Below are 72,089 nucleotides of genomic sequence, written 5' to 3' on the forward strand. Positions count from 1 at the left end.
ATACAGTGTATCCTTCTTGCAGGGGGATGTGTCTGCAGTTTGCAGTGGTGGTGGATGCAGTGTGTGTGTGTAAATATATCTGCATGTTTATCTTTGAGCGTGTTTTTGTGTGTAACCCAAAACATTGCTGCTACAGAGAGACATTAGCAGTGAAACTTTACAGCGAGTTACACCCATATTTGCATATGTCTGCAGTTTGTGTCTCCCAGCTTGTACCGAATGGCTACCTTATCAGGCACCCTTCCATATCTGCTTGTCTTAGCAATATCTCATCAGTCAATCATGTGGCAGCAACTCTGCTAACAACAGTAGTGTTGCTGAATTTGTAGGTGGTGTTTGTATTGTGTCTAGCCACACCGTCACGATTGTAGAGAGAGTACAGTAGCAGGCTAAACACGCATCCTTGTAGTGCGCCTGTGTTAATTGTTGACGAGGAGATAACATGACTGATACACATTGGCTGTGGTCTTTTGATAAGGAAATCTAGGATCTAGTTGCAAATGCAGGCGCAGAGGCCCACATTTTGAAGCTTGTTGATTCGTACTGGTGGATGATGGTGTCGAAGGCTGAGCTGTAACTGACAATCAGCAGGCTGATCAATGTTTTGCTGATGTCTAGGTGCTCCAAGGCTGAGTGGAGGCCCAGGAAATTGTATCTGTGGTAGACCTGTAAAGTCCAGGTCTTTAATTCTAGCCATAACCAACCTCTCAATACCCTGAATCAGAGTAGATCTGAAGGCTACCGGGTCAGTCGTTGAGGCAGCACTTGTATGATTGCTGCCCTTCTGAAGCGGTGGGAACCTCCGACCTCAGCAGTGAGAGATTGAAGGTGTCCATGAACACCCCAGCCATTTGGTTGGCGCAGATCTTCAGTTCCCTGCCAGGTACTGAGGGAATATTGTGTTTGGAAGTGTATGGTCATGCTCTTTGGTAAAAGGAATAAAGGTGTAGGCTTTTTTTAAACAGGAAGAAAATTCAAAATTCAGAGGTGCTTAGGGACTAGGGTGTCCTTGTGCAGCATTCCCTAAACGTTAACTTACAGGTCAATTCAGTGATAAGGAAGGCAAATGCAATATTAACATTCATTTGGAGGGGATGAGAATGTAAAAGCAGGGATATAATGTTGAGGCTTTCTGAAGCTTTGGTCAGACCACACTTGGAATACTGTGAGCAATTTTGTGCCCCTTATCTGAGTAAAGGTGTGCTGGCATTAGAGAAAGTCCAGAGGAGATTCACAAGATTGATCCCAGGGATGACAGGGTTAATGTATGAGCAGCGTTTGATAGCCCGTACTCACTGGAGTTTAGAAGAATAAGAGGGGATCTCGTTGAAACCTATTGAAGGTCTTGATAGAGTGGACTTGGAGAGGATGATTCCAATAGTGGGGAGTCTCAGACAAGGCCACAGCCTCAAAACAAAGGGAAGGCACTTTAGGACAGATGAGAAGGAATCTGTTTTAGCCAGAGGGTGGTGAATCTGTGGTGGTAATTACCACAGGCAGCTGTGGAAGCCAAATCATTGGGTATACAGTATTTAAAGTGGAGGTTGAAGGGTTCTTGATTAGTGAGGGCATCAAAGGTTATGGGGAGAAGGCAGCAGAGTGGGATTGAGAGGGATGATAAATCAGCCATGACTGGATAGCAGAGCACCCTGGAAGGGCCAAAATGGCATAATTCTACTTCTGTGTCTTATGGTCTTGTGGTAAACTATCAGTGCCTGACAGCTTGTGAGGTTCACCCTTTTGAAAGATGTTGTGACATTGGTCGCTAGATGCTGTGGGGATTTGTACTGAGGAGATGTAGTATGATTCTCCCTTTCAAAGGGCATGTAAAAGTCACACTTACAAGGTGCTGCATTAGCCGCTGAGTTACTACAGCGTTTGGTTTATTGTGTTTGTTTTTCTGTATGCGTGTTTGTGTATCGGTGTTTGTGAGAGTGTGTGTTAGTGCTAGTGTTCCCTTACCTCTTCCACCTGGCGGACATCTCCCTGATCTCTGATGTTCACTCGCTGGTAGAATCACTTGATTTGTAGCTCAAGCTGTGTTTCTTGTAAAAACAGCAAACAGTGATAGGCTGAACTGTAAACTTTGCTGCTTCTCACCGTAACGTATACAACCAGCAAAGATTTGGACTGCTCCAGGCAGGACAGTAAAGCCCCTGCTCTTCTCCCACCCCACCCGCCTCTCGTTCTGTGACGCCAATGTGTCTCCGAGTCATCGCTTTGATTTACACTGTAATGTTCATTATCCTGCGAGGTTCTGGGGTAAAAGCTCATTGCCTTGGCATTGGCGTGGGCTCCAGGCGCCAGCTGGCGTTATGCTGGCAACTCGGCCAACAACAATGAGAAGGCAAACAACGCAACGCTGACTAGACAGGGAACATTAGGGAGAGTTAGAACACAGGGTGTGGATTAGGGTTTCTGTTTCCTACCATCCAGGCCATTCTCTCTTCTGGCTGCTGTTATCAAGAATGATAACACACCACCAGCCATCAGACTCATGAACCAGTGTGGATTAAATTCACTCATCCCAGCACTGAACAGATTCCACAACCCAGGGACTCACTTTGAAGGACTCTACCATTCACGTTTTGGGTATTTATTACTTGTTTGTTTTCCTGTTTGTATTTACACAATTTGTTGACTTTTGCACATTGGTTGTGTGCAGTTTTTCATTGATTTGATTGTGTTTCTTTCTATTTACTGCAAATGCCCGCAAGAATATAAATCTCAGGTTTGAATATGGCAAGATAAGTGGGCTTTGATAATAGCTTTACTTCGAACTCTGAACACTTCCTCAGATCCCTTTCTAAAACCCTGACTTGTGAATGTCGACCTGTATCTTCTAGATTTAACACCAAACAACCGGCTGAGGAGCTCAGTGGATGGAGCATCATCTGCGAATCAGAATCACGTTTATTATCATGGTTTTATTGATGTGGAAATTGTTGTTTGTGGCAGCAAAGACAAACTTAGCATGAATTACAAAATTTACTGCAAAGTGGGAAAAAATTAATGAGGTACAGTTCCCGGGTTCATGGACTGTCAGAAATCTGATGACAGAGGGATAGTGAGGTGTTGTTCATGGACTATCAGAAATCTGATGACAGAGGGATAGTGAGGTGTTGTTCATGGACTGTCAGAAATCTGATGACAGAGGGATAGTGAGGTGGTGTTCATGGACTGTCAGAAATCTGATGACAGAGGGATAGTGAGGTGTTGTTCATCGACTGTCAGAAATCTGATGACAGAGGGATAGTGAGGTGTTGTTTGTAGGTTCATTGACTGTCAGAAATTTGATGATGGAGGGATAGTGAGGTGTTCATACGTTCATGGACTCAGAAATCTGAGGACAGAGGGTTAGTGAGGTGTTGTTCATGGACTGTCAGAAATCTGATGACAGAGTGATAGTGAGGTGTTGTTCATGGACTGTCAGAAATCTGATGACAGAGGGATAGTGAAGTAGTGTTCATGGACTGTCAAAAATCTGATGACAGAGGGATAGTGAGCTGGTGTTCATGGACTGTCAGAAATCTGATGACGGAGGGCTAGTGAGGTGGTGATCATGGACTGTCAGAAATCTGATGACAGAGGGATAGCGACGTGGTGTTCATGGGTTCATGGACTGTCACAAATCTGATGACAGAGGGATAGTGAGGTGGTGTTCGTGGACTGTCAGAAATTTGATGACAGGAGGATAGTGAGGTGTTGTTCATGGACTGTCAGAAATCTGATGACTGAGGGATAGTGAGGTGGTGTTCATGGACTGTCAGAAATCTGATGACTGAGGGATAGTGAGGTGGTGTTCATGGGTTCATGGACTGTCAGAAATCTGATGACAGAGGGATAGTGAGGTGTTGTTCATGGACAGTCAGAAATCTGATGACAGAGGGATAGTGAGATGTTGTTCGTGGGTTCATAGACCACTCAGAAATCTGATGTCGGGGAAGAAGAAGCTGTTTTTGAATCATTGATTGCGAGTCTTCAGTTTCCTGTCTCCTCCTTGATGGTAGTAAGAAAAAGGCAGTATGTCCTGCATGGTGTGTGTCCTTAGTGATAGAAACCGCTTCCTTGAGGCAGTGCGTTTTGAAGATGTGTTTGATGGTGGGGAGGGTTGTGTCCATGATGGAGCTGGCTGAGGCCACAGAGTCGGAGTACAGTAGAGACAGAGCCTTGTGATCCTGTGCGTTGGGGGCTCCCTACCAGGCAGTGATGCAACCAGTCAGAATGCTCTCCCCTGGACATTTGTAGAAATTTCCAATAAGTTGTTGAAATATCAGATACCTTAAAACTCCTAAGACATTGTCAATACTTTGGGTTGAAACCCTGCGTAGGGACTGAGAATTTGCAAACGTGTAATGCAGAACATGAACAATTCCTTTCTCATAGGTGTTCCTCAACCCACTGAGTTCCTCCAGTGGATTGTTTGTCACTCCAGATTCCTTATGGCTCCATTAAATTTAAACAACTGTTGTGGGGAAAGCTTTTCCTCTACCTTCCCCATCCATTTGGGGTAGGGTAAATAGAAGATCAGATTATTATTTAAATAGTGAAAGATTGCAGCATGCTGTTGTGCAGAGGGACTTACGAGTGTCGTGTATGAATCACAAATGGTCCGCTTGCAGGTGTAACGGGTTATCAAAAAGGCAAATGGACTATTGGCCTTCATTGCTAGAGGGATTGAATTTAAGGACAAGGAGGTTATGTTGCAACTATACAGGGTACTGGTGAGGCCACACCTGGAGTACTGTGTGCAGTTCTCATCTCCTTTAGAAAAGATATAGTGGCTTTGGAAGCACCGCTGAGGAGGTTGATTCTGGAAATGGGAGGGTTAGCCCATGAAGAGAGATAGAGTCACCTGGGACTATAATTAGAAGAGTGAGAGGGGATCTTATAGAGACACACTGCTCCAAAGTGCGCTACATGAGGTCATTCCCACCCTCGGCCATTAGGCTCCATAATGATTCAACGTATAGCTAGGGAAATGATGACCCCCCTCCTGTTAGGCTGTTCGAGGTAACTTAGTTTTCTTTACTTTTTCACTTCTATTACTTCTGTATCTGTGCACTTGTAATGCTATTCTGATACTGTAATTTCCTTTGGGATCAATAAACTATATCTATCTAAAATTATGAAGGGGATAGATAAGATGGAGATAGAAATGTTGTTTCCACTGGTATGCAAAACTAGAACTAGGGGACGTAGCCTCAAGATTCGGTTGATGAAAAGGGGTTAAGGAGAGGTGAATCTGTGGAATTCTCTGTCCAGGGAAGTAGTAGAGGCCAATTAGGGCAGAAAGGTCTGTTCCTATGCTCTACAGTTCGATGTTCTATGAAACATATAACACAACGAACAGGATAGATAAAATAGAGGCAGAAATGTTGTTTCCTCTGGTATGCAAGACTAGAACCAGGGGTCATAGCCTCAAGATTTGGGGAGCAGATTATGATGGAGATGAAGAGGATCTGCTTTTCGCAGTGAATCTGTGGAATTCTCTGCTCAGGAAAACAGTAGAGGCTGCCTCATTAAATATAGTTCAGACACACTGAGATAGGGTTAGGCAGGTCAGTGGAGCTGAGTCCATGGCCAGATCAGCCATGATCTTACTGAATAGTGGAGAAGGCTTTACTGGCCAGATGACCAAATCCTGCACCTGTTTCTTATGTTCGTATCCAGCTCAGAATTTTACCTGTCTCCACCAGGTTCCCTCTGAGCCTCCTCTGCACCAACCTGTCCACTCTCCTCATGTTTCCTTGTCAAAACCAATGAGAGGGCAGTGAAGTGTTAATGCTGGTACCAGCCTGGGGCCTCTGGTGTGGAATGGAGCCGGGGTGCAGAGTGAGGGAGACCCAGTGAAGAGTGAGGGAGATCCAGCTAGGTGATGAAGAGTTTATGCAGATACTGGCCTGGAGACCCCCTGTGTTATGGAGCCGGGGTGCAGAGTGTGGGAGATAGAGTGAGGTGATGAAGTATTTATGCAGATACTAGCCTGGAGACCCCCAGTGTTATGGAGCTGGGATGCAGAGTGTGGGAGACCCAGTGAAGAGTGAGGGAGATCCAGCTAGGTGATGAAGAGTTTATGCAGATACTGGCTGGAGACCCCTGTGTTATGGAGCCGGGGTGCAGAGTGTGGGAGATAGAGTGAGGTGATGAAGAGTTTATGCAGATACTGGCCTGGAGACCCCTGTGTTATGGAGCCGGGGTGCAGAGTGTGGGAGATAGAGTGAGGTGATGAAGTATTTATGCAGATACTGGCCTGGAGACCCCCAGTGTTATGGAGCCGGGGTGCAGAGTGTGGGAGACCCAGCGAAGTGATGAAGTATTTATGCAGATACTGGCCTGGAGACCCCTGGTGTGGAATGGAGCCAGGTTACAGAGTATGGGAGATCCTGCCAAGTGGAATGTAAGGGAAATAGTTCTCCACTTCTCCCCTCTCCTGCAGAACTGGCAAAAGACCCCATATTTTGTGACAGGTGAGCCAAGCTGACAGCCTCGACCTCTCTCTCCCCTCCCCAAGCCCTGCACACTACCTCCCTACCCCTCTTCCTCGCTCTCACCTGCTTCACAAGAGCAGGCCACTTGACCCCTCAAGCATGCCCCCACTATTCAGTGCAATCACAGCTGATCTGTCCAAGGCTTCCTCTCTTCGGTACTAGTCCCCAACACTCTCAATACCCCGCTCTTTCAAACAGTTACCTACATCCACTTTAAATGGGCTCAGTTCCACAATTCTACTGCCTTGTTACTCCTTCCCCTTACCCCTACCTACCCTCATATCCATTTTCGCACCACCTTTCCAGTCCTCCTACCCCCTCATTCTCTCCTCCTCCCATTCCATAGCACCTTCACTTCCCCTCCTCCTTTCACCCCATATCACTGTCCCATCCTCTTCTTCCTCTACCTCACCTTCTATTCCATATCATTCCACCCTTGCTTCACCTCTCCTTCCTCATATCACCCTCCCCACCCCCTCTTCTATCTCTTACCCTTTCCCCATGTCACCATCCCTACCCTTCTTTGCATCTTATATTGCTCTCCCTTCCTCCTACTTGATCACACGTAACCCCGCACTCCCCCGGTATCCTCTCTTCAACCTGTCAGGACACTTTCTATAGCACACGTGAAGAAAGAATCCTTTTGGACAAGCCGAACCTTCTCCGACACCAAATAGAGTCAATATGTTGATGTGCTCTCTTCAGCCCTTTAACAGCTTGAGGAATGCTCAGCCGCTCAGTTGTATCTTTCTGATGCCACACGACATAGATGTTCAGTGCTCAGAGGAGCAATCCCATTGCTCCCTTCTCTACACTCCTTGTGACCCTCTCTCAACCCCATCAAGCTCCCCCCATTCGGTTCTTTTGGCACACACCCACACGGAGAGATAACTTTTGGTTAGCCCACCGAAACATAAAACCATTAGGCCATTCAGCCCATTGAATCTGCTCATGGCTGATTTATTATCCCTCTAAACTCCATTTTCGTGACTTCTACCAGTAATCGTTGATTCCCTGACTAATCAAGGACTTATGAACCTCCAGTTTAACTATACCCAATGACTTGGACTCCGTAGACTCACCACCATCTGGCTGAAGAAATTCCTGCTCATCCTTCTATTTTGAGGCTGTGCCCTCTGATCCTAGACTCCCCCACTATAGGAAACATCCTCTGCACATCCACTCTATCTGTGCCCTCTGATCCTAGACTCCCCCACTATAGGAAACATCCTCTGCACATCCACTCTATCTGTGCCCTCTGATCCTAGACTCCCCCACTATAGGAAACATCCTCTGCACATCCACTCTGTCTGTGCCCTCTGATCCTAGACTCCCCCACTATAGGAAACATCCTCTGCACATCCACTCTGTCTGTGCCCTCTGATCCTAGACTCCCCCACTATAGGAAACATCCTCTGCACATCCACTCTGTCTGTGCCCTCTGATCCTAGACTCCCCCACTATAGGAAACATCCTCTGCACATCCACTCTGTCTGTGCCCTCTGATCCTAGACTCCCCCACTATAGGAAACATCCTCTGCACATCCACTCTGTCTGTGCCCTCTGATCCTAGACTCCCCCACTATAGGAAACATCCTCTGCACATCCACTCTGTCTGTGCCCTCTGATCCTAGACTCCCCCACTATAGGAAACATCCTCTGCACATCCACTCTGTCTGTGCCCTCTGGTCCTAGACTCCCCCACCATAGGAAACATCCTCTCCCCATCCACTCTATCTGTGCCCTCTGGTCCTAGACTCCCCCACCATAGGAAACATCCTCTCCCCATCCACTCTATCTGTGCCCTCTGATCCTAGACTCCCCCACCATAGGAAACATCCTCTCCCCATCCACTCTATCTGTGCCCTCTGGTCCTAGACTCCCCCACCATAGGAAACATCCTCTCCACATCCACTCTATCTGTGCCCTCTGATCCTAGACTCCCCCACTATAGGAAACATCCTCTGCACATCCACTCTGTCTGTGTCCTCTGGTCCTAGACTCCCCCACCATAGGAAACATCCTCTCCCCATCCACTCTATCTGTGTCCTCTGGTCCTGGACTCCCCCACTATAGGAAACATCCTCTCCCCATCCACTCTATCTGTGTCCTCAGGTCCTAGACTCCCCCACTATAGGAAACATCCTCTGCACATCCACTCTATCTGTGTCCTCTGATCCTAGACTCCCCCACCATAGGAAACATCCTCTCCCCATCCACTCTATCTATGTCCTCTGGTCCTAGACTCCCCCACCATAGGAAACATCCTCTCCCCATCCACTCTATCTGTGTCCTCTGGTCCTAGACTCCCCCACCATAGGAAACATCCTCTCCCCATCCACTCTATCTGTGTCCTCTGGTCCTAGACTCCCCCACCATAGGAAACATCCTCTCCCCATCCACTCTATCTGTGTCCTCTGGTCCTAGACTCCCCCACCATAGGAAACATCCTCTCCCCATCCACTCTATCTGTGTCCTCTGGTCCTAGACTCTCCCACCATAGGAAACATCCTCTCCCCATCCACTCTATCTGTGTCCTCTGGTCCTAGACTCCCCCACCATAGGAATCATCCTCTCCCCATCCACTCTATCTGTGTCCTCTGGTCCTAGACTCCCCCACCATAGGAAACATCCTCTCCCCATCCACTCTATCTGTGTCCTCTGGTCCTAGACTCCCCCACTATAGGAAACATCCTCTCCACATCCACTCTGTCTAGGCCATTCAATATTCAATGAGAACCCTCTCATACTTCTAAACTCCAGTGAGCACAGGCCCAGGGCCATCAAACACTCCTGATACATTAACCCTTTCATTCCTAGGATCATTCTTCTGAACCGCCTGTGGACCAATACCAACACATCCTTTCTAACTTCACAGTATTCCAAGTGTGGCCTGACCAATGCCTCATTAAGCCTCAGCATTACATCCTTGTTCTTATATTCTATAAAAGATGTGGTCAGAAAGAAAAGACACATGAGAGGAAAGTAGGCAGCCCACACCCCCTCTGTCACGGAGTCCTCATCTCCACCTCTGTAACATCCCCTGCCTCTTCCTTGCCACTACTGGCTGCCGACTGGATTGCTCCTACCGTCTGGTACCCCCCCCCCCCCCCCCCACCCCAGACACCACTTCTGCAGCTGACATAAGGGAGAGGCTGTTGGAATGTTTATGTACCAATGTTATTGCATAAACATTGATCTTGGGACACAGTGAGCAAAGAACAATACTGCACAGGAACAGGCTCATTGTCCCTCAATGTCTGTGCCAAACACTATGCCAAATTAAACTAAATCTCCTCTGTCCACACATCATCCACCTCCCTCCATGTATTTCTGAGCTGCTGCAACTAGGCTTTTCATTGCAATGCACACAGAATGCTGCAGGAACTCAGCAAGTCGGGCAGCGCTTGGGGGGGGGGGGGATAAACAGCCAGCATTTCGGACCAAGACCCTTAATCAGGAAGGGGGCAGAAGCCAGGATAAGAAGGTGGAGGGAATGGGAGGAATACAAGCTAGCAGGTGGTAGGTGAGACCCAGTGAAGGGGCAGGAGGTGGGTAAGAGATAAAAGGCTGAAGAAGTGAACGATGGAAGGAGGAAGGGAACCAGAGCATCTCACCTGTCCGTATGTGTGCTTGTGCACGTGACAATGACAAGGTCGGATTCAGTTTCAGATTTATTCATTCATAGTTCAAAGTAAATTAATTATCAGTGTCCATACTGTAGTCTCGCAGGTGTTCATAGAACCACAGTAGAATCAATGAAAAACTACACAACAAAAACTAATAATGTGCAAAAGAAAACAAATTGTGCAGATATCAAGAAAGAAAAGAAAATAATAACTGAGTAATAAAAATTAAGAACCTGATTTGTGGAATCCTTGAAGGTGAGTAATGTACAAAATCAGTTCAGTGTTGGGGTGAGTGAAGTTATCCACACAGATTCAGGAACCTGATGTTTGAGGGACAATAACTGTACCTGAACCTGGTGGAGTGGGATCTGAGACTCCTGTACCTCCTTGCTGATGGCAGCTGTGAAAAGAGAATTTGCCCTGGATGGTGAGGGTCCTCAAAGATAGACGCCGTTTTCCTGCGGCAGCACTGCTTGTAAATTTGCTCACTGGTGGGAGGGCTTTACCTGTGATGACTGGTAGAGATAGACTGTATCGATTACTTTTTGTAGACTTTTCCGTTCAAGGGCATTGGTGTTTCCCTACCAGATTGTGATTCAACCAGTCAATATACTCTCTACCACGCATCTATAGAAATTTGTCAAAGTTTTAAAGTATGTGTTGAATCTTCACAAACCTCCAAGAAATCAGAGGCACTGCCATGCTTTCTTCATAATGACACTTAAGTGCTGGCCTAGGACAGATTCTGTGAGATGATAATGCCCGATCCCTAATGAAAGCTGGCTCTGGTTTCCTCCTCCTGTAGTCAGTAATCAACTCTTTGGTCTTGCTGACATTGAGTGAGAGATTGCTGTTGTGGCACCATTCAGCCAGATTTTCAATCTCCCTCCTGTAACAAACAATGAAATTCACCTTTTGTGTTATCAACCAACTCAACCTAATGATACGCTGGGAACAGCCCGCTAGAGTCGTGATGCACCATCAATAACTCTTGGAGATGGGAGGCGAACGATAGACTTTTATTAGCTGCAAGAGACCACCACACGACATCCTGGAAACTGAGGGAGGAGCAGTGCCTCCGATCGCCTTTATACAGGGGTCTGTGGGAGGAGCCACAGGAGCAGTCAGCAGAGGGGCATGTCCAGACAGGTAAATGTAGTTCACCACAAGTCGTCACACATTCCATGTCCACAAGGCTCGTAGAACAACACAAGCAACAACAACACCAGAACAATAGCAGCCCGCGATGCTGCCTGACTTCTGTTAAGCCCTGCCATTGCTTGATGGCTGGTCTGGAACTGCCTCTTCATCTTTGATGGCTTTACGGAAGTGATATCTGGATTTTTTTTAAATAAAGGTCGGGGACACCTGATTTGAATGCCGTATTCCTGAATTTCAGTAGGGAATGGACCTCCTTGTTTATCCATGGTCTCCAGTTTGGGGGGGACACCTGGACTGAACTCTTTAGTACCCAGTTCTTTACACACATTGATAAAGTCCGTGGTTGTGGTGAGTGACCCAAAGTAGTCACACAGAAACTCCTCAGTCTTTTCAGACCTGTACCGTAAAAACTTCCTTTACTAGATGATCACGTTTCAGCTTCTGTTTGTACACAGGGAGAAGGAGCAGAGCCTGGTGGTCTGAGTTACTGAAGTGTGGTTTGGGGCGGCTGGATTGGTAGGTATGTCAGTTGACTATGTAGCAATAGTCAGAGGTGTTTAGGCCCCTGGTGGGACAGGAGGCATGCTGGTAGTATTTTGGTAACCCAGTCTTGAAGTGGCCTGGTTAAAGTCTCTGGCAATGAAGAAGAGAGCCTCAGGGTATCTCCCATTCCAGGCTTCACAGTTCATTGTCAGGAATATTAGCTCTTTACAGCAGCATCACAATCCATTACAAACATCTCAAACACACATTAATTTAAATGAAAATAAATTATACATAACTTGCACAACAAATTAAACGTCATGACTCCAGACCAGATGATTGGAATTTTACTGTTGGTCGCACTGCTCTTCTCCACCTCTCACTCAAAACCTTCAAAGTTCAAAGTAAATTTAGAGTAGTCACCATAGACTACCCTGAGATTTATTTTCTTGTGGGCATTTTCAGTAGAATAGAGGAATGCAATAGAATCAATGAAAAACTACACTCAAACATCCAGGGTTAATGATAAAAACACCAAATGCTGGCAGAACTCAGCAGGCCAGACAGTATCTATGGGAGGAGGTAGTGACGACGTTTTGGGCCGAAACCCTTCATCAGGGTTATTGACTCTGGTTTGATGTAGTGCTACAGATTTCAACCCCCACCCCCACCCCCACCATCCATGATGTTATTTCTCTCCTGAAGTCAAACAGCACAATGTTTTCTTTTGATAGTATTTTTCCTTTCATTGTTGCCCACAGCAATTTCTAAGAAATTAATCTTCATATCTTTTCCGAACTGCATATCACTCTTCAACCAATCCATTTGCGCCTCTCGGAGGAGCTGTCAACTGAGCTGGTTAACGCTTTACATTCCCTAGTTAACCCTTTCTTATTGTAAGCAAATCTGCTCAGTCCTTCGATTAGCATGAAGTGAATTATAAACGTACCTTGGGACTGTGAGTTTGTAAGGGAAGCTGCTTTACATAGAGGCGGCTGTTATACAATATGTGCTTGTGTTTCCATAATTGTTGTAGTTAAATGATTGGAATAATAGACAGTGACTAAGACAACAATACAGCAGAAGGCAAATCCAATGACCGCCTTTAGCCGACCTTCACACACCTGGTGAGGTCATGACAAGGCCCCACAGCTACAGTAGACAACTCCTACATACAACAACCTGACCAGCTCACAGGTCCTCCCTCCTGCCCTATAACAAGCCAACAAGCATTTTATTTTTATTACCTATTTATTTTATTTAGTGATACAGGCCTTTCTGGACCGATGAACTGCATCACAACCCACCTATTTTACACTTGCCTAATGACAGGGCACTTAATGATTGCCAGTCAACCTAATAACTGGTACATCTTTGGAATGTGGCAGGAGACTCACGTATTCATAATGGGAAGGCCATACAAACTTTTTACAGTCAATATCAGAAATGAAGTCCGAACTCCACCCAGAGCTGTAATCACACAACCCCAGGTTTGTCAATGATCCTTTGTCCCAGTAGATGAAGATGACATGCAGGGTACCTTTAAGAGAGTGAATCCAAGAAAAGCATCCAGACCAGACAGTGTACCTGGCTGAGTACTGAAGACCTGTGCTGACCAACTGCCGGCGTGTTCACAGTATCACCAACCTCTCGCTCTGGCAATGTGTGGTACCCACCTGCTTCAAGCAGGCTTCAATCATACTCGTGCCCAAGAAGAGAGTGGTAGTCTGCCTCAGTGACTATCGCCTAGTGACACTTGCATCCACAGTGTTGTAGCATATCAGCTTATGTCTGAGTGGGGACTTGGATCTGCTCCAATTTGCAACAGCAACAGGTCTACAACAGATGCCATCTCATTGGCTCTTCACACAGCTCTGGAACATCTGGACAGAAAAGATGCATACATCAGGATGCTCTTTATTGACTACAGCTCAGCATTTAATACTGTCATCCCCTCAAAACTAATCAGTAAGCTTGAAGGCCTGGGCCTCAATACTCCCTGTGTAATTGGATCCTGGAATTCCTCACTTGCAGACCCCAGTCAGTCCGGATTGACAAAGCGTCTCCTCCACAATCCCCATCAACACTGCAGGGATGTGTGCTTAGTCCTCTGCTCTACTCACTTTACACCTATGACCGTGTGGCCAAGTATGACTCCAACACCATGTACAAGTTTGCTGAGACACCACGGTTGTGGGCTGTGTCAAAGGTGGTGATGAATCAGGAGGGAGAGTCAACATTTGACTGAGTGGTGTAATAACAACCACCTCTCACTTGATGTCAATAAGACGAGGAACTGACTGTAGACTTCAGGAGAGGGAAACCAGAGCTCCATGAGCCAGTAATCATTGGAATATCAGAGGTGGGGAGGGTCAGTAACTTTCAATTCCTAGGTGTCACTATCTCAGAGGACCTGTCCTGGACCCAGATAATTGCAAAGAAGCACAACAGCACCTCTACTTCCTCAGGAGTCTGCGGAGATTCGGCATGTCATCAAAAACCTTGGCAAACTTCCATAGATGTGAGGTGGAAATTGTGCTGACTGGCTGCATTACAGTCTGGTATGGGAACACTAATTCCTCCGAGGGGAAAATCCCACAAGCGGTAGTGGATTTGGCCCAGTACATCATGGGTAAAACACTCCCAACTATTGAGTGCATCCACATGAAACATTGCCTTAGAAAAGCAGCATCCATCATCGAAGATCCTCACCACCCAGGCCGTGCTCTTTTCTCACTGCTACCATCTGGTAGGAGGTACAAGAGCCTCAGGACTCACAGCAACGGGTTCAATAACAATTACTGCCCCTTAGCCATCAGGCTCTTGAACGAAAGGGGGTAGCTACAGTCACTCTATTTATGATATTTCCACAACTAGTGGACTCACTTGAGCGACTCTTTATCTTGTTATTTCATGCTTGTTAGTTATTGCTATTTATTTATATTTGCTTTTGCACAGTTCCGTTCATTGATCGTGTTTACTGTTACTGTTCTATAGATTTGCCAAGTATGCCCACAGGAAAATGAATCTCAGGGATGTATGTCGTGACATGTATGTATTCTGATAATAAATTTTACTTCGAACTTTATATCATGTCGCACTAACTGCTAAGCTACTGTAGAACTAGGGAGTCCCTTTATGAAAACTTATGGGCTCCACTGAACCTTCAAAGTCATCAAAGTGATACACTTGGAAGGCCAAACGTGAAGGCAGAGTACAGGGTTAATGGCAGGGTTCTTAGCTGTGTGGAGGAACAGAGGGATCTTAGGGCCCCCAGGTGACAGATCCCTCAAAACTGCCACGCAAGTTGAACGGGTGGTTAAGCAGGCCTATGTTGTATTGGTCTTCATTGTCGGGTGATTGTGTTCGAGAGCCACGCTCTGTGTTGTAACTCTATAAAACTCTGCTCGGACCATTCTTGGAGTATTGTGTCCAGTTCTCATCATAGGAAGGATGTGGATGCTTTAGAGGAAGTGCAGAGTAGATTTACCAGGACACTGCCTGGATTAGAGAGGATAGGTTGAATGAGCTTGGATGATCTTTGGAGTGAAGGAAGATGAGGTGACTTGATAAAGTATACCAGATACGCTATAGATTGAGAGGATAGGCAGATACTTCCTTTCAGAGTGGAAATCACTAATATAAGGTGGCGTAATTTGATGGAGTTTGGAGGAAAGTAAGTCAAATTAGGTTTTTTTTACACACAGAGTCCTAGCTGTTGTTACGTTTTGTAACTCCAGAAAGAATCAAAAGAAAATACATGCGAGAGCTGAAGATAACTCATGTACATTTAGTTTTGTTTCTTTACTTTAGTGAGGCTTGCTCTTATGACATGGTGGCGTAATGATGTATGCCATTCACTTACTTTTACATGTAACCTGTAATGAATTATTTAAACAACAAACGCTTAATCAAACAATATAGAAACATAGAAAACCTACAGCACAATACAGGCCTTTCAGCTCATAAAGCTGTGCCGAACACGTCCTTACCTTAGAACTACCTAGGCATACAGTAGTCCTCTATTTTTCAAAGCTCCACGTAGCCATCCAGAAGTCTCTTAAAAGACCCTATCGGTTCTGCCTCCACCACCGTCACTGGCAGCCCATTCCGCACACTCACCACACTCTGTGTAAAAAAAACTTACCTCTAACATCTCCTCTGTACCTACTTCCAAGCACCTTAAAACTATGCCCTCTCATGCTAGCCATTTCAGCCCTGGGAAAAAGCCTCTGACTGTCCACATAATCAATGTCTCTCATTATCTTGTACACCTCTGTTTGGTCACCTCACATCCCCCGTCACTCCAAGGAGAAAAGGCCGAGTTCACTCAACCTATTCTCATAAGGTATGCTCCCCAATCCAGGCAACATCCTTGTAAATTTCCTCTGCATCCTTTCTATGGTTTCCACCTCCTTCCTGTAGTGAGGCGACCAGAACTGAGCACAGTACTCCAAGTAGGGTCTGATCAGGGTCCTATATAGCTGCAACATTACCTCTCAGCTCTTAAACTCAGTCCCACGATTGATGAAGGCCAATGCACTGTATGTCTTCTTAACCACAGAGTCAACCTGCATAGCAGCTTTGAGTGTCCTATGGACTCGGACACCAAGATCCCTCTGATCCTCCATACTGCCAAGAGTCTTACTATTAATACTATATTCTGCCATCATATTTGACCTACCAAAATGAACCACCTCACACTTATCTGGGTTGAACTCCATCTGCCACTTCTCAGGCCAGTTTTGCATCCTATCAATGTCCTGCTGTAATCTCTGACAGCCCTCCATACTATCCACAAGACGCCCAACCTTAGTGTCATCAGCAAGTTTATGAATCTATACCTCCACTTACTTATCCAGGTCATTTATAAAAATCACAAAGGGAAGAGGTCCCAGAACAGATCCCTGAGGTACACCACTGGTCACCAGCCTCCATGCAGAATATGACCAGTCTACAACCACTCTTTGCCTTCTGTGGGCAAGCCAGTTCTGGATCCACAAAGCAATGTCCCCTTTGATCCCATGCCTCCTTACTTTCTCAATAAGCCTTTCATTGGGTACCTTATCAATTGTTTTGCTAAAATCCATATACATTACATCTACTGCTCTACCTTCATCAATGTGTTTAGTCATGTCCTCAAAAAATTCAATCAGGCTTGTAAGGCACGACCTGCCTTTGACAAAGACATGCTGACTATTCCTAATCATATCATCCCTCTCCAAATGTTCCTAAATCCTGCCTCTCAGGATCTTCTCCATCAACTTTTCAACCACTGAAGTAAGACGCACTGGTCTATAATTTCCTGGGCTAACTCTGCTCCCTTTCTTGAATAAAGGAACAACATCTGCAATCCTCCAATCCTCCAGAACCTCTCCTGTCCCCGTTACTGATGCAAAGATCATCGCCAGAGGCTCAGCAATCTCCTCCCTCGCTTCCCACAGTAGCCTGGAGTACATCCTGTCTGGTCCCGGTGACTTATCCAACTTGATGCTTTCCAAAAGCTTCAGCACATCCTCTTCCTTAATATCTACATGCTCAAGCTTTTCAGTCTGCTGCAAGTCATCCCTACAATCACCAAGTTCCCTTTCTGTAGTGAATACCGAAGCAAAGTATTCATTAAGTACCTCCGCTATCTCCTCCAGTTCCATACACACTTCTCCACTGTCACACTTGATTGGTCCTATTCTCTCACATCTTATCCTCTTGCTCTTCGCATACTTGTAGAATGCCTTGGGATTTTCCTTAATCCTATCCACCAAGACCTTCTCATGACCCCTTCTGGCTCTCCTAATTTATTTCTTAAGCTCCTACCTGTTAGCCTTATAATCTTCTAGATTCCTATCATTACCTAGTTTTTTGAACATTTTGTAAGCTCTTCTTTTCTTAACTAGATTTACAACAGCCCTTGTACACTACAGTTCCCATACCCTACCATCCTTTTCCTGTCTCATTGGAAGGTATCTACACCCACACAAATATCCCCTGAACATTTGCCACATTTCTTCCATACGTTTCCCTGAGAACATCTGTTTCCAATTTATGCTTCCCAGTTCCTGCCTGATAGCCTCATATTTCCCCTTACTCCAATTAAACATTTCCCTAACTTGTCTGTTCCTATCCCTCTCCAATGCTATGGTATAGGAGGTAAAATTGTGATCACTATCTCCAAAATGCTCTCCCACTGAGAGACCTGATACCTGACCAGGTTTATTTCCCAAAACCAGATCAAGTACAGCCTCTCCTCTTGTAGGCTTATCTACATAGACATAGAAACATAGAAAACCTACAGCACAATACAGGCCCTTCGGCCCACAAAGTTGTGCTGAAGGTTTCTTGAACATATTGTGTCAAGAAACCTTCCTGAACACACCTAACAAACTCCACCCCATCTAAACCCTTCACTCTAGGCAGGGGTCAGCAACCTTTACCACTGAAAGAGCCATTTGGACCCGTTTCCCACAGAAAAGAAAACACTGGGAGCCACAAAACCCGTTTGACATTTAAAATGAAATAACACTGCATACAATGTTTTTTTTTGCCTTTATGATATGTATAAACAAACTATAATGTGTTGCATTTATGAAATCGATGAACTCCTGCAGAGAAAACGAAATTACATTTCTGCATGCAACAAAAACATTTTGAACTCCGAAAAAAAGACGTTGGGTTGAAGGTTACTTTTAAGTAAAACACTCAATGTCTATTTGAGTCCTTCTTGTATTTATGAAAAATGCCAAGCTTAAATTTTCCACCAGCAGCAAACCAAAAATAACGTCAGCCAGCTGTCAACCTGAAAAATAAAAGGACTATTTCACTGAACAATGAAAAAATATGAATATACGTAAAATAATAGGCAATTAAAATATTTATCATACTTGGTTAATGGGATTTCTGCTCCTGGACCTCAGCGCACAGCGTCTGCACATCAGGGCTGTATGACGTCACCTTCATCTTTACACAGGATCGCAAGCTGTCATCTGTGAGGCGTGCGCGATGTTTGTCTTTAATAAAGTTCATGTTGGAGAACACCTGCTCACATACATATGTGGATCCAAAGATCGACAGGACTCCAAGCGCATACTTTTTAATGTTTACATAAATGTCAGGGATAGCATTCCATGTTTCGAATACAAGTTTGTCCGGTTTGGGGAGGTTTTCAATATCACTCCATTTGTGATCCTGAGCAAGAACGGCCTTCTGACGGGCAACATCTTCAAGGTCTGCTGTCAAGCATTTAAACTTGGACACCCATATGTCTTTGTCGGCTATGTCGGCCAGTTCCATCTCAAGATCAGGTTGACTCACACCTGCCAATGCAGTCGTATTCAGTAGGGATGGATCGATGTTTAGGGGAGTGACCAGGAAAGATAATGTGTTTTTTTCCTCTCTGAACTCACAGAAGCGTTTCCCAAATGATGTTTGCATTGCGATGATTGCGGAATGTAAATACTCTGAATTTATCATGTCGTGACCTTGTTTGAACTCTCTCAAATTGGGGAAGCGAGACAAAGTGCCTTTCTGTAAATCTCTGGCAAGCACTGGCAACTTGCGCTTGAATGCCAAAACATCCTCCAACATGTGCAGGGCGGTACGTCCTTACCCCGTTGAAGAGCTGTGTTCAGCGTGTTCAGGTGCGCTGTCATGTCTACCATGAAGTGTAGATTTTCCAGCTACTTTGGCTGTTCCAGCTCAGGAAAGGTGAGCCCTTTGCTGCCCAGGAAAGTTTTCACTTCTTCCAGACACGCGACAAAGCGTTTCAGCACCTCCCCTCTGGACAGCCAGCGATAAAAACACGTTGTAGCGGAGTGCTACACGCAGTCAGTAAAATGTAGTCAAAGATAACTTTTTTCGAACTAAACAGCCTTGCTTTTAAGCCTCCCTCAACCCACCCCCCATGGATGCGGATGCTCCAAAAGACACGTACTCACAAACCCCCGTAGGCTATCTCCCTTAGCCTGAACGCTGGCTAATTGTGAGCCGGTTCGGATGTGCCAGGAAATGGGTCGGCACAACATTTTATTTAGATTGTACAAGATCACCATAATCTTCAAATTTAGAATTACATTTCAAAAACCAACAAACTAACATAAAATACATTTTAATTAAATACTGACCATTTATTTTCCAAAGCCACAGGGAGCCGCAGCACAGAGATGAAAGAGCCGCGGGTTGCCGACCCCGGCTCTAGGGAGATGCCAATCAATATTTGGGAAATTAAAATCTCCCACCACAACAACCCTGTTATTATTACTCCTTTCCAGAATCTTTCTTCCTATCTGCTCCTCAATGTCCCTGTTACTATTGGGTGGTCAAAAAAAGCACCCAGTAGATTTTTCCCCTTCCTATTCCTAACTTCCACCCACAGAGATTCCATAGACAGCCCCTCCATGACTTCCTCCTTTTCTGCAGCCGTGACACTATCTCTGATCAGCAGTGCCACACCTTTTGCCTCTTTTGCCTCCCTCCCTGTCCTTTCTGAATCATTTCAAGTCTGGCACTTGAAGAAGCCATTCCTGACCCTTCACTGTTCAAGTCTCTGTAATGGCCACAACATCATAGCTCCAAGTGCTGATCCACGCTTTAAGCTCATCCACTTTATTCATAATACTCCTCACATTAAAATAGACAATCTCAAACCATCGGTCTGAGCATGTCCCTTCTCTATCACCTGCCTATCCTTCCTTTTGCACTGTCTCCAAGCTTTTTCTATTTGTGAGCTAACCTCCCTTTCCTCCCTCATTTCAGTTTGGTTCCCACCCCCCAGCAATTCTAGTTTAAACTCTCCCCAATAGCCTTTGCATACCTCCCCGCCAGGATATTAGTAACCCCTTGGATTCAAGTGCAACCCGTCCTTTTTGTACAGGTCACACTTGCCCCAGAAGAGGTCCCAATGATCCAGAAATCAATTTCAGCAAGGCATTTGATAAGGTACCCCATGCAAGGCTTATTGAGAAAGTAAGGAGTCATGGGATCCAAGGGGACATTGCTTTGTGGATCCAGAACTGGCTTGCCAACAGAAGGCAAAGAGTGGTTGTAGACGGGTCATATTCTGCATGGAGGTCAGTCATCAGTGGAGTGCCTCACGGATGTGTTCTGGGACCGTGATTTTTATAAATGACCTGAATGAGGAAGTGGAGGGATGAGTTAGTAAGTTTGCTGATGACACAAAGATTGGAGGTGTTGTGGATAGTGTGGAGGACTTTCAGAGGTTACAACGAGACATTGATAGGATGCAAAACTGGGCTGAGAAGTGGCAGATGGAGTTCAACCCAAATAAATGTGAAGTGGTCATTTTGGTAGGTCAAATACGATGGCAGAATATATTATAGATGGTAAGACTCTTGACAGTGTGGAGAATCAGAGGGATCTTGGGGTCCAAATCAAGTCAAGGCAAGTCACTTTATTGCAATTTGATCATAACTGCTAGTACAGTGCATAGTAAAAATGAGACAATGATTTTCAGGACCATGATGTTAAATGACACAGTACCAAAACTAGACTGAACTACGTAACACAGAAAAAAACTACACTAGACTACAGACCTGTCCAGGACTGCATAAAATGCACAAAACAGTGCAGGCATTACAATAAATAATAAACAAGATAATAGGGCAGGATGTCAGTCCAGGCTCTGGTTAATGAGGAGTCTGATAACTTGGAGGAAGAAACTGTTACATTGTTTGGTCATGAGAGCCTGAATGCTTCAGTGCCTTTCCCAGACAGCAGGAGGGAGAAGAAATCGTATGAGGGATGTGTGGGTCCTTCATAATGCTGTTTGCTTTGCGGATGCAGCGTGTAGTGTAAATGTCCGTGATGGCGGGAAGAGAGACCCCGATGATCTTCTCAGCTGACCTCACTATCCACTGCAGGGTCTTGCGATCCGAGATGGTGCAATTTCCGAACCAGGCAGTGATGCAGCTGCTCAGGATGCTCTCAATACAACCCCTGTAGTATGTGATGAGGATGAGGGGTGGGAGATGGACTTTCCTCAGCCTTCGCAGAAAGTAGAGACGCTGCTGGGCTTTCTTTGCTATGGAGCTGGTGTTGAGGGACCAGGTGAGATTCTCCGCCAGGTGAACGCCAAGAAATTTGGTGCTCTTAACAATCTCTACCGAGAAGCCATCAATGCTCAGCGGGGAGTGGTCGTTCCGTGTCCTCCTGAAGTCAACAACCGTCTCGTTTGTTCACATTCAGAGACAGGTTGTTGGCTCTGCACCAGTCCGTTAGCCGCTGCACCTCCTCTCTGTAAGCTGACTCGTCGTTCTTGCTGATGAGACTCACCACAGTCATGTCATCGGTGAACTTGATGATGTGGTTCGAGCTGTGTGTTGCAGCACGGTCGTGGGTCAGCAGAATGAACAGCAGTGGACTGAGCACGCAACCCTGGGAGGGCCCAGTGCTCAGTGTGATGGTGTAGGCGATGCTGTTCCCAATCCATAGGACGCTCAAAGCAGCTGTGCAGGTTGACTCTGTGGTTAAGAAGACGTGTGGTGTATTGGCCTTCATGAATCTTGGAATTGAATTTAGTAGCTGAGAGAGAATGTTGCAGCTATATAGGACCCTGGTCAGACCCCACTTGGAGTACTGTGCTCAGTTCTGGTCGACTCACTACAGGAAGGGTGTGGAAACCATAGAAAGGGTGCAGAGGAGATTTACAAGGATGTTGCCCGGATTGGGGAGCATGCCTCATGAGAATAGGTTGAGTGAACTTGGCCTTTTCTCCTTGGAGCGAAGGAGGATGAGAGGTGACCTGATAGAAGTGTACAAGATGATGAGAGGCATTGACCATGTGGATAGTCAGAGGCTTTTTCCCAGGGCTGAAATGGTTGTCACAAGAGGACACGGGTTTAAGGTGCTGGGGAGTAGGTACAGTGGAGATGTCAGAGGTAAGTTTTTTACTCAGAGAGTGGTGAGTGTGCAGAATGGGCTGCTAGCAACAGTGGTGGAGGTGGATACGATAGGGTCTTTTAAGAGGTTTTTAGATAGGTACATGGAGCTTAGTAAAATAGAGGCCTATAGGTAAGCTTAGTAATTTCTAAGGTAGGGACGTGTTTGGCAGAACTTTGTGGGCTGAAGGGCCTGTATTGTGCCCTTCGTTTTTTTTACTCTAAATCTGAATCCCTGCCCCCTGTTCCGATCCCTCAGCCACGCATTTATCCTCCACCTCATTCTATTCCTATACTCACTGTCACGTGGCACAGGCAGTAATTCTGAGATTACTACCTTTGAGGTCCTGCTTTTCAACTTCCTTCCTAACTCCCTGTAGTCTGTTTTCAGAACCTCCTCCCTTTTACTACCTATGTCATTGGTACCAATATGGACCACAACCTCTGGCCGTCCTCCTTCCCACTTCGGGATGTCGTGGGTGCGATCAGAACCATCCCAGACCCTGGCACCTGGGAGGCAAACTGCCATCTGTGTTTCTTTCCTGCATCCACAGAATCACCTGTCTGACCCCCTGACTATAAAGTCCCCCATCACTGCTGCCTTCCTCTTCCTCTCCCTACCCTTCTGAGCCACAGGGCCAGACTCTGTGCCAGAGGCACGGCCACTGTCACTTCCCCCAGATAGGCCGTTCCCCCCCAACAGTACTCAAACAGGAGTACTTATTGTTAAGGGGGACAGCCACTGGGGTACTCTCTGGCATCTGCCCTTCCCTCTCCTGACCGTTACCCACTTATCTCTCTCCCCAGGGAGTGACTACTTGCCTATAGCTCCTCACTTTTCCTGACCAGACAAAGCTGTATCTCCAGTATTATACAAATATTACTGAAATAGTACATGCACAACTCCTCCCTGGTTAGCTATAAACCTGAACTCAACATAGAATGCATCTCAACAGTTGTGAGATAACATCTTTTCTGACTGGGGGGGGGGGGATAGATTTGTGGCTGTAGTAAATCCTAACAAGGACACATCCTTTGGCCATGGGGCATCCACCACAGCTTGAATTTTCTCAGCATGCTTGTGTTTCTTCCAGTTGACACTATTACAGGAGAAGTGGCATACAGATGGTGGATGGATCTCCAGTCAGGTTGTAGATGTCTCAGTACTCATGACTCCACGATGCCAGCTCACATACAGTGGCATGCAAAAGTTTGGGCACCCCGGTCAAAGTTTCTGACACTGTGAATAGTTAAGTGAGTAGAAGATGAACTGATCTCCAAAAGTCATAAAGTTAAAGATGAAACATTCTTTTCAACATTTTAAGCAAGATTAGTGTACTATTTTTGTTTTGTACAATTTTAGAGTGAAAAGAAGGAAAGGAGCACCATGCAAATGTTTGGGAACCCCAAGAGATCTGAGCTCTCAGATAACTTTTACCAAGGTCTAAGGCCTTAATTAGCTTGTTAGGGCTATGGCTTGTTCACAGTCATCGTTAGGAAAGGCCAGATGATGCAAATTTCAAAGCTTTATAAATACTCAAACCATGTCCTCAAAACTCCTCAAACCATGTCCCAACAATCAGCAGCCATGGGCTCCTCTAAGCAGCTGCCTAACACTCTGAAAATCAAAGTAAATGATGCCCACAAAGCAGGAGAAGGCAACAAGAAGATAGCAAAGCATTTCCAGGTAGCTATTTCCTCAGTTCGTAATGTAATTTAAAAATGGCAGTTAACAGGAACGGTGGAGGTCAAGTTGAGGTCTGGAAGACAAAGAAAACTTTCCGAGAGAACTGCTCATAGGATTGCTAGAAAGGCAAATCAAAACCCCTGCTTGACTACAAAAGACCTTCAGGAAGATTTAGCAGACTCTGGAGTGGTGGTGCACTGTTCTACTGTGCAGTGACACCTGCACAAATATGACCTTCATGGAAGAGTCTTCAGAAGAAAACCTTTCCTGTGTCCTCACCACAAAGTTCAGCATCAGAAGTTTGCAACGGAACATCTAAACAAACCTAGTGCATTTTGGAAACAAGTCCTATAGACTGATGAAGTTAAAATAGAACTTCTTAGCCGCAATGAGCAAAGGTATGGTTGGAGAAAAAAGGGTGCAGAATTTCATGAAAAGAACACCTCTTCAACGGTTATGCACGGGGGTGGATCAATCATACTTTGGGCTTGTGTTGCAGCCAGTGGCATGGGAAACATTTCACTTGTAGAGGGAAGAATGAGTTCAATTAAATACCAGCAAATTCTGGAAGCAAACATCACACCGTCTATAAAAAAGCTGAAGATGAAAAGAGGATGGCCTCTACAACAGGATAACGATCCTAAACACACCTCAAAATCCACAATGGACTACCTCAAGAGGCACAAGCTGAAGGTTTTGCCATGGCCCTCACAGTCCCCCAACCTAAAAGCATCAAAAATCTGTGGATAGACCTCAAAAGAGCAGCGTAATCAAGACAGCCCAAGAATCTCACAGAACTAGAAGCCTTTTGCAAGGAAGAATGGGTGAAAATCCCCCAAACAAGAATTGGAGGACTCTTAGCCGGCTACAGAAAGCGTTTACAAGCGGTGATACTTGCCAAAGGGGGTGTTACTAAGTACTGGCCATGCAGGGTGCCCAAACTTTTGCTTCGGGCCTTTTTCCTTTTTTGTTATTTTGAAACTGTAAAGGATGGAAATAAAAAAGTAATCTTGCTTAAAATATTAAAGGAATGGGTCATCTTTAACTTTATGCCTTTCGGAAATCAGGTCATCTTTTACTTGCTTAGCTAGTCATAGTAACAGAAATTTTGACCAGGGGTGCTCAAACTTTTGCATGACTGTACATCAGACCAATGCAGGTAAAAGGTGATTGTAAGGTCACCATTAACACAGTACTGAAAATAAATCAATACCCTCTGCCCAGGATAGAGGCTGTCTTTGCAAACTTTTCTGGAGGGAAATACTTCAGCAAAGGGAACTTAGCTGAGGCCTACCTACAGAAAGAGATGGATGAAGAATCCAAAGCCACATTGGACTCGTATGTGGTAAAAACAATGCGTCATTAAGCCAATTACTGAGCCAACAATGCTCAATCTCTTCGATTCAGCCATGTAAGCTGAAATGGGCTCCCTTTTGATTCCGCTTATGAAACCTAAAGCATTTTGCAGTCAACAATGATTTTGGTTCTAAATTCTCCTGCATTACCTTTCATGATATCAGCAATGCTTATTTGGTTTAAAATACTGCTCAGTTCTTTCATTCTAAACCAACTAGTTATCTCTTGTACAATTAAATATGTCTATTTCTCAAAAACTTGAGTGTCTCACTGGGTGTCTATTGAGTGTCTACTGTAGTCACCTTGGGTCATTTCAAAGTTCCTCATTGCCTCTGTCATGTTTTTTATCTCCAGAAATTATTCAAAAGCAAAACACAAAGCTGGAAAAAACTCATATATACTTAGTTTTGTTTCTTTAGTGAGGCTCACTCTTATGACACGGTGGCATAATGACCTATGCCATTCACTTACTTTTTCATATAATGAATTATTTAAACAACAAAGGATGCTTAATTAAACAATGCATTTACAATATTATTGAAATACACCGCAGGTAACTGGAAGACACAGTCGGGAGTAGAGGCAGATTCAAGGTGCCCAATGGGAGCTATGAGAGATGGCTTGGCCTGGATGATGGGAGTCTTGATAATGGATGTTGCCTTATTGAGCTGAAACTTCCAGGTGTTGGTGAAGAATTCAAAGAATCCTCTCGGGGAAATGGTCAGACCTGTCAATGTATAAATTCACATTTCCAATTACAGATAAACTCTGATAGTTTTCATTCAATTTCTTCTGAGAATTCCTATGACTCATTTTTCCCCACGCTCTTTTGAAACTCACTGGGGTCCCGTTTCAGGCTCCCTTTGTACTCATCACTTTATACTGCAACCACCTTCCCCACTCCCTTTAATTCACCGATCCACTTTCCCCACTCCCTTTAACTCACCGATCCAGCTTCCCCACTCCCTTTATACTCACCGATCCACCCTCCCCACTCCCTTTAACTCACCGATCCACCTTCCCCACTCCCTTTAAACTCACCGATCCACCTTCCCCACTCCCTTTAACTCACCGATCCACCTTCCCCACTCCCTTTAACTCACCGATCCACCTTCCCCACTCCCTTTAAACTCACCGATCCACCTTCCCCACTCCCTTTAAACTCACCGATCCACATACTCCACTCCCTTTAACTCACCGATCCACCTTCCCCACTCCCTTTATACTCACCGATCCACCCTCCCCACTCCCTTTAAACTCACCGATCCACCTTCCCCACTCCCTTTAAACTCACCGATCCACCCTCCCCACTCCCTTTAAACTCACCGATCCACCTTCCCCACTCCCTTTAACTCACCGATCCACCTTCCCCATTCCCTTTAAACTCACCGATCCACCTTCCCCACTCCCTTTAAACTCACCGATCCACCCTCCCCACTCCCTTTAAACTCACCGATCCACCCTCCCCACTCCCTTTAAACTCACCGACCCACCTTCCCCATTCCCTTTAAACTCACCGATCCACCTTCCCCATTCCCTTTAAACTCACCGATCCACCCTCCCCACTCCCTTTAACTCACCGATCCACCCTCCCCATTCCCTTTAAACTCACCGCTCCACCTTCCCCATTCCCTTTAAACTCACCGATCCACCCTCCCCATTCCCTTTAAACTCACCGATCCACCTTCCCCACTCCCTTTAACTCACTGATCCACCTTCCCCACTCCCTTTATACTCACCGATCCACCTTCCCCACTCCCTTTAACTCACCGATCCACCTTCCCCACTCCCTTTAAACTCACCGATCCACCCTCCCCACTCCCTTTAAACTCACCGATCCACCCTCCCCACTCCCTTTAAACTCACCGATCTACCTTCCCCACTCCCTTTAAACTCACCGATCTACCTTCCCCACTCACTTTATACTCACCGATCCAGCTTCCCCATTCCCTTTAAACTCACCGATCCACCCTCCCTACTCCCTTTAACTCACCGATCCACCTTCCCCACTCCCTTTAACTCACCGATCCACCTTCCCCACTCCCTTTAACTCACCGATCCACCTTCCCCACTCCCTTTAACTCACTGATCCACCTTCCCCACTCCCTTTAAACTCACCGATCCACCCTCCCCATTCCCTTTAAACTCACCGATCCACATACTCCACTCCCTCTAAACTCACCGATCTACCCTCCCCACTCCCTTTATACTCACCTATCCACCTTCCCCACTCCCTTTAAACTCACCGATCCAGCTTCCCCACTCCCTTTAAACTCATCCACTTTCCCCACTCCCTTTAAACTCACCGATCCACCTTCCCCACTCCCTTTAACTCACCGATCCACCCTCCCCACTCCCCTTAACTCACCGATCTACCTTCCCCATTCCCTTTAACTCACCGATCCACCTTCCCCACTCCCTTTAACTCACCGATCCACCTTCCCCACTCCCTTTAACTCACTGATCCACCTTCCCCACTCCCTTTATACTCACCGATCCACCTTCCCCACTCCCTTTAACTCACCGATCCACCTTCCCCACTCCCTTTAAACTCACCGATCCACCCTCCCCACTCCCTTTAAACTCACCGATCCACCCTCCCCACTCCCTTTAACTCACCGATCCACCTTCCCCACTCCCTTTAACTCACCGATCCACCTTCCCCACTCCCTTTAACTCACTGATCCACCTTCCCCACTCCCTTTAAACTCACCGATCCACCCTCCCCATTCCCTTTAAACTCACCGATCCACATACTCCACTCCCTCTAAACTCACCGATCCACCCTCCCCACTCCCTTTATACTCACCTATCCACCTTCCCCACTCCCTTTAAACTCACCGATCCAGCTTCCCCACTCCCTTTAAACTCATCCACTTTCCCCACTCCCTTTAAACTCACCGATCCACCTTCCCCACTCCCTTTAACTCACCGATCCACCCTCCCCACTCCCTTTAACTCACCGATCCACCTTCCCCACTCCCTTTAACTCACCGATCCACCTTCCCCACTCCCTTTAACTCACCGATCCACCTTCCCCACTCCCTTTAACTCACCGATCCACCTTCCTTACTCCCTTTAATTCACCGATCCACCTTCCCCACTCCCTTTAACTCACCGATCCACCTTCCCCACTCCCTTTAACTCACCGATCCGCTTTCCCCACTCCCTTTAACTCACCGATCCACCCTCCCCACTCCCTTTAACTCACTGATCCACCCTCCCCACTCCCTTTATACTCACCGATCCCCCTTCCCCACTCCCTTTAACTCACCGATCCACCCTGCCCACTCCCTTTAACTCACCGATCCACCCTCCCCACTCCCTTTAACTCACCGATCCACCCTCCCCACTCCCTTTATACTCACCGATCCACCTTCCCCACTCCCTTTAACTCACCGATCCACCTTCCCACTCCCTTTAACTCACTGATCCACCTTCCCCATTCCCTTTAACTCACTGATCCACCTTCCCCATTCCCTTTATACTCACCGATCCACCCTTTATACTCACCGATCCACCTTCCCCACTCCCTTTAACTCACCGATCCACCTTCCCACTCCTTTTAACTCACTGATCCACCTTCCCCATTCCCTTTATACTCACCGATCCACCCTTTATACTCACCGATCCACCTTCCCCACTCCCTTTAACTCACCGATCCACCTTCCCCACTCCCTTTAACTCACCGATCCACCTTCCCCATTCCCTCTAAACTCACCGATCCACCTTCCCCACTCCCTTTATACTCACCGATCCACCTTCCCCACTCCCTTTAACTCACCGATCCACCTTCCCCACTCCCTTTAAACTCACCGATCCACCTTCCCCACTCCCTTTATACTCACCGATCCACCTTCCCCACTCCCTTTAACTCACCGATCCACCCTTTATACTCACCGATCCACCTTCCCCACTCCCTTTAACTCACCGATCCACCTTCCCACTCCCTTTAACTCACCGATCCACCCACCCCACTCCCTTTAACTCACCGATCCACCTTCCCACTCCCTTTAACTCACCGATCCACCCTCCCCACTCCCTTTAACTCACCGATCCACCCTCCCCACTCCCTCTAAACTCACCGATCCACCTTCCCCACTCCCTTTAAACTCACCGATCCACATACTCCACTCCCTCTAAACTCACCGATCCACCTTCCCCACTCCCTTTATACTCACCGATCCACCTTCCCCACTCCCTTTAACTCACCGATCCACCTTCCCCACTCCCTCTAAACTCACCGATCCACCCTCCCCACTGCCTTTAACTCACCGATCCACCCTCCCCACTCCTTTTAACTCACCGATCCACCCTCCCCACTCCCTTTATACTCACCGATCCACCTTCCCCATTCCCTTTATACTCACCGATCCACCTTCCCCACTCCCTTTAACTCACCGATCCACCTTCCCACTCCCTTTAACTCACTGATCCACCTTCCCCATTCCCTTTAACTCACTGATCCACCTTCCCCATTCCCTTTATACTCACCGATCCACCCTTTATACTCACCGATCCACCTTCCCCACTCCCTTTAACTCACCGATCCACCTTCCCACTCCTTTTAACTCACTGATCCACCTTCCCCATTCCCTTTATACTCACCGATCCACCCTTTATACTCACCGATCCACCTTCCCCACTCCCTTTAACTCACCGATCCACCTTCCCCACTCCCTTTAACTCACCGATCCACCTTCCCCATTCCCTCTAAACTCACCGATCCACCTTCCCCACTCCCTTTATACTCACCGATCCACCTTCCCCACTCCCTTTAACTCACCGATCCACCTTCCCCACTCCCTTTAAACTCACCGATCCACCTTCCCCACTCCCTTTATACTCACCGATCCACCTTCCCCACTCCCTTTAACTCACCGATCCACCTTCCCCACTCCCTTTAAACTCACCGATCCACCTTCCCCACTCCCTTTATACTCACCGATCCACCTTCCCCACTCCCTTTAACTCACCGATCCACCCTTTATACTCACCGATCCACCTTCCCCACTCCCTTTAACTCACCGATCCACCTTCCCACTCCCTTTAACTCACCGATCCACCCACCCCACTCCCTTTAACTCACCGATCCACCTTCCCACTCCCTTTAACTCACCGATCCACCCTCCCCACTCCCTTTAACTCACCGATCCACCCTCCCCACTCCCTCTAAACTCACCGATCCACCTTCCCCACTCCCTTTAAACTCACCGATCCACATACTCCACTCCCTCTAAACTCACCGATCCACCTTCCCCACTCCCTTTATACTCACCGATCCACCTTCCCCACTCCCTTTAACTCACCGATCCACCTTCCCCACTCCCTCTAAACTCACCGATCCACCCTCCCCACTGCCTTTAACTCACCGATCCACCCTCCCCACTCCTTTTAACTCACCGATCCACCCTCCCCACTCCCTTTATACTCACCGATCCACCTTCCCCATTCCCTTTAACTCACCGATCCACCTTCCCCACTCCCTTTAAACTCACCGATCCACCCTCCCCACTGCCTTTAACTCACCGATCCACCCTCCCCACTCCTTTTAACTCACCGATCCACCCTCCCCACTCCCTTTATACTCACCGATCCACCTTCCCCATTCCCTTTAACTCACCGATCCACCTTCCCCACTCCCTTTAACTCACCGATCCACCTTCCCCATTCCCTTTAAACTCACCGATCCACCTTCCCCACTCCCTCTAAACTCACCGATCCACCCTCCCCACTCCCTTTATACTCACCGATCCACCTTCCCCACTCCCTTTATCTCACCGATCCACCTTCCCCACTCCCTTTAACTCACTGATCCACCCTACCCACTCCCTTTAACTCACCGATCCACTTTCCCCACTCCCTTTAAACTCACCGATCCACATACTCCACTCCCTCTAAACTCACCGATCCACATTGCCCACTCCCTCTAAACTCACCGATCCACCCTCCCCACTCCCTTTAAACTCACCGATCCACTTTGCCCACTCCCTTTAAACAAATTTCCATCCTCTCCCTGAAACTTAGCAGATCACCTGGAAAACACATTGCACTACCTTGTAACATTGTACCAGTACATTGTTTCATTTGCCCATAAACCCTTCAGTCTGGCACCACCAATATCCTGGGGGTGCTCAGTTCCTGGAGTTTTGGTTGTCCAGTACAGGTCCTGCCAGATTCAATTCAGGGCCTTTGGAGAGAAATGTGTCCATTTGTGGAAAAGGTTGGTCTGTGTGGCGTGGTTACTTTACTGTGTGATATCACAATGTGCTTCCTCTTAAGCAGTGTGTGTCATTGTGTGGGTCTATAGCCCAGCCATTCTATCTGCAGAGCACCACCCTGAAGCCATGGAATGAACTTCCAGGTACAACTCACAGGAATGGTTTGAGGCTGGCTGATTATCTTTCCTTTCAGCCAGAGATTCATTCCACCGAGATGTAACACTGAGCGTCATAGGAAGTCATTCCTGCCTGTGGCCATCAAACTTTACAACTCCTCCCTCAGAGTGTCAGACACCCTGAGCCAATAGGCTGGTCCTGGACTTATTTCCACTTGGCATGATTAACTTATTATTATTTAATTATTTATGGTTTATATTGCTATATTTCTTCACTATTCTTGGTTGGTGCGTCTGTAATGAAACCCAATTTCCCTCGGGATCAATAAAGTATGTCTTTCTGTCTGTCTTTTACAAAAATACATTTACTATAAATTCTGGCATTTCCCCCTTCCTTTTCAGTCCTTTTCAGGCCCAAAATGGCGATGGTTTATCCATTTTATAGATGCTGCCTGACCTGCTGAGTTCCTGCAGCATTCAGTGTGTGTTGCTCTGGATTTCCAGCACCTGCAGAGTCTCTTGTGTTCATTACAAATTCAAACCACTACAGTACTATTGTATGCTCACGTTACGAACAGAAGACAGGCAAACTCAGTGAGGATGGCGTTGATCCCTGCAGTGCCCAACAGTCTTGAAATAACCACGGATGGCATGTGTTCTCTTTCCGTAGCTACCTAGGCACGGACTTACCCCCCACCCCCAAACGTTGCCAGTCAGCCTGGCAGAACCCGTTTCCAGGGCCCACAGATATGACATGAGGATGGTTTTGATTAATTGACCTCTGGGTTATGGGCCTGGCATGACCACTCAGATATACTCGGGCATCGACTGCAAGCATAAACCTGGTGACAGGAGTTCAGTGCCCGAACAGGAACTCAAGCTCTGCAGCCTGGGAGAGAAAGAAAGATCTGTGCAGCAAGGACAGCGGGAGAAGTTCCAGCTCTCCCTCCCTCCCAGTTCCAGGGATCAGATTCACACCGTAAGGCTCCTGGCCCCAGGAAGTGTCCAGCAGAAAGTCCGGTTTGCTCCTGAGCACTGCCTGTGTTCGTCACAGTGCCCACGTGCCTGTCTTGGTGGTGGGATGTCAGAGATCTCCGAAACAACCCTTCAGCCCATCTTAACCTAGCTCCACTGATAGAATGGCACTTCTGTAGTGTGGAGCTCCCTCACCACCACCCCTCCTGCAGCACAGCCCTCCTACAGTACCCTCCACCCACGGTATGGTTATCCCGCCACACCATCTGACCCACAATGCTGCACTCTCTCCTTATCACCCCTCCCAAAGCGCCACACTCCCTCTTAACCACCCCTTCCACAATGCAGTGCTCCGTTTTCACTGCCCTCCGCAGTGCAGTTCTCCCTCCTCACTGCCCCTTTCACAGCATTCACTCCTCACCACCCCTTCCACAATGCAGCGCTCCCTCCTCACTGCCCCTCCTGTAACATGGTGCTCCCTCTTCACAGCCCCACCCCACTGCAAAGCACTATTTTGAGGGCTAGCAAAGTCCCGATGGACTGAACAGCTTCCCTCCATGCCGTGCAGTAGTATGAACTGATTTAAGCTTGTGAGCTAAGAAGGGCCCCAATCTGAAATGTCAATGTCCTCTTTCCCACAGATGCTGCCTGCCTGCTGAGTTCCTTTACCATCCATCGGGTGTGCCTGCCGGTTGTACGGTTCGTGAAGTTGGGTTTCCAGCTGGCCTGCAGGGGGCAGTGCTGGACACCATCTGCAGCGGAGTGAAACTCACCAACTGTTTCACTGTTCTGAGTCACTTCGGCAGACTGAACCATGTTTATTTCCCTAGTAACCAAAGACCGACCACATAGGCTGCCTGCCTCCCAGCCTGAGGTGCCCTGGGGTGGATTTTCATGTGACGCCAAGCCCTTCCGATTACTTCCAGCAGGAAATCCAGTCTTAATCCAGTTCTAAACGCGAGGGAGAGAGAGAATTAAACAGAAAGAAATAGAGTGAAAGAAAGAAAAGGAAAATTAGAAATAGAAAGAACTAGAGAGTGAGAGAGAGAGAGAGAGAGACAGACAGACAGAAAGAAAAAGTTGCCCCTCAGGTTCCTTTAAAACCTTTCCCCTCTTGTCGCACACCTATGTCCCCTAGTTAAGGATTTCCCTACCCTGATGAAAAGACAGTCAGTCCGCCTATCGTAATTTTAAATGTTTCTGTAATGCCACCCCTCACTTGTCAACGTTCATTTGGTCCTAACGACATCCTCATAAATTGGCCCAACTCCCACACTCCCCCAATTAGTGTCCAATAGCCCCCTGATTCCCACCCACAAAGAGTCATAGAAAGAGGCCTTTTGGCCCATTCTGTCAATGCTGACCAGCATGCCCATCTGTACTAATTCAACTTGCCTGCATTAATTCCGTATCTCTCTTTTCCTGGCTCATTGAAGTACCTGTACCGATGCCCTTTCAACATTGTTAATGTTTCTGCCCCGACCACCTCTTCTGGCAACTCGTTCCAGATCTCTAAGTGAAAAAAAATCCCTCAAATTCCCTTTAAACCTACTCCCTCTCACCTTACCCCTGTGTCCTATGGTCTCAGACACCACTACTGTAAGAATCAGACTCTTCCTATGTACCTGGACTTTCAGAGGGCCTTTGACAAGGTGCCACACACGAGGCTGCTTACCAAACTACGAGCCCATGGTATTACAGGAAAGATTCTAACATGGATAAGGCAGTGGCTGATTGGCAGGAGGCAATGCGTGGGAATAAGGGAGGCTTTTCTGGTTGGCTGTGGTGTTCCACAAGGGTCTGTGCTTGGACCGATTCTTTTTACTTTATATGTCAATGGTGGAATTGATGGCTTTGTTGCAAAGTTTGCAGACGATATGAAGATAGGTGGAGGGGCAGATAGTTTTGAGCAAGTAGCGAGGCTACAGAAGGACTTAGACAGATTGGGAGAATGGACAAGGAAATGGCAGATGGAATACACGGTCATGTACACAGGGAAGTGTACGGTCATGTACTTTGATAGAAGAAATGAAAGAGTTGACTAAGTGGAAAGAAAATACAAAAAACTGAGGCACAAAGGGACTTGGGAGTCCTTGTGCAGGATTCCGTAAAGGGTTCATTTGCAGGTTGAGTCTGTGGGGAGGAAGGCAAACGCAATGTTAGCATTTACACACATACTTACTGTAATTCAGTTTTCTTTTTCTCTCGAATATCATTGTACACCTGCTACAAAGTTAACAGATTTCACAAAGATGCTGATTGTGATTGCCGTGGCAGCATCTCCTGTAGATGCTATCAATGTGATGTACCGGGCTGGGCCCACTACCCTGCAGCTTTTTACATTCCTGTGCATTCAACTTTCCACCTGCTTTAAGGAGGTATTATCCCAATAGCTAATAAAAAGAAGGCAACATGCCTTAATGATTACTGCCCGATTGCTGTGACAGACACCGTCACAAAGTGCCTCGAGAGTTTGTTGGTGCCACACGTGAACTCCAGTCTCCCAGACAAGTCAGCCAACTGCAATTTGCCTGCTGCCAAAACAGGTATATGGCAGGTACCATCTCTCTGGAGCTAAAGTCATCGCTGGAGCATGTAGGCAGTAAAGATACCTATGTCAGACTATTGTTTAATGACCAGAGCACTGCTTTCAATGGCACAATTCCACACAAACTCATCTCCAAACTCCTAGACCTGGGACCCAACAACTCCCTTTGCAACTGGATCCATGACTTCTTGATTAACAGCCCACAATCAGTAATGACAGGCAGTAGAACTTCCACCTCTTTACATTGCGGTGCTCCCTCCTCAACGCCCCTCCAACAACAGAGCTCCTTCCTCAATGCCCCTTCCACAGTGCAGAGCTCCCTCCTCAACGCCGCTTCCAGAATGTAGTGCTCCCTCCTCTCCCACAGCGAGATGCTCCCTCCTCTGGCTCCAAGTGAGATGCTCCCTCATAAACACCCCTTCCACGGTGCAGAGCTCCCTCCTCAACACCGCTTCCAGAGTGTAGTGCTCCCTCCTTCCCTCCCCTCCCACAGCGAGATGCTCCCTCCTCACTGACCCTACAAGTGAGACGCTCCCTCCTCAACACCCCTTCCACAGAGCTCCCTCCTCAACGCCACTTCCAGAGTGTAGTGCTCCCTCTTTCCCTCCCCTCCCACAGCGAGATGCTCCCTCATCACTGCCCCTCCCAGTGAGACGATCCCTATCACCCCCCCACAGTGAGACACTCCCTCCTCACCGCCCATCCCACAGCGAGATGCTCCCTCTTCACCACCATTCCCACAATGAAATGCTCCCTCCTCACCGCTCCTCCCACAGCGAGACGCTCCCTCGTCACCACCCCACAGCGAGACGCTCCCTCGTCACCACCCCACAGCGAGACGCTCCCTCGTCACCACCCCACAGCGAGATGCTCCCTCCTCACCCCCCCACCCCCCCACAGCACAGTGGGCTTTCGGTAATTCTCTTGATCAGGACTCCATCAGGAAGTCTATAATGGCCGTGCTGGATCGAGCTGCCCCAGATGTGCATCACTGGCTGGGAATATAGTTTATGTTGGATTCAGTAAGGAATTGGACTGTTTTCCTGAATTAGCATCAGGAATTTCTCATTGTTTTATTTCTGGCTCTCCCAGGAGGACTGTCTGCAGAATGGCAGAGCTTGAAACCAAGCTTCTACAGGCTTCTCTCTGACATTCCTTCGTCTATTCCCTTGACAGAGCCCTCCTGAATCCTGTGTTTCCCAGTGAGTAGCCCCTGCCCACCCCCTTCGCAGGCGATGCATCCTAGATGGAAATGATTAACTATGGAAAAACATCCAGTTTTCTTTTGCCGCTTCAATTATCTCAGATCTGGGAGCGGCTCACTGGAATGTGAGAGTCACTGATGGTGGGGCAGACAGACAAAACACACAGAGGTAAAGGCTGTTCTCAACACTAATTTTCATTCCAAAATGTTTAGAGGTGTTATTTATAATGGTGTTGATGAGGTTGAATTTACCTTCTCTATGAGAGACGTTCACTTTCCTCTCCCCCAGTTCCTCTGTGGCTGTAAGCCAATCTGCCTTCAGTTGGCTCTGACCATTTTGAAGAGAATCACTGTCTCTCTTTCCCAACAGATGCTGACTGACTTGAGTGTTTTTGATGATTTTGAATTTAAAGGAAGTTGCTTGCAGATGATTTTCTTATTGCTAGAGAGGGGAGTGGGGAAAAGTTTAAGTGAGATGTTCGGGGGGGGTGTCAGGAGCGCTCTGCCAGGGCTGGTGGTGGGGGCAGTTATGATGGAGGTGTTTAAGAGGCAGGTAAAATGGAGTGATGTGGACCATGTGCAGGCAGAAGATATTAATTAGACGTTATCAGCTGAATTAGTTCAGCATAATGTGATGGGCCAAATGGCCTGTTCCAGTCTGGCTTCCACCCCAATCTCGAGCATGCACTGTTCGCTTCCCTGCATGGAAGTGGCCTGGCCTGCTGTCCCTCCAGCATTTCATGTGAGTTCCTCCAGATTTCCAGCATCTGAAGCATCTCTGGTGAAAGTTAGAGATGGTGGAGCCTGTTAGATAGACGCATGGATGATAGGACAACAGAGGGTTATGTGGGAAGGAAGGGTTAAATTGATCTTAGAGTAGGTTAAAAGGTCAGCACAACATCGTGGGCCGAAGGGCCTGTTCCTGGTCTGTGATCTCAGGAGTTGTTCATTAACACTTAGAATGAGTTTCGGCTTCAGGGATGCTGCCTTACCAGCTGGGTGACATGTTTCTCACTTCCAACCACCATCTTAATTACCATCACTTTTGAGTAAGGCACCATTAAGCTTCACGGGGAAAATCTCTGCCACCCATTTTGCTGGAACTTGCATCAGTTTCCACTGATTTAAAATTCTCACCCATTTCTACAGCAGCTGCCCCTCCCCTCACTGTTCTTTAAACCCTCACAACAAACCAAACCTCTCCTTGTGCCTTAGGAACTTACTCGGTACCAGGAGAAATGTGAACAGTTCTGGTCCCCTGACCCAGGAAAGGACATCCTTGCCACAGAGAGTGTGTGGTGAAAACCCACCAGACTGGGGCCAGGGGTGTGGGGTGAGGGTCCAGGGACAGCGGGTCTGGGAAGGGTTTGTGGCGAATCGGCTGTGTTCTCCAGGCTTTTAATTAAACACCTAACTAAACAAATCCCTTCTGCTTTCACAATGTCCGTATCCCTCCATTCTCTGCACATTCACGTGCCTGTCTGAGAGCCTCTTATCCGTCTCCACTGCCGTCCAGGCACCTACCACCCTCTGGGTAAAAACTTTGCCCTTTACATCACCTCAGAGAGGAATAAAGTCAACGTTTCCAGTCCCGATGAAGGGTCTCAGCCCAAAATGTCAGCTTTCCGTTTCCCTCCGCAGATGCTGCCCAACCTGCTCAGTTCCTCCATCATTTTCTGCAGGTTACTTTGGATTTCGAGCATCTGAAGAATCTCGTCTTTATGAACATTACAACACAGTACGGGCCCTTCAGCCCATGACGTCGTGCCAACCGCTTAACCTGCTCGAAGATCAATCCAAACCTTCCCTCCTCCGTCACCCTCCATTTTTCTGTCATCCATGTGTCTATCTACGAGACATGACAGAAGTTATGCAGCACATCTCCTTTGAACTCTCCCCTTCTCTCCTTACTAGACATTTTGACCCTGGGTGAAGATACTAGATGTCTGCCCTATCTATGCACCTTATCCCCTCAGCCTCTGCCGCTGCAGAGAAAACAATTCAAGTTTGTCCAACCTATCAGAGCTCATTCCCTCTAATCCAGGCAGCATCCTGGTGAATACTTAAGTTTCAGCAGGTCTATCAGTCTCTATCTTGAATATCCTCAGTGACAGTCCTCTAAAGCAGAGAAGTTACAGATCTCTACTGAGAGAGACAGGAGCCATCGCTGTCCGTGAGGGGAAGGGTGCTGGGAGTCCCAAGATTCAGACCCAACCATGTGTTTCCCAGTCGGGATGGTGGGTGGCAGTGTTCCCCTTGGCAGGTTTGGGAGGGTTCTGTTGAAGTACCCTGGACATGCACACTGCAGCCACTGTGGTGGATGGAGGGAGTGTTTTGTGTGTGGGGGGGGGGGGGGTTGCTGATCAAGTTGTCCTGGATGGTGTTTACATTCCTGAGAGTTGTTGGAGGCATGCTCACCTAGGGAATTGGGGAGTGTCCCGTCACACTCCTGAACCGTGCCTTGTAGAGGTAATGTGGAGGATGTTGAGTGCATGGACTAACTCCACCCAGGGAAGTGGGGAGTGTCCTGTCACGCTCTGACATGTGGTTTATAGACAGGGGAAAGTCACTCACCGCAGGATCCCAAACCTCTGACCTGTTTGTGTAGTCACACTCCTGATGAATCAGACCCTCCTGAGGAGCATTAAATAATATTGGTGGAGCACTTTTTACCAAGGGAGCAGAGGATTCAGTGACTAACCTTTAGTAAATGGGATTTCCAGAGCAATGTTGATTGGATTTTCCTGGAGGGAATCCTGTCCAAAGGAATGTGAAGTTATGCTGCAGAAGGTTCATTACTATCCCATGTGTGTCATCAGGTTAAATGAAGAGCTGATAACCGCAAACTTCTCTCCACAGCAGAGGGAAAGGCTATCGGGTAAGGGAAGAGATGGTAGGCAGGTTCAGAGGGGATCTGAGGAAGAATTTTTTGGGGGGTTGAAAAGTGTGTTCCTGTGCACAGAAAAGAAACTAACCCTTTGGCCCATCTACTCTGTGCCAACCTATTATTCTGCCTAGTGCCATTGACCACCTTCTCACTTCTCATCAGAAGGCGTTTCCTACCAACTAAACCCTCCTATGTCCCTGGTAGTTCTCTATCCGTTAGGACCTTCTTGGCCTCCGCCTCTCCAAGGAGACAGAGGGAGATGCAGGAGCATTGCTTTTGTGACTGGAGGCCTGAGGCCAGAGGCCAGCAATGGGTTGAAGGGAACTGTGCTGATTATCATATACATCAGTGACTCAGATATGAACGGAAGACATACGATTAGTAAGTTTACAGATGACACAAAAATGGTAATATTGTTGACAGTGAGCTTGGCAGAACTTGTTACAGAATAATATTGGCCAGCTGACAACGGCAGATAGGATTTAATTTCGATAAGCACAAGTTGAAGTTTAGAAGGCCTAATAAGGTTAAGTAAGGCTCCAGGGAGTACTGAGAACCAGAGAGTCCAACAATCTCTGAAAGAGGCTGCACAGGTAGATAAGGTTCAACGTTGAAAGTAAATTTACTATCACAGGATGTACATGACACCCTAAGATTCATTTTCTTGCAGGTGTTCACTGTAGAAGAAAGAAATACAATAGAATCAATGGAAAACTACACACAATGGAGACTGAGAAACAACCAGTGTGCAAAAGAAGACAAACTGTAAATGTAATAATAAATAATATTGTTAACATGAATTGTAGAGTCCTTCAAAGAGAGTCCATAGGTTGTGGAATCAGTTCAGTGTTGAGGTGAGTGAAGTTATCCATGTTGGTTCCAGATAAAATGATAAAGAAGCTACACAGAATACAGGAGCAGGGAGGTTACGGTCCAACTTTAGAAACCACTGGTCAGGACACAGCTGGAGCACCGGGTGCAGTTCCGGTCACAGGCTCTCGGACGGAGGTGACTGCACTGGGGAGGGTGCAGAGGAGACTGCCTGGGATGAAGGATTTCATTTATCTACTCTTAACACAGTCTACTATCTAATTAACAATTAAGTTATCATGAAGGGTTCTGACCTTCCTATCTGCAGTGGTACTAGGGTCAGTGATGATGGACCCACTGTAGCAGTCAACAGAGCAAAGCAATGTTCACATACAGTACTATCCAAAAGTCTTAGGCACATTTCAGTAGCTAGGGTGCCTCAGACTATTGCACTGCACTGCTGCAGTAAATAAAAACAAATTTCGTGACAAATAGATGGATAGATACTTTATTGACCCAAAGTTAATTAGTGTCACAGTAGTTTTACAATTGTACAGCTATACAAATATTAGAAATAAGAAAGAATATAAAATAAATTATGTCAAGCAGTCTAACAGGAGGGGTGATCGCTCCCCTGGCTTTAGCTAGGCTCATTATCGAGCCGAATGGCCGAGGGTAAGAAAGACCTCATACACCGCTCTTTGGAGCAGCACAGTTGCTTTAATCTATTTCTAAAAGTGCTCCTCTGTTCAGCCAAGGTGACATGCAGAGGGTGAGAAACATTGTCCAGAATTGCCAGGATTTTCCGTAAGGTCCTTTGCTCTACCACAGCCTCAAGTATGTCCAGTTTGACCCCTATAACAGAGCCAGCCTTTCTAATCAGTTAATTGAGTCTGTTGGCCATTGCCCAGCACACCACCGCATGGAAGACTTCAGGTGACAACAGACTGGTAGGACATGGGAAGGAGAGGCCTGCGTACTCCAAAGGACCTCAGACTCCTCAGGAAGTCGAGGCGACTCTGGCCCTTCTTCTGTGTTGGTTGTCCACTCAAGTCTGTCGTCCAGATGCACCCCCGGGACTTGTAGGTCCTCACCACGTCCACGTCCTCAGCATCAATAGTGACGGGGAGCAGTACAGGCTTAGTCTTCCTAAAGTCCATCACCATCTCCTTTGTCTTACTGATGCTAAGCTGCAGATGATCCAGCTTGCACCGTATAACAAAGTCCTCCACCAGGCCCTGTATTCATCCTCCCATCCTCCCTTTATATACCCAACTAGTGCTGAGTTATCAGAGAATTTCTGCAGATGACGTGACTCTGTGTTGTATTTAAAGTGATGGATGATAACCCTGATTTTGATGTGGGTTTCTTTTGCGGTGGGAAGTGGGAAGGAGGCAAGGGGAGGGACATCATGGTTGGGAAAAGGGGAAGGGAGAGGGAAGGGAACAGGAAGCACCAGAGAGACATTCTGTAATGATTAATAAACCAATCATTTGGAATGAACTGACCTTGACAGGTGTCTCAGGGCTGGGTTTGTCTGCACCCGCGCCACCTTCTCCACCCCGGTACTCCTTCTCTGCCACCTGTCCCACACCCCTCCCGTGGTGCTCCATTCCCAGGATCCCTCACTCCCACCAGATTTACAAACTCGCTCTCTACAAATGCAGTAATGTGTAAAAGTCTTGGGCATCCTAGCTATAACTGTGAGACCATAACACAAAGGAGCAGAGTTAGGCCATTCAGCCCATCGAGTCTGCTCCACCATTCCATCATGGCTGATCCCACTCAACCCCCCACATCCTTTGATGCCCTGACCAATCAGGAAACAATCAACTTCTGCCTTAAATATACTCACAAACTTGGCCTCCACTGCAGTTTGTGGCAGAGTGTTCCACAGATTCACTACTCTCTGGCTTAAAAAACTCCTTGCCTTTGTTCTAATAGGTCACCCTTCAGTTTTGAGTTTGTGCCCTCCAGTTCTGGATACCCCCACCATAGGAAACATCCTCTCCACATCCACCCTGTGTAGTCCTTTCAACATCTGGTAGATTTCAATGATTTCCCTCTGCATTCTTCTAAATTCCAGTGAGTACAGGCCCAAAGCTATACTAAAACTTCTGCAGAGTACTGTAAGGAATGATTAGGATTACACAGCATATTGCCTTATAAGAGCAACTGGATGCATACGGTCTGTCTCTGGGTCACAAATGGTTCTTTCAGACGTCCATAAATCAAACAAAGTACACTGCAGATGCTGTGGTCAAATCAACACGTACAAAAGCTGGATGAACTCAGCAGGTCGGTTTTCAACGGATGCTGCCCGACCTGCTGTGTCCACAAATCAACATCATCCATGTCAGAACATGTACAAAAGTCACCTGATACGTCAAGGTCAACTTTATTGTCGTATCAAAGTTCAAAGTAAATGTATTATTAAAGTACATATATGTCACCATACACAGGAATACAACAACCATAATCAAATCAATGAAAGGCCACACCAACATCAACATTCAACCAGTGTGCAAGAGACAACTGTGCATTACAGAAGAAAACAAAATAATAAATATCGAGAACATGGGATGGAGTCCTTGAAAGTGAGTTCATAGACTGTAGGAAAAGTTCAATGAAGGGGCAAGTAAAGTTGAGTGAAGTTAACCCCCTTGGTTCAAGAGCCCGATGGCTGAGGGGTAATAACTGTTCCTGAACCTGGTGGTGTAGGTCCTGAGGCTCCTGTACCTCCTTCCTGATGGCAGTAGTGACTTGGGTGGTGGGGGTGGGGGACCGAAGATGGTTGCTGCTTTCCTGTGATAATACTTGATGTAGATGTGTTCAATGGTGTGGAGGACTTTACCCATGATGGACTGGGCTGTGCCCACTACACTACTAGGATTTTCCATTCAAGGGTGTTGGTGTTTCCAAACCAGGCTGTGATGCAGCCAGTCTCCAACACACATCTAGTTTGTCAAAGTTTGTCAAAGTTTTAGATGTCATGTCAAATCTTCGCAAATTCCTAAGGAAGTAGAGGTGCTGCTATGCTTTCTTTGTAATTGTACTTATGTGCTGGGCCCAGGACAAGACCTCCAAAATGATGACACTAAGGAATTTCAAGTTGCTGACCCTCTTCACTTCGAATTCCCCGATGAGGACCGGCTCACGGACCTCTGGTTTCCTCCTCCTGAAGTCAATAACCAGCTCCTTGGTCTTGCTGAGATTGAGTGAGAGGTTGTTGCTGTGGTAGCTCTCAGCCAGATGCGCTGATGGGTTCGATTCGGCCAATGACAGAGGTGTCATCGGCAAACTGGACAAGTCCGCGCGTGCACAGGTTCAGTGAAAAACATACTTGCAGCAGCATCACAGGCACAGAGCATCGGAGGCAAAGAGTCACAGGGAAAACATAAACTAAACATTCATTATACACATTACTTCCAAGGAAGAACACAATTAGAACAATCATCTAGAGACCCCCTCAAGAGAAAAGTCAAGTTTGTTGTTGTCTGCACAGGTACGATGAAGAACTTACAGTACTTGTAGAGGCAGCACAGGCTCAGAGCATCAGAAACACAGCGTCCACAAGAAAAACTTAAATTAAACATACTGGTAAATTATCAAATATCATACAAGAAAGAACACAAATAGAACAGAAATAAAGTCCATTGTAATACAAAATGATCACGGTGTTGCTATACTGAGATGGTGATTAGGGTTGAAGAACCGAATGGTTGAAGGTAGGTCGCTGTTCCTGAACCTGGTGGTGTGGGGGCTTCAGGCCCCGATGGGAGCTGTGAGAATGTGCTCTGGCCCGGATGGTGGGATCGCTGATGATGGATGAGACAGTGCCTCCTGTAGATATGACTGATGGTGAGGAGGAATGTGCCTAGGATGTGTTGAACTGAGTCCACAATGTACCTCCATGGAACTGTAATGAGAGGCATCAAAAGCACACAAGATTAGTAAGAAAGAAAAATGACTAAAAGTGGAGAGAGGAGAAAACTAATTCTGCCATTTGTAGAATTCAGTGTAGTGTATGTTGGATTTTGAATTTAACATTATGGAATCTTGCTCATCTGGAGGAGTTTCCTTAACTTGGGTGTTTGTAATCCAGAACAGGGACGGTCTGTATCCAAAGAAGAAAAAATTCATGGATTTGGGGAAAATGAGAAGGAAAGGAGGAAAGGAATAACTGTATCCCTCGTTGGAACCTCCAGTCCAGGCTCAGCGAGTTAAATGGCCTGTTTGTTGCTCCGTTCCTCCCTGTAATCTGGTGGGTCACCTCTTAATTCTGTTGTGCACATTGTCTCCTCCTTGGTCATGAAACCCCCATCGCCACAGGAAGCTCTCAAAAGGGATTCAAGAGATTCTGCAGATGCTGGAAAGCACACAAAATGCTGGTGGAACTCAGCAAGTCCTGGTGAGGGATCTTGGCTGAAAACATTCACTGTTCATTTCTCTCCATAGATGCTGCTGAGCTCCTCCTGCACGCTGTGTGAAGCCTCCTTGAATGCCTGTGATGAATTTTCCCTTAACGTGCTCTTTATTTCCATTATTTCCATTTATTTCCATTCCTCCCTTCCCTCAAGACGGCGCCGTCCAATTACACACCAATTAATCTACTAACCTGTACATCTTAGGGATGTGGAAGGAAACCGGAGCACCTGGAGGAAACCCATGTGATCACAGAGAGAACATACAAACTCGTTACAGACAGTGGCCGGGACCCCTACCATGCTCTGCTCAGGAGAACAGCGCTGGCTCCTGCAGCCTCCTTTTGCCCTAGGTTCATAGAACATGGACCTTGACCCACTATGTAGCCCGGGTCAATTATATTAGCGGTTAAATGGCTAACTAAACTAATCTCCTCTGCTCACACATCCTTCCATTTCCCTCGCGTTCATGAACCTTTCTAAACATCTCTTAAAAGTACCTAATGTCTGCCTCCACCGTCACCCCAGGCAGCCAACACTAGTAAAACTTGCCCCTCACAGCTCCTTTGAAATTACCCTCTCTCACTTTGAATGTGTGCCCTCTGGTATGAGACATTTCAACCCTGGGGAAAGGACTCTTTATGTATGCCTCTATCAGATCCGAGAAAACCCCTTCCCCAAAGCATGGCTTCAGTACCCCAGCTGAAGCCTGACCTATAGTCTTTGTAAGAAAAATATCTCTTGGTGCCTTGGGATTAGTTTAGTTGGACATTTAATGAGCTTGGCATTACAGGGTAGGCTGAAAGGCCTGCCCTGTACTGTCCTGTCTTTTATTTACAGTACTCCACAGAATTTGGTTAACTATGTCCTCGATGAGTTTGCATTAATTCACTGATGCATGAACTATAGAGGCTTCAAAGAAATGCTCTCCCCTTTCAGTCATTGGGCTGTGGGCGCTGTGCACGTGAAATCTGATCTGAACTGTTAAACTAGTTGGCACGGGATTCATGCAAAGCAAGGAGGCTGTTCCGCGCTACACCCAGCTAACAACCCACACTCAAGTACAATGGAGCAGCTACACCCAGCTAACAACCCACACTCAAGTACAATGGAGCAGCTACACCCAGCTAACAACCCACACTCAAGTACAATGGAGCAGCTACAACCATTCAGGCAGTTGTAAGTCACAGATGTATTGTTTAAGGAGGAAATATTGATGACTGATGCACTGTACCAGTAATGCATTGATGGGACATGTCCCCATTGCAGTTACTATGAGCATAGAATAGTATAGCATGGGAACAGAGCCTTCAACCCACAATGTTGTGCATGAGACCATACCCCTTCTGTCCGTATTCCCTCATTTTCTGTGCATTCATTTGCCTGTCTAAGAGCCATTATTCATTTGCCTGTCTTTACTACCAAGCCTGGCTGTTCATTCCAGTGTTAAAAAAACTTGTCCCACACATCTCCCTTGAACTTCCCACTCTCAGAGTACCGAATACCTGGTATTGGGTATTTTGTCTGTGGGAAACAGACGCTGCTGTCGACTCTATCTAAGCCTCTTGTAACTTTATGAAGTTCTGTCAGATCTCCCCTTGGCTTCTACATTCCAGATAAAAACAACCTGAGTTTGTCCAGCCTCTTCTTTCAGCTCATACCCAATCAGCTTTCTGATGAACCTCTTCTGCACTGTCTCCACAGCATTATGCATTCTTGAAATTAAAATATTACTTTGGACCTGAAGCCAACAGTTGCTTTTGTTTTTGTAAGGTGGGATTAATTACAGACCGGGCTTGATGGTTCATTTTGTTGGTGCCTTTGTCAACGACTCTGTGTATGGTGTGTATCTGTAACTGAATGCTCCTCTGTGAAGCTGTGCGTGTGTGTGGGAGTGTTCTGTGTATCTGTGTCTGTATCTGAGTGTAAGTGTGTGTGTGAGTGTGTGTCTGTATGTGTGTGTGTCTGTGAGTGTGTCTGTGTGTATGTGAGTGTGTGTCTGTATGTGTGTGTCTGTGTGTGAGTGTGTGTATGTGTGTGTGTATGTGTGTGTCTGTGTGTATGTGAGTGTGTGTGTCTGTGTGTGTGAGTGTGTGTCTATGTGTGTGTGTGTGTCTGTGTCTGTGTGTATGTGAGTGTGTGTGTGTCTGTATGTGTGTGTGAGTGTGTGTCTGTATCAGTGTGTATGTGTTCACCTGTTTTTTGTGTGTGTATATCTGTGTGTGAGTAACTGTTAGTGTGTGGGAGTCTGTACTTGGTGTGTGCTGTGTGAAATATGAGGGAGAGGAAGAGTGGTAGGAAAGAGGGTAGAGCGGGAGACTGGCTGTGCGTGGGAGACTATATTCTTGTGCGTTAGCAGTGACTCACTTTTACCGCAAATTCTGTGCCAAGCTGCACAGAAGGAACTAATTGTTTAAATTGGAATCGCCGGCTCTTTTAAACAGACTGGAAACACATTTTAAAAAATGCCTTTGGAACAGCCCAAGCATTGGAGCAGCTTAACAGCAGAGGAGTGAGAGGGAATCTCTGACTGAAGGCTGAATGGTTGAGGGCTTTGATGAATCGATGTTCTACTGGGGAATGAAGGGGGAAGTGTTCCCTTTTGAGTTAGCACCCTGGGGATTAGCACCCCCAGGAGCTTGCAAAGGTCCTGGGCTTTGGTTCTCTGCGACTCTATGAAGCAGCACCCCTCAGCTTCCCCTTTCACCTTTCACCCTTAACATGACTTCCAGTTGTAGTCTACCCAACCCGAGGGTAAAAAACCTGCCTCTGTTCACCCTTCTTTACCCCTCAATGATCAAACCTGCCTGTGTTTACCCTTCTATACCCCTCATAACGATCTAGTTCCAGATTATCATCATTCAACCATACACATGTGTACATCTAGACAAAACATCGTTCTTCTGGGGCCACAGTGCACAGCGTCATACAGTCACAAAATAATAATAATAATTTTGAATACCTCTATAATAGGTATCCCCAACCCTCTTAATGTCACGGACCTCTACCATTAACCGAGGGGGTCTGTAGACCCCAAGTTGGGATCCCCTGCTCTCTTCATTCTCCTGCTCTCCACTGAATAACGTCCTAAGCTATTTACCCTTTCCCTGCAGCTCAAGCCCCAGCAACATCCTTCTGAACTTTCCCTGCACTCCTTCAAGCTTATTGATGTTGTGAGACCAGGAGCTGATGATGTACCAAGAGTCCTTGTACACTGGTCACTGAAAGCAAACATGCAGGTACAGCAAACAAGTACAAAAGTGTATGATACATTTTCTTTCAGATTTTCGCACCGCAAGAGCACAAGAGGGCATTAATGACCCCAGATAATAGCCTCCTCTTTCTTTTGGGACTGTGGAGGTCAAAGTCGAGTTAATTGCCATCTGCACAAGGACACCTGTGCACAGGTGTCATGAAAAACTTGCTTGCACAGTATCAGCTAGGCAGATTCCCAAGAAAAACACATTAGTCATAAAGTACGCACAAATCATTCAAGAGTGAACACAGTAAGAACAAAACTAAAACCAAGTTCATTGTAGTGCAAAGCGATCAAACGGTCCAGTATAGCCAAGCTGTTCTTTGTGATTCCTATACAGTACGGAGCACAAGATTTAGTCACATAAATATAGCCAGGGTGCACGGTACTGTAGTAATTGTATGTATCGCACTGGACTGCTGCCTCAAAAAAACAAATTTCATGACATATGTGAGTGATGATAAACCTGATTCTGATATGGGGCTCTGTTGTGGACTGAGAGTGGGAAGGGGGCAGCGAGAGGTGAATCATGGTCGGGATGAGGGGAAGGGAGAGGGAAACACCACAGAGCGACACTTGTATTGATCAATAAACCAATTGTTTGGAATCAGATGACCTTGCCTGGTGTTACAGGGCTGGGTGTGTCTGCACGTGCATCTCCTCTACTCCCCGTCCCTGGATCCAGCTCTCCTCATCCACCACCCCTCCTACAGCGCTCCACCCTTATCATTTCCAACATCTTTTACTCCCACTCACTCTTCACTCCATGTTGACAAAAACACCGCCATATAAGCATATAACAATTACAGCACAGAAACAGGCCATCTCGGCCCTTCTTGACCGTGCTGAATGCTTACTCTCACCTAGTCCCACCTACCTGCACTCAGCCTGTAACCCCCCATTCCTTTCCTGTCCATATACCTATCCAATTTATTTTAAATGACAAAATCAAACCTGCCTCTACCACTTCTACTGGAAGCTCATTCCACACAGCTACCAATCTCTGAGTAAAGAGATTCCCCCTTGTGTTACCCCTAAACTTTTGTCCCTTAACTCTCAACTCATGTCCTCTTGTTTGAATCTCCCCTACTCTCAATGGAAAAAGCCTATCCACGTCAACTCTATCTATCTCCCTCATAATTTTAAATACCTCTATCAAATCCCCCCTCAACCTTCTACACTCCAAAGAATAAAGACCTAACTTGTTCAACCTTTCTCTGTAACTTAGGTGCTGAAACCCGGGTAACACTCTAGTAAATCTCTCTCTATTTTGTTGTCATCTTTCCTATAATTCGGTGACCAGAACTGTACACAATACTCCAAATTTGGCCTCACCAATTCCTTGTACAATATATGTGCTAAATATATATTCCTGAGGCTTTTGCGCAGTCCTGTAAATGAGTTGGATGAGGAAAGATGGAAGAGTGGGTTAGTAAATTTACAGGTGACACAAACGTTGGTGGTGTTTTGGATAGCATAGAAGGTTGCTGTTGGTTACAGTGGGATACAGACAGGATGCAGAGCTGGGCTGAGAAGTGGCAGGTGCAGTTCTAGCTGGGAAAGTATGAAGTGATGCGCTATGGAAGATCGAAATGGATGACAGGGTTCATAGTAGGATTCTTAGCAGTGTGGAGGAATAGAGGGATCTTGGAGTCCAAGTCCACAGATCCCTCAAAGATGCCATGCAAGTTGATAGGTTGTTAAGAGTGCCTATGTTGTATTAGTCCCGAGTTCAAGAGGCACGAGGTAACGTAACACTCTGGTCAGACCACACTTGGAGTAAGTGCTCAGTTCTGGTCACCTTATTAAGGAAAGGATGTGGAAGCTTTAGAGAGAGTGTAGAGGAGACTTACCAGGATGCTGCCTGGATTGGAGAGCAGGTCTTATGAAGAACGTTTGTTCAGGCTCAGAGTTTCTTTCGGGAGTGAAGGAAGATGAGTGATGACTTGATAGAGGTGTGCAAGATTATAAGGGGCTTAGACAGAGAAGATAGCCAGCACATTTCTCCCAAAGCAGCAATAGCTAATACTAGAGGATATAATTTTAAGGTGAGTGTTGGAAAGTTAGAGAAGATATCAGAGGAAGGGTTTTACACAGAGAGTGGCGGGTGTGTGGAACAGACTGCCAGGGTGCTGGTAGAGCCAGACACATTCAGGACCTTCAGGAGACTCTTAGTTAGAAACATGAATCAAGAAAAATGGAAGGCTGTACAACAGACACAAAATGCTGCAGCCAGGCAGCAGCTATGGAGGGGAGTAAACTAATGATGTTTTGGGCCAAGACCATTCATCAGGACTGGAGCGTGTCATGGTGGGCTGGATTATCCAACATCACTTTGACTTCACAATAGCACAGACAAAGGAGAGTAAATGCCCATTTAATGGCCACATTATTTCACCCTCTTCCCTCATCTGCCTTCTCTACTACCCAGACTGACTTGCTTTCTGCCTTGTTCAGTTCCAGTGGAGGACCGACAGCCCAAAACATTAACTCTGTTTTTTTTCTCTCTCTACAGATGCTGTCTGCCCTGCTAAGTGTTTCCATCGATTTCTGGTTTTGTTTCAGATTGCTGGCATCTACAAGATTTTTGATTTTCATTTACTGGACAGGAGAGACGAAGTGCTTAATTTTGCAGTGGAGAGGGAGGGAGGATTGTGTAGAACAAAGGGAATATCCGTGATGGTCAGAGTGGTTATTCTGCATCTTTCTCTGTGTGACGTGTTGCTGATGGCAGGGCTGTGGGACACTGCCCAGTCTGTCTGTACTCATGGAAAATCAGCTAATCCAAAATTGCAGAGTGACTTCGGGCTGAAACAGACAGAATGGAAGTGAGTTGGAGAATTTTGCACTACATCCAGAAAGTGGTAGTGTACCCAGGCATAGAGTGAGCTATGGACACAAGAGATTCTGCAGATGCTGGAAGTCTTGATAGCACACACAAAATGTTGGAGGATCTCAGCAGGTCAGGCAGCACCAATGGAAGGGAATAAACAGTTTTGGCCTGAGACCGTTCACCACTCTGCCCTGATGAAAGGCCTTTGCCTGAAGCATTGACCGTGATTTCGAAAGGCCTGGATGAATGGATATAGAGAGGACACTTCCTATAGTGGGGGAGTCTAGGGTCAGAGGGTATAGTCTCAAAGTATAAGGATGGCCCCTTAGTATAGGGATGAGGAGGAATTTCTTTAGCGAGAGAGTGATGAATCTGTGGAATTCATTGTCACAGATTGCTGTGGAAGCCAAGTCATTGGGTATATTTGAAGTGGAGATTGACAGGTTCTTGAATGGTAAGGGAGTCAAAGGTTATGGGGAGAAGGCAGGATAATGGGGTTTTCAGGGATAATACACCAGTCAGGATGGAATGCTGGTGCAGACTCGATGGACTGAATGGTCTAATTTTGCACCTCTGTCTTATGACCTGCTGAGTTCCTCTAGCGTTTAAAATGTGTTGCATTAACTGAGGTATTGTTCCTTGAGTTTGTGTTGGACCTTACAGAAAGGCACAGGCAGTCAGAACCTCCAGTCAATGTCAAGGAACTGGCTAGGAAGGGGAAGTCAGGTCTACATGCTCCTTTGAAGCGTCTGTGGCAGAAAGGATGATTGACTTCAGCTTCCTGGATACGGTGTCTTGGAGGACCTATCCTAGACCCAGAAGCAAGTGTCTCTACTTTCTAGAAGTTTGAGGAGATTTAATAGATATCGAAGACTCTGACTGCATCATGGAAGCATTCTAACTTGAACAAGAACACAAGAGGCTACAGAGAGTGGTGGGAGTCAGCCAGTTCCATCGTGGGTACAACTCTCTCCACCACTACTGAACATCTACCTGTTCAGGAAGGTGACATCCATCATCACAAAGCCCTCCCTTCCGGGACCATGCCCCCTCCCTGATACTGCCACTGAGAAGGAGGTAAAGGAGCCTGAAGACTCACCCCTCAAGGTTCGCCATAGCTTATTGCCCACTGCCATCGGGTTCCTGAACACACCCGACACTCCCTCGGACTACATTTTCCTCAACTTGCACTGAGGTTGTTATCTCCATTTTATTGTGTAACTTTTATGTGCTTTATGATTTGATAACTTATAACTACAAAATACCGTGATGCTGTTGCAAGAAGCTAATTTCAAAGTTAAAAGTTCATGGTAAATTTCATTATCAATTTCACCATACTCTACCCTGAGATTAGCTTTTTTGCAGGAATTCACAGTAGAAATACAATAGAAAGCTACACAGAAAGACTGACAAATAACTAATGCAAGACAAACTGTGCAAATACAAACAAATAAATAAAGGAATAAAGGCTTGGTAGCCACTTTATTAGTTACATCTGCACACCGGCTCATCAACGCAAATATCTAATCAACCAATCGTGTGGCAGCAACTCGATGCATAAAATCATGCAGACGTGGCCAAGAGGCTCCACTGCTGTTCAGACCAAACATCAGAATGGGGGAGAAATGTGATGTAAAAGACTTTGACCATGGTATAATTATTGGTGTCGGTTGGAGTGGTTTGAGTATCTCAGAAACTGCTGATCTCCTGGGATTTTCAACACAACGGTCTGTAGAGTTTACAGAGAATGGTGCAAAAAAAAGACACCCAGCGAGTGGAGAAGTGTGGGAAAAAATGTCTTTTTAATGAGAGAGGTCAGAGGAGAATGGCCAGACTGGTTTGGTCTGACAGGAAGGCAACAGTAACTCAAATAACCATGCATCACAACAGTGGTGTGCAGAAGAGCATCTCCGAACGCACAACATGTCAAAGCCTGAAGTGGACGGGACACAGCAGCAGAAGACCATGAACAAACACTCAGTGGCCACTTTATTAGGAACAGGAGGTAGCTAATAGAGTGGCCACTGAGCGTAAGTAATGCTGAGAAGATGAGTTGTAGAAAGTGAGTCCATAGGTTGTGGAGTCAGTTTGGTGTAGAGGTGACTCCAGTGATAATAAACTGGACTACGAGTGGGAGTGTGATGGAGAATTAAACTGAGGCAACGGGAATCTGAGGGTCTCCTTCCTGAGGGCTTGTAGCTGAATCTAACTTACTCAGCAAGTCTGTGATTCACGTGTGTCAGGTGTTGACTGAAGGAGTTAAACCACGGTGACTCTTTGATTCCTGGGAGAGGTTTGTTTTCCCTCATGTTTGTGGAGACGGCGGGTCCAATGCAAACACTCTAATCGCGTTTACCTGGTGGTGTTCATTCAGCGTCCAAACAAGGCAGTTAATCATCTCAGATCTCAGCTGTCAACATCTCAGAGCATTAGTGATTGATGCCATTACTGGGAAGGCACACCAGCAGCTATACTTGTCTAGGAGTTTGAGGATTGGGTACATCACCAAAGACTCTAGCAAATGTAGCCTGAAGACTGGTTGCATTGCTGCCTGGTGTGGAGGCAGCAGTGCATGGGATCGCAGGAGGCTGCAGAGAGCCAGCTCCATCACAGGCTCAACCCACCCCCCTCCCACCATCAACGACATCTTCAAAAGGTGGGGGCTCAAGAAGGCAGCATCCGTCATTAAACACTCTCACCTTCCCAGACATGTGCTCTTCCTATCCCTCCTCTCAGGGAGCCTGAAAGCTTAGGAACAGCTTCTTCCCTCCGTTAACAGATTACTGAACAGTCCCTGAACACCATGTTCCTTTTTTACTGGTTATTGTAACTGTATGCCTCCAGGGCTCTGTTGTCACCAGGCAACGCAATCCACAACTTACACCAGTGGCAATTCCGAAGTTTAATGATTCTGAGCTGGTGAATGGATGAGGCAAAACTTCAAACAATGCAGCACAGGAACACACCCTTCAGCCAACAAATCTGTGTCAAACCACTTATGCTAAAGACGCCTAGTTCCTTCTGTATGCACGTGGTCCAAATCCCTCCATCCTCAGCATATTCATGTGCCCATCCAAGCTGATCTATTATTATCACATGTTCCAAGGTACCGTGAAAAACTTGTCTTCCACACCATCTGCCCAGATCATTTCATCACAACAGTGCGCTGGGCAGCACAAGGTGAACCAATAACAGAGTGTTACAGTTTCAGACAGAGTGCCATGCAGGCAGACAATAAGGTGAAGGCCATGATTGGGAGGTCAGGAGTCCATTGTGTTGTACCAGGGGACCGTTCAATAGTCAGCAGGGTAGAAGCTGTCAGTGAGCCTGTTGGTGCTTGCTTTCAGACTTTTGTATCTTCTGGGGAGCAAAAGAGAATGAGAATCTGTCCTATCATTCTCCACCACCAACCCAGGAATCCACCACCCTCTGTGTAAGACACCCGCCTGAATGTCCCCTTTGAACTTATCCCCCCACACTCAGCTGCAATGCATCCATTCTGGTATAATATATTTCAGCCCTGGGGAGAAAGACACCTGCTCTCTATTCTACCCATGCCTCTCATCTATGATTAACACAAAGCCCTGAGACTCTGCTGATCTCTGGATTGTGTGACCATGAAGGTCACATAGACAGACAGATGGACAGACAGACATACTTTATTGATCTCGAGGGAAATTGGGTTTTGTTACAGTCGCACCAACCAAGAATAGTGAAGAAATATAGCAAATAAAACCAGAAATAATTAAATAATAATAAGTTAATCATGCCAAGTTCAGGACCAGCCTATTGGCTCAGGGTGTCTGACACTCTGAGGGAGGAGTTGTAAAGTTTGATGGCCACAGGCAGGAATGACTTCCTATGACGCTCAGTGTTACATCTTGGTGGAATGAGTCTCTGGCTGAACGTACTCCTGTGCCTAACCAGTACTTTATGGAGTGGATGGGAGGCATTGTTCAAGATGGCATGCAACTTGGACAGCATCCTCTTTTCAGACGCCACCGTCAGAGAGTCCAGTTCAACCCCCACAACATCACTGGCCTTACAAATGAGTTTGTTGATTCTGTTGGTGTCTGCTACCCTCAGCCTGCTGCCCCAGCACACAACAGCAAACATGATAGCACTGGCCACCACAGACTCGTAGAACATCCTCAGCATCGTCCGGCAGACGTTAAAGGACCTCAGTCTCCCCAGGAAGTAGAGACGGCTCTGACCCTTCTTGTAGACAGCCTCAGTGTTCTTTGACCAGTCCACTTTATTGTCAATACGTATCCCCAGGTATTTGTAATCCTCCACCATGTCCACACTGACCTCTTGAATGGAAACAGGGGTCACTGGTGCCTTAGCCCTCCTCAGGTCCCCCACCAGCTCCTTAGTCTTTTTCACATTAAGCTGCAGATGATTCTGCTCACACCATGTGACAAAGTTTCCCACCGTAGCCCCGTACTCCGCCTCATTTCCCTTGCTGATGCATCCAACTATGGCAGAGTCATCAGAAATCTTCTGAAGATGGCAAGACTCTGTGCAGTAGTTGAAGTCTGAGGTGTAGATGGTGAAGAGAAAGGGAGACAGGACAGTCCACTGTGGAGCCCCAGTGCTGCTGACCACTCTGTCTGACACACGGTGTTGCAAGTGCACATACTGTGGTCTGCCAGTCAGGTAATCAATAATCCATGACACCAGGGAAGCATCCACCTGCATCACTGTCGGCTTCTCACCCAGCAGAGCAGGGCAGATGGTGTTGAACACACTGGAGAAGTCAAAAAACGTGACCCTCACAGTGCTCGCCGGCTTGTCCAGGTGGGCACAGACACTGTTCAGCAGGTAGACAATGGCATCCTCAACTCCTAGTTGGGGCTGATAGGCGAACTGGAAGGGGGTCTAATTGTGGCCTAACCATAGGCCGGAGCTGCTCCAGAACAAGTCTCTCCAGGGTCTTCATGATGTGGGAGGTCAATGCCATGAGGTCTGTAGTCATTGGAGCCACTGGGGCGCGGCGTCTTCGGTACAGGGATGAGGCAGGACATCTTCCATGGCACAGGAACTCTCTGGAGACTCAGGCTCAGGTTGTAGACATGGTGAAGTACTCTACACAGCTGGGGGGCACAGGCTTTGAGCACCCTGGGGCTGACACCATCCGGGCCTGCAGCCTTGTTTGGGTGGAAACATTTCAGCTGTCTTCTCACCTGTTCAGCTGTGAAACCCACCGTGGTGGTTTCAGGTAGGGGAGGGGTGTAGTCACAAGAGCAGGGTGGGGGGCTGTGAGGAGGGGTAGGAGGGGAGAGTGGAGTATGTGTTGGTTGGGGGCCGACAACAGATGAATCAATGGGGGATGGGCAGGGGCCACAGTGTCAAATCTGTTGGAAGAACATGTTAAGTTCGTTGGCCCTGTCCACACTGCCTTCAGCTCCTCTGTTGCTAGTTTGCTGGAACCCAGTGATGATCCTCATCTCACTCCAGACCTCTCTCATGTTGTCCTGCTGGAGTTTCCACTCAAGCTTCCTCCTATACCTCCCTGATCTTGGTTTTCAGGTCCCTCTGTATCGTCCTCAGCTCCTCCCTATTTCCACCTCTAAACACCCTCTTTTTAGCGTTCAGGATGTCCTTGATGTCCTTTGTTACCCATGGCTTGATATTTGAATAACAAAGGACAGTTCTTGCCGGAACATTGCAGTCCACACAGAAGTTGATGTAACCAGTGATGCACTCTGTGAGCCCATCAGTGTCCTCTCCATGTGGCTCACAGAGGGCCTGCCAGTCTGTCACCTCAAAACAACCCTGGAGTGCCTCATAAGCCGCCCCCGACCATTTCCTCACTGACCTCGAGGTTGCAATTTACTCTTCACCAGAGGCACGTAGCAGGGTTTGAGATGCACCAGGTTGTGAGCTGACCTTCCCAGTGGGGGAGGGGAGAGGAGCTGGATGCATCCTTAACGTTAGCGTACATCCAGTCCAGGGTCCTCTCCCCTCTGGCTGTACAGCTCACATACTGCATGAAGTTGGGCAGTGTTCTAGCCATGGTAACACGGTTGAAGTCACCCGAGATGGTAATGAGGGCCCTCGGGTGCTGGGTTTGTTGTCCGGCTATGACGGTGTGAATGATGTCACATGCTGACGTCGGGTTGGCAGAGGGAGGGGTGTACACGCATGTGAGATTTCCCTGGGCAAATAAAATGGCCTCGGGAAGTTTATGAGATTCGGCTCATGGTACAGGTTGGAGGATGCCTGCTCTACCTGACCCTGCGTTCGTAGCCCTGCCTCTTCAGCTCTGTCAGGTGGCGATTTCCAGATCCCCTGCAAGGAGAATGCCTGTGTGTGACTTCGTTTAACGTGGGGAGGCTGATGCAAGGGGAGGCACTACACAGTCCTTGATAGATCGGGGTCAGGGTGCGTTGGCGTGGAGTGCAAGACAACAGGAGACCCTTCACTGCGGCAGCCTTCCTGCAGTGTCATCTCCCAGTTAGATCACCAACACACACAAAATGCTGGTGGAACGCAGCAGGCCAGGCGGCATCTATAGGGAGAAGCGCTGTCGACGATTCGTCAGGACTCGGCCTGAAACGTCGACAGCGCTTCTCCCTATAGATTCTGCCTGGCCTGCTGCATTCCACCATTTTGTGTGTATTGTTTGAATTTCCAGCATCTGCAGATTTCCACGTGTTTGCTCCCAGTTAGATTGCTGTTTTTCTGGAAACTCCCCTGGAGCTTATCACCATGGGTGACCCTATCAGGAGCTAAACCCAGACAGCATCATTAGGATCGCAGGAGCGCACAGTCCTCTCCACCCCAGCAAGGTGATGATCCTCTGAGAGTAGAAGACCCCAGTACTGTGGGAATGAACGCATTTCCTCTTTCCTCCTCTCTAACCCTTCCATTTAAATTCCATTGCTAAGAGAGCCCGGCTTCCCCAGTCCTTTGAAACTTTATTCATCTCAGTTAAATCCCACATCAGCCTCTGTTGGTCCAGGGTAAACAACTGCAGCTTCTCCCACCTTCCCCGAGCTACAAGTATCCAGTGATGACAGTCATCATTCTGCTTGCTTCTTTGAACAGAGACACGAGGACTGGAAAAATGCACCAAACTCAACATGCCACGCGACTCCTAGAGGTACAGTCCTTCTCACTGCCCCAGCTTAACTCAGCGCTACAGGGAAGGTGTGTGAGTGAGTGTGTGTGTGAGTGTGTGTGTGTGTGTGTGTGAGTGAGAGAGAGTGTGTGTGTGCATGTGAGTGTGAGTGTGTGTGTGTGTGAGAGAGAGTGTGTGTGTGCATGTGAGTGTGAGTGTGTGTGTGTGAGAGAGAGTGTGTGTGCATCTGTGAGTGTGTGTGAGTGTGTGTGAGTGTGTGCGTGTGTGTGTGAGTGTGCGTGTGTGTGTGAGTGTGTGTGCGTGAATGTGTGTAAGTGTGTGTGTGAGTGTGAGGGAGAGTGTGTGCATGTGAGTGTGTGTGTGTGTGAGTGTGTGTGTGCGTGTGTGAGTGTGCGTGTGTGTGAGTGTGTGTGTGAGTGTGCGTGTGTGTGTGTGAGTGTGCGTGTGTGTGTGTGAGTGTGCGTGTGTGTGCGTGTGTGTGCGTGCGCGTGTATGTGTGTGTGTGAGTGTGTGTGTGAGTGAGTGTGCGTGTGTGTGTGTGCACGTGTATGTGTGTGTGAGTGTGTGTGTGAGTGTGTGTGTGAGTGAGTGTGCGTCTGTGTGTGCATGTGTGTGTGTGCGCGTGTATGTGTGTGTGTGAGTGTGTGTTTGTGAGTGTGTGTGTGCACACGCGTGTCGGTGAGTGTGTGTGTGTGAGAGAGAGTGTGTGTGTGCATGTGAGTGTGTGTGCGTGTGTGAGTGTGTGTGTGAGTGTGTGTTTGTGAGTGTGTGTGTGCGCGTGTGTGTGCGTGTGTGAGCGTGTGTGTGTGTGAGTGTGTGTGTGTGAGTGTGCATGTGTGTGAGTGTGTGTGTGCGCATGTGTGTGTGAGTGTGTGTGTGTGCGCTCGCGTGTGTGTGTGTGAGAGAGAGAGTGTGTGTGTGCATGTGAGTGTGTGTGTGTGTGAGTGTGTGTCTGCGTGTGTGTGTGTGCGTGTGTGTGTGAGTGTGCGTGTGTGCGTGTGTGTGAGTGTGCGTGTGCGTGTGAGTGTGTGTGTGCGTGTGAGTGAGAGTGTGTGTGCACGTGAGTGAGAGAGTGTGTGTGTGTGAGTGTGTGCGCGCGTGTGTGTGAGTGTGCGCGTGTGTGAGTGTGTGTGTGCGCGTGTGTGTGTGAGTGTGTGTGTGCGTGTGAGTGAGAGTGTGTGTGTGCACGTGAGTGAGAGAGTGTGTGTGTGAGTGTGTGTGTGTGCACGTGAGTGAGAGAGTGTGTGTGTGACTGTGAGAGAGAGAGAGTGTGTGTGTGTGTGTGTTAGTGTGTGGAACTTGCACCTTCTCCCTGTGATCGTGTTGGATCCCCCAGGTGCTCCAATGTGCAGGGTCCAGTGGGCTAATGGAACACAGAAGGTAATGGCAGCAAAACCGACGCGTTGGTCTGTGATGTCGTACCAAACTAATTGAACACATAGCCAAACGAATCCCATCTGCCAGCAGAATATCCATACCCCTCTATCCCCTACACTCTTAAACACCTCCGCCATATCCATACCCATCTATCCCCTACACTCTTAAACACCTCCGTCATATCCATACCCCTCTATCCCCTACACTCTTAAACACCTCCGTCATATCCATACCCATCTATCCCCTACACTCTTAAACACCTCCGTCATATCCATACCCATCTATCCCCTACACTCTTAAACACCTCCGTCATATCCATACCCCTCTATCCCCTACACTCTTAAACACCTCCGTCATATCCATACGCCTCTATCCCCTACACTCATAAACACCTCCGCCATATCCATACCCCTCCACCCCCTACACTCTTAAACACCTCTGCCATATCCATACACCTCCACCCCCTAGACTCTTAAACACCTCCGCCATATCCATACCCGTCTATCCCCTACACTCTTAAACACCTCCGTCATATCCATACCCCTCTATCCCCTACACTAGTAAACACCTCCGTCATATCCATACCCCTCTATCCCCTACACTCTTAAACACCTCCGCCATATCCATACTCCTCCACCCCCTTCACTCTTAAACACCTCCATCATATAGATACCCCTCCACCCACTACACTCTTAAACACCTCCGCCATATCCATACCCGTCTATCCCCTACACTCCTAAACACCTCCGTCATATCCATACCCCTCCACTCCCTACACTCTTAAACACCTCCATCATATCCATACCCCTCTATCCCCTACACTCCTAAACACCTCCGTCATATCCATACCCCTCTATCCCCTACGCTCTTAAACACCTCCGTCATATACATACCCCTCTATCCCCTACACTCTTCAACACCTCCATCATATCCATACCCCTCCACCCCCTACACTCTTAAACACCTCCGTCATATCCAGACCGCTCTATCCCCTACACTCTTAAACACCTCCGTCATATCCATACCCCTCTATCCCCTACACTCCTAAACACCTCCGTCATATCCATACCCCTCTATCCCCTACACTCCTAAGCACCTCCATCATATCCATACCCCTCTATCCCCTACACTCCTAAACACCTCCGTCATATCCATACCCCTCCACCCCCTACACTCTTAAACATCTCCATCATATCCATACCCCTCTGTCCCCTACACTAGTAAACACCTCCGTCATATCCATACCCCTCTATCCCCTACACTCTTAAACACCTCCGCCATATCCATACCCCTCCATCCCCTTCACTCTTAAACACCTCCATCATATAGATACCCCTCCACCCCCTACACTCTTAAACACCTCCGCCATATCCATACCCGTCTATCCCCTACACTCTTAAACACCTCCGCCATATCCATACCCCTCCACCCCCTACACTCTTAAACACCTCCATCATATCCATACCCCTCCACCCCATACACTCGTAAACACCTCCGTCATATCCATACCCCTCTATCCCCTACACTCTTAAACACCTCCGTCATATCCATACCCGTCTATCCCCTACACTCTTAAACACCGTCATATCCATACCCCTCCACCCCCTACACTCGTAAACACCTCCATCATATCCATACCCCTCTATCCCCTACACTCTTAAACACCTCCATCATATCCATACCCCTCTATCCCCTACACTCTTAAAAACCTCCGTCATATCCATACCGCTCCACCCCCTACACTCTTAAACACCTCCATCATATCCATACCCCTCCACCCCCTACACTCTTAAACACCTCCGTCATATCCATACCCCTCTATCCCCTACACTCTTAAACACCTCCGTCATATCCATACCCCTCTATCCCCTACACTCTTAAACACCTCCGTCATATCCATACCCCTCGATCCCCTACAGTCCTAAACACCTCCGTCATATCCATAGCCCTCTATCCCCTACACTCTTAAACACCTCCGTCATATCCATACCCCTCCACCCCCTACACTCTTAAACACCTCCGTCATATCCATACCCCTCTATCCCCTACACTCTTAAACACCTCCGTCATATCCATACCCCTGTATCCCCTAAACTCTTAAACACCTCCGTCATATCCATACCACTCCACCCCCTACACTCTTAAACACCTCCATCATATCCATACCCCTCGATCCCCTACACTCCTAAACACCTCCATCATATCCATACCCCTCGATCCCCTACACTCTTAAACACCTCCATCATATCCATACCCCTCGATCCCCTACACTCCTAAACACCTCCATCATATCCATACCCCTCTATCCCCTACACTCGTAAACACGTCCGTCATATACATACTCCTCTATCCCCTACACTCTTCAACACCTCCATCATATCCATACCCCTCCACCCCCTACACTCTTAAACACCTCCGTCATATCCATACCCCTCTATCCCCTACACTCTTAAACACCTCCGTCATATCCATACCCCTCTATCCCCTACACTCCTAAACACCTCCGTCATATCCATACCCCTCCACCCCCTACACTCCTAAGCACCTCCATCATATCCATACCCCTCTATCCCCTACACTCCTAAAGACCTCCGTCATATCCATAGCCCTCTATCCCCTACACTCTTAAACACCTCCATCATATCCATACCCCTCTATCCCCTACACTCTTAAACACCTCCGTCATATCCATACCCCTCTATCCCCTACACTCTTAAACACCTCCGTCATATCCATACCCCTCTATCCCCTACACTCTTAAACACCTCCGTCATATCCATACCCCTCTATCCCCTACACTCTTAAACACATCGGTCATATCCATACCCCTCTATCCCCAACACACCTAAACACCTCCATCATATCCATACCCCTCTAACTCCTGCACTCTTAAACACCTCCATCATATCCATACCCCTCTATCCCCTACACTCCTAAACACCTCCGTCATATCCATACCCCTCCACTCCCTACACTCTTAAACACCTCCATCATATCCATACCCCTCTATCCCCTACACTCCTAAACACCTCCGTCATATCCATACCCCTCTATCCCCTACACTCGTAAACACCTCCGTCATATCCATACCCCTCCATCCCCTACACTCTTAAACACCTCCGTCATATACATACCCCTCCACCCCCTACACTCGTAAACACCTCCGTCATATCCATACCCCTCCACCCCTACACTCGTAAACACCTCCGTCATATCCATACCCCTCCACCCCCTACACTCTTAAACACCTCCATCATATCCATACCCCTCTAACCCCTGCACTCTTAAACACCTCCATCATATCCATACCCCTCTATCCCCTACACTCTTAAACACCTCCGTCATATCCAAACCCCTCCACCCCCTACACTCGTAAACACCTCCGTCATATCCATACCCCTCCACCCCCTACACTCTTAAACACCTCCATCATATCCATACCCCTCGAACCCCTGCACTCTTAAACACCTCCATCATATCCATACCCCTCTATCCCCTACACTCCTAAACACCTCCATCATATCCATACCCCTACACCCCCTACACTCTTAAACACCTCCATCATATCCATACCCCTCCACCCCCTACACTCTTAAACACCTCCGTCATATCCATACCCCTCTATCCCCTACACTCTTAAACACCTCCGTCATATCCATACCCCTCTATCTACAACACTCCTAAACACCTCCGTCATATCCATACCCCTCTATCCCCTATACTCGTAAACACGTCCGTCATATACATACCCCTCTATCCCCTACACTCTTCAACACCTCCATCATATCCATACCCCTCCACCCCCTACACTCTTAAACACCTCCGTCATATCCATACCCCTCTATCCCCTACACTCTTAAACACCTCCGTCATATCCATACCCCTCTATCCCCTACACTCTTAAACACCTCCGTCATATCCATACCCCTCTATCCCCTACACTCTTAAACACCTCTGTCATATCCATACCCCTCTATCCATTACACTCTTAAACACCTCCATCATATCCATACCCCTCGATCTCCTACACTCTTAAACACCACCATCATATCCATACCCCTCTATCCCCTACACTCCTAAACACCTCCGTCATATCCATACCCCTCCACTCCCTACACTCTTAAACACCTCCATCATATCCATACCCCTCTATCCCCTACACTCCTAAACACCTCCGTCATATCCATACCCCTCTATCCCCCACGCTCTTAAACACCTCCGTCATATCCATACCCCTCCATCCCCTACACTCTTAAACACCTCCGTCATATACATACCCCTCCACCCCCTACACTCGTAAACACGTCCGTCATATCCATACCCCTCCACCCCTACACTCGTAAACACCTCCGTCATATCCATACCCCTCCACCCCCTACACTCTTAAACACCTCCATCATATCCATACCCCTCTAACCCCTGCACTCTTAAACACCTCCATCATATCCATACCCCTCTATCCCCTACACTCTTAAACACCTCCGTCATATCCAAACCCCTCCACCCCCTACACTCGTAAACACCTTCGTCATATCCATACCCCTCCACCCCCTACACTCTTAAACACCTCCATCATATCCATACCCCTCTAACCCCTGCACTCTTAAACACCTCCATCATATCCATACCCCTCTATCCCCTACACTCCAAAACACCTCCATCATATCCATACCCCTACACCCCCTACACTCTTCAACACCTCCATCATATCCATACCCCTCCACCCCCTACACTCTTAAACACCTCCGTCATATCCATACCCCTCTATCCCCTACACTCCTAAACACCTCCGTCATATCCATACCCCTCTATCCCCAACACTCCTAAACACCTCCATCATATCCATACCCCTCTAACCCCTGCACTCTTAAACAACTCCATCATATCCATACCCCTCTATCCCCTACACTCCTAAACACCTCCATCATATCCATACCCCTCTATCCCCTACACTCCTAAACACCTCCGTCATATCCATACCCATCTATCCCCTACACTCCTAAACACCTCGATCATATCCATACCCCTCTATCCCCTACACTCCTAAACACCTCCGTCATATCCATACCCCTCTATCCCCTACACTCCTAAACACCTCCGTCATATCCATACCCCTCCACACCCTACTCTCTTAAACACCTCCATCATATCCATACCCCTCCACCCCCTACACTCTTAAACACCTCCGTCATATCGATACCACTCCACCCCCTACACTCTTAAACACCTCCATCATATCCATACCCCTCGATCCCCTACACTCCTAAACACCTCCGTCATATCCATACCCCTCTATCCCCTACACTCGTAAGCACGTCCGTCATATACATACCCCTGTATCCCCTACACTCTTCAACACCTCCGTCATATCCATACCCCTCTAACCCCTACACTATTAAACACCTCCGTCATATCCATACCCCTCCACCCCCTACACTCTTCAACACCTCCGTCATATCCATACCCCTCTATCCCCTACACTCTTAAACACCTCCGTCATATCCATACCCATCTATCCCCTACACTCTTCAACACCTCTGTCATATCCATACCGCTCCACCCCCTACACTCTTAAACACCTCCATCATATCCATACCCCTCCACCACCTACAGTCTTAAACACCTCCGTCATATCCATACCCCTCTATCCCCTACACTCTTAAACACCTCCGTCATATCCATACCCCTCTATCCCCTACACTCTTAAACACCTCCGTCATATCCATACCCCTCTATCCCCTACACTCCTAAACAGCTCCGTCATATCCATACCCCTCAACCCCCTACACTCTTAAACACCTCCGTCATATCCATACCCCTCCACCCCCTACAATCTTAACCACCTCCATCATATCCATACTCCTCTATCCCCTACACTCTTAAACACCTAAGTCATATCCATACCCCTCTATCCCCTACACTCTTAAACACCTCCGTCATATCCATACCCCTCTATCCCCTACACTCTTAAACACCTCCGTCATATCCATACCCCTCTATCCCCTACACTCTTAAACACCTCCGTCATATCCATACCCCTCTATCCCCTACACTCCTAAACACCTCCGTCATATCCATACCCCTCCACCCCCTACACTCTTAAACATCTCCATCATATACATACCCCTCTATCCCCTACACTCTTAAACACCTCCGTCATATCCATACCCCTCCACCCCCTACACTCTTAAACAACTCCATCATATCCATACCCCTCTATCCCCAACACTCTTAAACACCTCCGTCATATCCATACCCCTCCACCCCCTACACTCTTAAACACCTCCATCATATCCATACCCCTCTAACCCCTGCACTCTTAAACAACTCCATCATATCCATACCCCTCTATCCCCTACACTCCTAAACACCTCCATCATATCCATACCCCTCTATCCCCTACACTCCTAAACACCTCCGTCATATCCATACCCATCTATCCCTTACACTCGTAAACACCTCGATCATATCCATACCCCTCTATCCCCTACACTCCAAAACACCTCCGTCATATCCATACCCCTCTATCCCCTACACTCCTAAACACCTCCATCATATCCATAACACTCTATCCCCTACACTCCTAAACACCTCCGTCATATCCATACCCCTCCACCCCCTACACTCTTAAACACCTCCATCATATCCATACCCCTCCACCCCCTACACTCTTAAACACCTCCGTCATATCCATACCACTCCACCCCCTACACTCTTAAACACCTCCATCATATCCATACCCCTCGATCCCCTACACTCCTAAACACCTCCGTCATATCAATACCCCTCTATCCCCTACACTCGTAAACACGTCCGTCATATACATACCCCTCTATCCCCTACTCTCTTCAACACCTCCGTCATATCCATACCCCTCTATCCCCTACACTCTTAAACACCTCCGTCATATCCATACCCCTCCACCCCCTACACTCTTCAACACCTCCGTCATATCCATACCCCTCTATCCCCTACACTCTTAAACACCTCCGTCATATCCATACCCCTCTATCCCCTACACTCTTCAACACCTCTGTCATATCCATACCACTCCACCCCCTACACTCTTAAACACCTCCGTCATATCCATACCCCTCTATCCCCTACACTATTAAACACCTCCATCATATCCATACCCCTATAGCCCCTACACTCTTAAACACCTCCGTCATATCCATACCCCTCCACCCCCTACACTCTTAAACACCTCCATCATATCCATACCCCTCCACTCCCTACACTCTTAAACACCTCCATCATATCCATACCCCTCTATCCCCTACACTCCTAAACACCTCCGTCATATCCATACCCCTCTATCCCCTGCACTCTTAAACACCTCCGTCATATCCATACCCCTCTATCCCCTACACTCTTAAACACCTCCGTCATATCCATACCCCTCTATCCCCTACACTCTTAAACACCTCCGTCATATCCATACCCCTCTATCCCCTACACTCTTAAACACCTCCGTCATATCCATACCCCTCTATCCCCTACACTCTTAAACACCTCCGTCATATCCATACCCCTCTATCCCCTACACTCCTAAACAGCTCCGTCATATCCATACCCCTCCACCCCCTACACTCTTAAACACCTCCGTCATATCCTTACCCCTCCACCCCCTACACTCTTAAACACCTCCATCATATCCATACTCCTCTATCCCCTACACTCTTAAACACCTACGTCATATCCATACCCCTCTATCCCCTACACTCTTAAACACCTCCGTCATATCCATACCCTCTATCCCCTACACTCTTAAACACCTCCGTCATATCCATACCCCTCTATCCCGTACACTCTTAAACACCTCCGTCATATCCATACCCCTCTATCCACTACACTGCTAAACACCTCCGTCATATCCATACCCCTCCACCCCCTACACTCTTAAACATCTCCATCATATCCATACCCCTCTATCCCCTACACTCTTAAACACCTCCATCATATCCATACCCCTCTATCCCCTACACTCTTAAACACCTCCGTCATATCCATAGCCCTCTATCCCCTACACTCTTAAACACCTCCATCATATCCATACCCCTCTATCCCCTACACTCTTAAACACCTCCGTCATATCCATACCCCTCCATCCCCTACACTCTTAAACACCTCCGTCATATACATACCCCTCCACCCCCTACACTCGTAATCACCTCCGTCATATCCATACCCCTCCACCCCCTACACACTCGTAAACACCTCCGTCATATCCATACCCCTCCACACCCTACACTCATAAACACCTCCATCATATCCATACCCCTCTAACCCCTGCACTCTTAAACACCTCCATCATATCCATACCCCTCTAACCCCTACACTCTTAAACACCTCTGTCATATCCAAACCCCTCCACCCCCTACACTCGTACACACCTCCGTCATATCCATACCACTCCACCCCCTACACTCTTAAACACCTCCATCATATCCATACCCATCTAACCCCTGCACTCTTAAACACCTCCATCATATCCATACCCCTCTATCCCCTACACTCCTAAACACCTCCATCATATCCATACCCCTCCACCCCCAACACTCTTAAACACCTCCGTCAGATCCATACCCCTCTATCCCCTACACTCTTAAACACCTCCGTCATATCCATACCCCTCTATCCCCTACACTCTTAAACACCTCCGTCATATCCATACCCCTCTATCCCGTACACTCTTAAACACCTCCGTCATATCCATACCCCTCTATCCACTACACTGCTAAACACCTCCGTCATATCCATACCCCTCTATCCCCTACACTCTTAAACACCTCCATCATATCCATACCCCTCTATCCCCTACACTCTTAAACACCTCCGTCATATCCATAGCCCTCTATCCCCTACACTCTTAAACACCTCCATCATATCCATACCCCTCTATCCCCTACCCTCTTAAACACCTCCGTCATATCCATACCCCTCCATCCCCTACACTCTTAAACACCTCCGTCATATACATACCCCTCCACCCCCTACACTCGTAATCACCTCCGTCATATCCATACCCCTCCACCCCCTACACACTCGTAAACACCTCCGTCATATCCATACCCCTCCACACCCTACACTCATAAACACCTCCATCATATCCATACCCCTCTAACCCCTGCACTCTTAAACACCTCCATCATATCCATACCCCTCTAACCCCTACACTCTTAAACACCTCTGTCATATCCAAACCCCTCCACCCCCTACACTCGTACACACCTCCGTCATATCCATACCACTCCACCCCCTACACTCTTAAACACCTCCATCATATCCATACCCATCTAACCCCTGCACTCTTAAACACCTCCATCATATCCATACCCCTCTATCCCCTACACTCCTAAACACCTCCATCATATCCATACCCCTCCACCCCCAACACTCTTAAACACCTCCGTCAGATCCATACCCCTCTATCCCCTACACTCTTAAACTCCTCCGTCATATCCAAAACCCCTCTATCCCCAACACTCCTAAACACCTCCATCATATCCATACCCCTCTAACCCCTGCACTCTTAAACACCTCCATCATATCCATACCCCTCTATCCCCTACACTCCTAAACACCTCCATCATATCCATACCCCTCCACCCCCTACACTCTTAAACAGCTCCGTCATATCCATACCCCTCGATCCCCTACACTCCTAAACACCTCCGTCATATCCATAGCCCTCTATCCCCTACACTCTTAAACACCTCCGTCATATCCATAGCCCTCTATCCCCTACACTCTTAAACACCTCCATCATATCCATACCCCTCTATCCCCTACAATCCTAAACACCTCCGTCATATCCATACCCCTCTATCCCCTACACTTTAAACACCTCGATCATATCCATACCCCTCTATCCCCTAAACTCCTAAACACCTCCGTCATATCCATACCCCTCTATCCCCTACACTCCTAAACACCTCCATCATATCCATACCCCTCTATCCCCTACACTCCTAAACACCTCCGTCATATCCATACCCCTCCACCCCCCACACTCTTAAACACCTCCATCATATCCATACCCCTCCACCCCCTACACTCTTAAACACCTCCGTCATATCCATACCACTCCACCCCCTACACTCTTAAACACCTCCATCATATCCATACCCCTCGATCCCCTACACTCTTAAACACATCCGTCATATCCATACCCCTCCACTCCCTAAACTCTTAAACACCTCCGTCATATCCATACCCCTCTATCCCCTACACTCTTAAACACCTCCGTCATATCCATACCCCTCCACCCCCTACACTCTTAAACACCTCCGACATATCCATACCCGTCTATCCCCTACACTCTTAAACACCTCCGTCATATCCATACCCCTCCACCCCCTACACTCTTAAACACCTCCGTCATATCCATACCCCTCTATCCCCTACACTCTTAAACACCTCCGTCATATCCATACCCCTCAACCCCCTACACTCTTAAACACCTCCATCATATCCATACCCCTCTATCCCCTACACTCTTAAACACCTCCATCATATCCATACCCCTCTATCCCCTACACTCCTAAACACCTCCGTCATATCCATACCCCTCCACCCCCTACACTCTTAAACACCTCCATCATATCCATACCCCTCCATCCCCAACACTCTTAAACACCTCCGTCATATCCATACCCCTCCACCCCCTACACTCTTAAACACCTCCGTCATATCCATACCCCTCCACCCCCTACACTCTTAAACACCTCCGTCATATCCATACCCCTCTATCCCCTACACTCTTAAACACCTCCGTCATATCCATACCCCTCTATCCCCTACACTCTTAAACACTTCCGTCATATCCATACCCCTCCACCCCCTACACTCTTAAACACCTCCGTCATATCCATACCCCTCTATCCCCTACACTCTTAAACACCTCCGTCATATCCATACCCCTCTATCCCCTACACTCTTAAACACCTCCGTCATATCCATACCCCTCCACACCCTACACTCTTAAACACCTCCATCATATCCATACCCCTCTATCCCCTACACTCTTAAACACCTCCATCATATCCATACCCCTCTATCCCCTACACTCCTAAACACCTCCGTCATATCCATACCCCTCCACCCCCTACACTCTTAAACACCTCCATCATATCCATACCCCTCTATCCCCAACACTCTTAAACACCTCCGTCATATCCATACCCCTCCACCCCCTACACTCTTAAACACCTCCGTCATATCCATACCCCTCCACCCCCTACACTCTTAAACACCTCCGTCATATCCATACCCCTCCACCCCCTACACTCTTAAACACCTCCGTCATATCCATACCCCTCCACCCCCTACACTCTTAAACACCTCCGTCATATCCATACCCCTCTATCCCCTACACTCTTAAACGCCTCCGTCATATCCATACCCCTCTATCCCCTACACTCTTAAACACCTCCGTCATATCCATACCCCTCTATCCCCTACACTCTTAAACACCTCCGTCATATCCATACCCCTCTATCCCCTACACTCTTAAACACCTCCGTCATATCCATACCCCTCCACCCCCTATACTCTTAAACACCTCCATCATATCCATACCCCTCTATCCCCTACACTCTTAAACACCTCTGTCATATCCATACCCCTCCACCCCCTACACTCTTAAACACCTCCATCATATCCATACCCCTCTATCCCCTACACTCTTAAACACCTCCATCATATCCATACCCCTCTATCCCCTACACTCCTAAACACCTCCGTCATATCCATACCCCTCCACCCCCTACACTCTTAAACACCTCCGTCATATCCATACCCCTCCACCCCCTACACTCTTAAACACCTCCGTCATATCCATACCCCTCCACCCCCTACACTCTTAAACACCTCCGTCATATCCATACCCCTCTATCCCCTACACTCTTAAACGCCTCCGTCATATCCATACCCCTCTATCCCCTACACTCTTAAACACCTCCGTCATATCCATACCCCTCTATCCCCTACACTCTTAAACACCTCCGTCATATCCATACCCCTCTATCCCCTACACTCTTAAACACCTCCGTCATATCCATACCCCTCTATCCCCTACACTCTTCAACACCTCCGTCATATCCATACCCCTCTATCCCCTACACTCCTAAACACCTCCGTCATATCCATACCCCTCCACCCCCTACACTCTTAAACACCTCCATCATATCCATACCCCTCCACCCCCTACACTCTTAAACACCTCCATCATATCCATACCCCTCCACCCCCTACACTCTTAATCACCTCCATCATATCCATACCCCTCCACCCCCTACACTCTTAAACACCTCCGTCATATCCATACCCCTCTATCCCCTACACTCTTAAACACCTCCGTCATATCCATACCCCTCTATCCCCTACACTCTTAAACAGCTCCGTCATATCCATACCCCTCCATCCCCTACACTCCTAAATACCTCCGTCATATCCATACCCCTCCACCCCCTACACTCTTAAACACCTCCGTCATATCCATACCCCTCCACCCCCTACACTCTTAAACACCTCCGTCATATCCATACTCCTCTATCCCCTACACTCTTAAACACCTCCGTCATATCCATACCCCTCCACCCCCTACACTCTTAAACACCTCCGTCATATCCATACCTCTCTATCCCCTACA

The 72,089-nt window shown here is 47.4% G+C and overlaps 1 long non-coding RNA gene across 1 annotated transcript; it reads left to right on the forward strand.

Annotated features, from left to right (window-relative positions):
• The first annotated feature begins 8,973 nt into the window (after window positions 1–8,973).
• LOC132399530 (uncharacterized) lies at window positions 8,974–40,463 on the forward strand. Its single transcript, XR_009514017.1, has 3 exons — window positions 8,974–14,815; window positions 33,650–36,929; window positions 40,318–40,463. It is a non-coding gene; the product is annotated as an uncharacterized LOC132399530 (long non-coding RNA).
• The last annotated feature ends 31,626 nt before the right edge of the window (window positions 40,464–72,089 follow it).

The sequence above is a fragment of the Hypanus sabinus genome, chromosome 9 (assembly GCF_030144855.1).
Source record: "Hypanus sabinus isolate sHypSab1 chromosome 9, sHypSab1.hap1, whole genome shotgun sequence".
NCBI lineage: Eukaryota > Metazoa > Chordata > Chondrichthyes > Myliobatiformes > Dasyatidae > Hypanus > Hypanus sabinus.